We start from the raw sequence: 72,089 nt of genomic DNA on the forward strand, positions 1-72,089 counted from the left end.
TTGTTTCTGGAAGTCATCAGCAGCAGTGCAGTGAAGAACATTCAGCAGCAACCCTGGCCTTAACCACTAGATGCCAGTAGCACCACCCCACTCCCTCCAGTTGCAACAACCAAACTACCTCCAAGTATTGCCACATTTCCTATAGACAAGATCACCCTTAATTGAGCACCACTGCTGTCGGGCAAAAGGTAAGTCATTGAAGATTTGTAAGCAATAAGACACGATCAACATTGCAAGATTATTTTTATTGCTTTTAGAAGTATTGCAAAGTTAATATTTGGGGGAGGGCCTAAAAACTTTATAGAACTGGTGAAAAAGGAGGAAACTTTGGGGCCAATTGCCTGTTGAATATCAAAACACACTCTCAAGCTTTGTGATTTAAAATGCGGTACTTGGTGGGAATTGATAAAGATATCTAAGAAATGGGTCAGACAGTCCAGAAATAGATTAATGTTAGAAGAGTGAAAAAAGCACCCTCATACAATATGATAGTATCTTAATGGTATCAATTGATACAATCCTTGGAAAGCTGTTTGTATGTATCAAGTTAATAAAATTTGTGTACCTTTTAGTATTGTATATACTGTCAGAATACTGTGAAGTTATCTTTATCAAGAGTGTGTTATATTAGAGTTCCTGTTGTGGCTCATCAGGTTAACACCCTGACATAATGTCCATGAGGATGTGGTTTCAATCCCTGGCCTCACTCAGTGGGTCAAGGTTCCAGCACTGCCGCAAGCTGCGGTGTAGGTTGCAGATGCGGCTTGGATCCAAAGTTGCTGTGGCTGCTGTGGTGCAGTCTCCACTTGCAGTTCTGATTCAACTCCTAGCCTGGGAACTTCTGTATGCCACAGGTTTGGCCATAAAAAGAAAAAAAGTCTCTTGTAACATGCAAGCATGCTTATGTTACACTAGGTAAATAAAAATATGGAAGACAATATACATATATACACACATATTAAATACAGAATTCAATGTACATTTTGAATGTATATTCAATATAGGTCCGATTCAATTAAATAAATAAAAATTTAGGAGGGTGTCGAATGACAGAGTGCTTTTCTTTAAGTAGTAAACATTCCACAGGCTACTTTTCTGTTTTTGGCTTCTCTTTCTTGTTTTTTTTTTTTTTAGGGCCACACCCATGGCATACGGAGCTTCCCAGGCCAAGGGTCGAATTGGAGCAGTAGCCACTGGCCTATGCCACAGCCACAGCAACTCCAAATCCTAGCCATGTCTGCCACCTACGCCACAGTTCATGGCAATGCCAGATCCTTAACCCACTGATTGAGGCCAGGGATCGAACCTGCGTCCTCATGGATGGTAGTCAGATTCGTTTCCACTGACCCACAATGGAACTCCCTTTTTACTTAAAATGTTTTCTGTATTAAGCACATAATTTCCCCTTATTAATTAAATTATAATTTAAAATTGAAAAAAAATTTAAATAGCTCAGTGTATTTTTTTTTTCATTGAATGTATCTTTTGACAATTTACCATCACTACCATAGCCTTCTTGGAAAGACATTTTTTTTTTTTTGGTTGGAAGAAAACTCTGCTTACTGATAATTGAAAATTAAAGAATAGGAGTTCCCATCGTGGCGCAATGGTTAACAAATCCAACTAGGAACCATGAGGTTGCGGGTTCGATCCCTCGCCTTGCTCAGTGGGATAGGGATCCGGCATTGCCACAAGCTGTGGTGTAGGTCAGAGACACGGCTCGGATCCTGAGTTGCTGTGGCTGTGGCAGTGGCACAGGCCGGTGGTTACAGCTCCCATTGGACCCCTAGCCTGGGAACCTCCATGTGCTGCAGGAGTGGCCCTAGAAAAGGCAAAAAGACAAAAAAAGAAAAAGAAAATTAAAGAATGTATAACAAAGGGTTCTCTTCGGCCTGACTATGAATCAGTGTTTGAGGATGCTAGTGATAAGCATTAATTTTAAACTTAATTTGTCTTTTACCTACATGGATAGCATTCATTCCTAGAAGAATGGTCCTGATGGTTTAATTCATCTTCCATTGTCACTCATAACAGCATCCATCATGAAGTGGAGACACATTGCTGCAGTTCAGGGTAAGAAAAAGTCTAAATTGAAATTTGTTGGTTTGAAGTTTAGTAATAGTTATGAGTTTAAATCTTTCTTTATCTGGAACTCTACCCATCCACCTTGCTAGATTTAGTACACAATCGCTCTTTTTTATTTGACATTCACATTTTTCTGCAACCCATGTAATTTATTTTTATAATTGGCATCTTGGCTAGATTAATTTTTTTCATTTACTCTCAGATATGTTAACACTTACACATAACTTTATTATTTCCTGCCACAGTACAATTTATACTTAACTAATGAAATATGCTACCTAGGCTAAATGATATTCATAGAGATTTGTAATAAAAGTATCATAGAAATGAAATACATTTGAGTTATTTTTAGAAAGTGAATCAAGATAAATTTTAGTCCTGAAAAGCCTTATTTTATATATCCACCCCATCCTTAATAATGCTGTCTGATTCCTATTACTATTAAACATGTCACTATAGTATCTCTTAATTAATACAATAAATTATTTCTACTGGATTTCATAATCTCAAGTAGTTATTAGAAAGACAAAATTTGATTTCATAGTCCAAGAATCATAAATATCTACTGAGAAGTGCTTAATAATTAAAATAAATCCTGGAAGAAAATCTTTCGCCCTTAGCTTTTCTATTTAAGTAGAAATACTCCTATTCTGGGGAAATTTTTAAAATATATGATAGATCCTATTTATACTGCTGGCCTTGGAAGAAAGGCTCACACTTTATAAGTCTATGTGTCATGTTTAGCGAGAGATGTTGTACGAAAGGAAATTTATTTAATCCTCAAACTAATTCTATAAAATATGAGCCACATTCTTGCTTTCTGATTTGATAAACTAAAAGGGCCACCTGGAGTTCCTGTTGTGGCACAGCAGAAACGAATCCAACTAGGAACCATAAGGTTACAGGTTCAATCCTTGGCCTCACTCAGTGGGTTAAGGATCCAGCATTGCCATGAGTTGTGGTATATGCCACAGTCGTGACTCAGATCTGGTGTTGCTGTGGCTGTGGTGTAGGCTGGCAGCTGTAGCTCTGATTAGTCCCCTAGCCTGGGATCCTCCACATGCTGTGGGTGCAGGCCCAAAAAGCAAAAATAAATAAATAAATATGAGAGTGCCACCTATTAATTTGCAATAAGAAATAGAACTATCAAGTTAATCAGAATGTTCTTAGTTAATATGTCATCTTCCAAGAAGAAAAATGTCTAACTAGGAAACCAAACTGTTAGAACTTTTCTGTCCCACCTAGCACCCCTTTGTGTGATTTTAGGGTCTGGTAAATAACAATAATTCTTTCTATTTTTGAGTGTGGCACCCACTAGGAAATGGGATTACTGACAAAAGCTTTGTTGGAGAATGAGGCTTGGAAGCACAGCCATGGTGATCTTCCTTATTGGGCACTTTTTAATGCTCTCTTGCACCCTATAAACAAGTTCCTCTTAGGATCCTCATTTTACACATGAGGAAACTGAAGCAGAGAGAAGTCAGGTAATCTGCTCATGTTCAAAGATGTACTAGGTGGTGGATAGAAACGTGAAGCCAGGCATTCTGACTCTAGAACCTACGCTGAAAAGCACTCGCTTCACAATCTTGTCTTGGTGTCTAGAGGATTCTAATAGCTAGAAAAAAAAGAGGTGCAAGCATTAAACTGCTCCATTGCACTTCTGAGTTTCAGACATTTTGACAGTTGACATTTCCTCTGAGACAGTCACTTGTTCAGTGGTAACACCTCAAGCCAGAAACTGTGAGAGCCACCAAGTCTAAATTGACCCCCTTACTACCATAGCCATCTGTGACTCTGGCTGCAGGTTTGCATAGGTTCCTTTCCCTTTGCCTGGATGGAACCCTCTTCCTTCACGTACCCCACGTAACTCTCAACCCTTCAAGTCTCAGTTTAAGAGCCAGTTGCCTATTGAAAAAAACATGCTCTGATCCTCCTGGGAGATGAAATGAGTGGCACTGTTCACTTGCCTCCATAGCACCCCCAGGAATTTCACTTATTCAGCACACACTGCATGTATTTTAGACAATTATGTATTTGCCTACATACAAGCTCCATGGAGACAGACTGGCATTTTATTCATTTTGCCGTTCCTAGGAATTAGCCAGTTATGCAGGCTGCATAATAAATGTTGTAGAATCATAAAATCTAGTCCAATCATATCCTGACTGATACAATTCTACAATTCTAGTATATCTATTGCAGGTCGTGTGAGTGTGGGCATAGGGTGCAGAGGTTACGTATTTACCTTTGGATAGGAGAAAGTTTAGGAATTGAAAAAACTAAACTTCAGGAGTGAGATATTTTTACAAGTTTTTATATAAAAAGTAACATAGACTAGCTGTAGAAAAATATAAAAATCATAAAACACAACTCTAATCACATCACCTTGCTTTTAACATCAGTATATTCCTTCTAATCTTTTTAGTAGCTGTTGTTAAGCCATTATAAAAATAGAAAAGGGGGAGTGATAAAGTAAATTATTGTGGTTAAAATGATATGTTAAAAAGAGAAAAGTGGAGTTCCCATTGTGGCTCAGCAGGGTGGGAACCTGACAGTGTCCATGACACGGGTTTGATCCCTGGCTTCGCTAAGTGGGTTAAGGATTTGGCATTGACACAAGCTGCGACACGGCAGATATAGCTCCGATCCAGTGTTGCTGCCACTATGGCGTAGGCCCACAGCTGCAGCTCCAATTTGGTGCCTAGCCTGGGAATTACCATTTGCAAGACCTGCAGAACACAGTTTTCTCCTTATCCAATAGGTTTACCCAACAAAAAATTTTCAAATGCCCACTGAGCAGAAACAAATTAAATTGAGCATGATCCCTGCCCTACATAGTTATTTTTTGTCAACCTTGAGGTCTACCTTCCTGAAAAGTCTTACTTAGTCAAACTGTATGTTGGCACAAATTAAGTTTTCATAAAAAATAGGGGGTTAGGAGTTCCTGTTGTGGCTCATCAGCTTAAGGACCGGACATTGTCTCCATGAGGATTCGGGGTCTATCCCTGGCCTCACTCAGTTGATTAAGGATCCAGCCCTGGGGTAAGCTGTGGCATAGGTCACAGTTTTGGCTCAGATCTGGTGTTGGTTGCCATAGGCCCTAGGTGTGGATTCACTTAGATCCCTGGTCTGGGAACTTCTGTATGCTGTGGCTACGACCATAAAAAGAAAAAGTAAAATAATAAATAGGGAGTTAAAAATGATTTAAATGGCATTAAATGTATTTTTAAAGAATAAATAAATACTCCAAAAAGGATCTTTCAAAACACTCAGATTCATAGATTATTAAAACCCAGTCATATTGGATAACCCTTCTTATTAATTGCCTTCTTCTGTTGCTGTGGTGTCATTTTCCTAAGGCAAAATTGATTTCCCCACAATTTCAATATCTTGCAGGTCCTCAGGTCCTCATATTTTAAAACTAGTCCTTACTGGCTTGAAAGGTAATGTTGTTAATGCTCGCATTCTTCCTGTTTTGTTTCAACCTGTTCTGGAACACCTGCTTTGTCATAAATGATCACAGTGCTTGAGGGCCCGGTTTTCATGATCTTGATTCCACAGATAGAGGGGGTGGAACATCCACACGCCCACAAATTCTCTATAATATCTTCATAAGTACACACCTGTGATCGCTAAGAGCAGGGAGCTAAATTTGGGTTCATTAACAAGACTGAACCAAACCACATTTAAAAAAAAAAAAAGTAAAGGTTGTTTATATATACAAGACCCCATATGTCTGTAAAAAAAATTGTCCAAAGTCTGTTACAGGATACAGAACCCTATTTTGTTATATTCTTGCAACCCTTCCTCTGGGAAGAAATTAGCTCTCCAGAGAAAATGCATAAGCAATTTTAGGGCTTAAAGGGTTTAAGACTTGTCCTGAGAAACCAGCCATCTGCCTTCCAGCTAACTCTCACTCAATGATTGTTACAACACATTATTTTCTATACTTCAACAAAGATTAGAAACCACTTTCTTTTCCTGTAAGTGTTCTTATCAAGTGCATCTTTGAACTGGCCTTCTAGAGGCCTTTCTGCTCACAGTTAAATCCTCCAAAAACCTTTTTCTCTTCTTAAGATCTCAAAACCTCCATTAGCAAGTCAGAGTTTATAAAAGATTCTACTAGTAAAGAAGACAGCAAAGTAAGCTTATAATTACAGTGCAGTGTAATAAATGCCGCTTTACAGTTATACCCAGTATGCCAGGAGGATGGAGGAAACGTGTCGGAAGCAGACTGGGACCAGCTTAACACAAGAGAAATTGAAGGTAGGAGAATTTTTGTGAATATTTTCTGGACCACTTTACATTCAATATGTTTGTTTTGTTTAATTATTAGTTTTAAGACAGCTACCATTTCCTATTTTTGCCAAAAGTACATTGTTTTATCCACGTTGTTTAGGCTTGCAAATTTTTAGTGAAATAAATTTTTCCACAGAAAATATTTAACAAGGTATTTGTTATATAATGTTTTTAATAGAGAATTTCACATTTACCATTGGTTTTGCATTCTAAAAGGTGAAATTGTAATATAAAGGGAAGAACTCATGTAGAACATTGTTCAATTTTTACCATCTGAAGAGTGCTCTTAAAAAGTATCTAAGGAATTTCCATGGTGGCTCAGAGGGTTGGGAACCTGACTTGTATCCATGAGGATGTGGGTTCAATCCCTGGCCTCACTCAGTGGGTTAAGGATCCTGAGTTGCTGCAGGCTGCAGTGTAGGTCATAGATACGGCTCTGATCCAGTGTTGCTATGGCTGTGGTGTAGCCTGCAGCTACAGCTCTGATTCCACCCTTAGCCTGGGAACTTCCATGTGCCGCAGGTGCAGCCCTAAAAAGAAAAAAATAAATAAAATAAAAAGTATCTCTTAATCTTGGGTCACCTGAGTCTGGCAGTCTAATGACTGAGTAAACAATCTCTGATATTAACGAATAACTAATTCTTGTCTGCATCATATCTCTGTTAAAAAACATTCACTTCATTCCATAGAGACATCATCTTAAAGTAAAACAGAATGAGAATACCTAATTAAATCAATATGCAAAATGCAATCTTGGGCAAAACCAGTCTCAGCACAGCAGTGAAAGATTTTTCCATCAGGGAAAAGAACTTTCATTCTACCCTGAATTTAGAACAAACTCTACAGTTCATGGAATTCCATGAACTATTAATTTAACAGATAAGAACCAACTCCCAGATGTTTCATGCTATTTAAAGTGAAAGATTCATTTGCCTCTGAGCTACACTAGCAAACTTCAGACAGTAAAAGTCTCCTCAACTTAAATGAACCAAGAAAATTACAAGATAGTCAATTTGCTTTCCTACTTGGAAACTTTTGATTTCTGAGATGAAGAAAATGAGTATAATTTTCTATAAATTCATGGATTCAACTACATGAATGCAAGCACCAATAATATATCTTAATGGAAACATGGGAAGTTATTGCTGGCATCCTCTATTTTCCTATTAGAAAACCAAAAGTCTCCTCCTGCTATCCTATGTTTCATGAAGGACTGCTTGGTCTCTGTGGCCTGTATTTAGAACAAGAATAATAAACATAATCTGAAATGAGCTGTAAAACCACACTAGGTGTGCTGGAATCCTACAGTTTAGGGAAGACATTGAGGTTTTGAACCTATCTTTGGACTTCAAAAAAATCATTTTATTTCCCTATATAGGAAAGACTTGCAGGATGCAGAAGAGACCACTGGCAAAACTAACTTTCCCAGGGAGTTCCCGTCATGCTACAGTGGAAATGAATCTGACTAGGAACCACAAGGTTGTGGGTTGGATCCCTGGCCTTGGTCAGTGGGTTAAGGATCCAGTGTTGCCGTGTAGGTCAAAGATACCGCTCGGATCTCACATTGCTGTGGCTGTGGTGTACGCTGGCAGCTGTAGCTCTGATTGGACCCCTATCCTGGGAAGCTCCATATGCCACGTGTGGCCCTAAAAAAAAAAAAAAAAATTCCCCAAAGTTAAGTATTAGCTGACAGTTGAGCCCATGGATTAATGGGCTCTATAGCTGTACTCAGTTCAGGGAGTGAGTCTCCACTTACTAGCAGACACTAAATCTCCCTAAGTCTTAAATTCACTCTCTATAAAATGGGATAAAAAATTACCTATATAATAATAAATAATATATATATGCATATATTTTATGACATTTTATTTCTTTCTAGAAACTAAATGGCACCATGTCTAGTTTCATTCACCACCTGTCAAAATGCCTTCAATATAGTAAATGCTCAAGAAATGGCAGTGATTATCAATATCATTATCATAGTTATTGGCAAGAATTGCAACATTAGCCAAAGTACCCTATAAAAACTAGACTTTCAAGATTTAAATATATCGTCCACCCTTTGCTAGTTATCTGGGTTACTACTAAGCCTCTCTGTGGTCAGTTTCTTTTTTTATAAAATGGGGATGATAATGGCACTTAAATCATAAGGTTTTCATAAAGATTAAATAAATTCACACCTAAACTAATGTGCTTAGATTTTCAGCAAATGGTGCTGGATATCCACATATTAAAAGAAAAAAAAAAAAAAAGGAAGTTAGACATAGACCTTTCATTCTTCACAAAAATTAATTCAAAATGGACCATAGACTTAAATGCAAAACACAAAATTATGATACTCCTGAAAGATAACATAGAAGAAAATCTAAATGACTTTGGGTTTGGTGGTGACTTTTTAGATAAAGCAATATAGTCACAATCCACAAAAGAAACAGTTGATAAGCTGGATTTCATTAAAATTAGAATTTTCTGCTCAGCAAAAGTTATTACCAAGAAAATAAAAAGACAAACCATTGACTAGGAGAAAATACTTGCAAAATACATGTCTGATAAAGGGCTGTTATCCAAAATATACAAAGAACTTTAAACTCAGTGATAAGAAAATTACTCAATTAAATATGAGCCAAAGACCTTGATACCTCACCAAAGAATATATATATATATATATATATATATATATATAAGCATATGAAAAAGTGCTTTATATCATATGTCATCAGGGAAATGCTAATTAAAACGAGATACCACTATATACCAATTAGAATGGCCCAAATCCACAACATTAACCATACCAAATGCTGGTGAAGATGCAGAACAACAGGAACTTTCTTCGTTTGTAGGAATGCAAAGTGGCAGACTTCCCTCAAATCTTCACATAAATATCATTTTCTCAGGGAGCCTTTCTTCACCCACTCAATACTCTCTTATTCCCAATTCCTAACACTGTTTTTCTCCATGGCACTTATCACCTTCTAGTGTACCATATATATTACTCATTCCTGGTAATAAGTACTCAATAAATGTGTTGGGTTCATTTAGTAAATAAAAGAAAGGAAAGGTGGGGATGTCAGTAACATGGTTTTTCTGGAGTGGATTTTGCAGGGATCATCTATCTCTGGAGCTCTAATGCTGATGGAAGCTTCTAACTCCTATACATAGCTAAGGTAATGGGATTCTGGAATGACCTGTGCCAACAATGCCTTCCTGACGCCCCAGCTTCCTGACAGTTGCAAACGCAGCCCTTTCTTTTGAGGGTCACTCTCATTTGATATTCTAGGGAGTCATTGCTGGAGACACAGAATCAGCTCCTCTTCAAAACATATCACATCATCTCAGATTATCCAAATGTTTTCAGCTGAGAGCTGACTAATATTATTATTATTACTAATATTATTACTCTCATTTTACATGGAGAAAACTGATCATCAGGAACACTAAATTTCAGCAATAAGTCAAACCCAAGTTTATACGATTGCACAAACTAAATGAACAATTCTAAATTCCTCTTCCAATGACTCGGAAAACCTACTCAGTTACAGAAGTTTCTCCTCTTAATTCCTCAGAAACATAGATTTCTGGAACTGATGAGTAAATATATTCTTTCCAGTCCAGCCCTCTGCCTGGAATAGTTTGCACCTGCTACTGATGACTGTTAAGACTGCTTCCAAGAGGCAAGAGAGTCTTGCATCTCAGTATTTGAGCACTTTACATAATGTATTCTGAATGACAATTTTGAGAAATTTTCAAAATATGTTGTACTGGGAAACTCAAGTCACTAAAATGGCTGTTTGGTTATAAATCATCCATGGTGGGTTTAGGCTGCATATTAGGGATTCAGATATTCTTTCAACTCAGAATGTCTTGTTTTCCTTTCCTGATTACTCAGTCGATGACTTGGGTGATTTGGAACAATCACAGGCTGAGAACCTAGCTGTTGCTTCCTGCCCCTTTTGCACATTCTGTTGAAGCAGCTAAACTCTTTTTTGTCTGGTTGTTTTTTGTATATCTGTAATGTTTGCTTTTGCAACTGAAAACATCTTTCAAAGAGAAAACCATCTCAGAAAAACATCGTAGAGGAAAATCCTCTCCATTATTTATATAATATTATACAGGCAAGCCAAGGACAGGCTACTCCTCTGAAATTGGTAGGAGGAAATTCTGTGATACAGGAAGCAAATAAAGTAGAGCGGATCCGAGGATGAATAGAGCCAACAGATTTTCTCAGGGATATGAAAGTTAGTAATACAAGGGTACTTAATAAGCTGTGGGTTAATTATATTGCCCTTTTGAAACATTGTGGGTTTTTTCTACTTACTTAAAGAGTTATTCCTGAGTTTTTAACAATTGGTTCCAAAAAAGCACAGAAGGAACTGTTGTTCCTTCTCAAGTTGTAAGTTAGAGCATGAGAAATTGTCATTATTATTGAAAGTTATTTTTCAAAAGGTAGTTTCTCTTTTGGTTGTCAAAGTCAATAAACTTTCCACTACTCAGATGGAAATCAGACCCAAACAACAAAGAGAATGCCCCCTAAAATGGCAGTCTCATATCCTCTAACATAATAGTTTGGTAGGTTTAAAAGAGAGAAGAGGTGAGAGAGGGAGAGAGAGAGAATAAAATCTGGGCAACCATACATTGAAATTTTACTTTTTTAAAAGGATTTTATATTAGAGAATTATATCACAAAACACCATAACAAAATATTATCCTAAACATATGATGCAGTAAGTGAAAATAAATAGGATAATTCCCAGAATATACCAGGAAGTCTCAGGGCAGAAGAACAGCAGGGGTGTGAGTGTGCAGGGATTGGAGAAAGTCCTGCTTTGCGCAGTTGGGCATGAGCAGGATGGAAAAGGAAACCCTAGGAAGGAGGTCTCAAATTTGAGTCTGTAGGATTTGCTAAAGGACTCCGAATAGACATTTTTTGATTAATCATTAAATCACGCTCTGACACATTGCCACACACGTAATGGTTCAATAACTATTTGCCCATCAGTTTGATACCAATGATGTACATGGCAACTCCTTTCTTCTTGTCTTAAATGGTGAAATGATACCTAGAGCAACAGACATCATGTTCCAACCATGAAGCAACAAGCTAGTATTCTAAGGATGATAGAGCAGAAAGATGTGAAAGATATGGGTCTTTCAGGCTCTCACAGAGCGATATCCTTCAGATCTTTTGTTGTTCATATTTAAATTTTTTTTGCTTTTTTTTTAAATGATTTTTTTCCATTATAGCTGGTTTACAGTGTTCTGTCAATTTTCTACAGTACAGCAAAGTGACCCAATGACACATACATATATATTCTTTTTTTTTTTGCTTTCAAGTGAAAATTTATATTTCTCTCTCTTTTTTATTAAACCGTAGGTGCTGTACAATATTACATAAGTTATAGGTATACAAAATGGTGATTCACAATGTTAACGGCTATACTTCATTTATATTATTATAAAATATTGGCTATATTCCCTGTGCTGTACAATATATCCTTATAGTTTATTTTATACCTGATAGTTTGCATCTCTTAATCCCATACCCTCATATTGCCTTTTCCCCTTTTCTCTCCCCACTGGTAACCACTAGTTTGTTCTCTATATCTGTGAGTCTTCTTTGTTATATTCACTAGTTTATTGTATTTTTTAGATTATACATATAAATGATACCATACGGTATTTGTCTTTCACTATATTATTTATTTCACTTATAAAATAAAAACTATCCATGTTACTACAAATGGCAAAATTGCATTCCTTGTTATGTCTGAGTAGTATTCCATTTCATTCCCTTTTAAAGAACTAGAGCAAATAATTATAAAATTTGTATGGAAACACAAAAGATCCCAAATAGCCAAAACAATCTTGAAAAAAAAGAACAGAGCTGAAGAAATCACACTCCCTGGCTTCAGATTATACTACAAAGCTACAGTAATCAAAACAGCATGATACTGGCACAAAAACAGACACATAAATCAATGGAACAGGATGGAGAGCCCAGAAATAAACCCACAGACTTATGGGCAAATAATCTATGATGAAGAAGGGAAAAAAATATACAATGGAGAAAAGACAGTTTCTTCAATAATGGTGGTGGGAAAACCAGACAGCTGCAAGTAAAAGAATGAAATTAGAACATTCCCTAACACCATCCACAAACTCAAAATGGATTAAAGACATAAATATAAACCAAATATTATAAAAATCCTAGAGGAAAACATAGGCAGAACAATCTTTTTTTTTTTCTTTTTTTTGCTTTTTAGGACCGCGTGTGCAGCATGTGGAGGTTCCCAGGCTAGGGGTCAAATTGAAGCTACTGCTGCCAGCCTACACCACAGCCCCAGCAATGCAGGATCTGAGCCGCATCTGCAACTTACACCATAGCTCATGGCAACACCAGATCCTTAACCCACTGAGCGAGGCCAGGGATCCAACCTGCAACTTCATGGTTCCTAGTCGGATTTGTTTCTGCTGTGCCACGACGGAACTCCATAACACTCTTTAACATAAATTGCTGCAATATTTTTTGGATCCTACTCCTAAAGCAAAGGAAATAAAAACAAAAATAAATAAATCCGACCTAATTAAACTTAGAAGCTTTCAGACAGCAAGGAAATCATCAACAAAATGAAAAAACCTGCTGAATGGGGAGAAAATATTTGCAAATGATATGACCCATAAGGGATTAATTATACAACATAAATGTTTTATTCTTTATTCCTGAAACCACTGTTATTTATTACTTGCAAGGGAAAAAAAAAAGGATTCTTCATTGATACACCCTTAAAAGGAAAAATTTAAACTTTTTCCAGATCCTGAAAATAGGCCTAGTCTTATTTCAAGGACCCTTCACCACAGAACTCTCAAACAATTAAATAAAATCACCTATTTGCTGATATTTGCAATTCTTCTTGCAACAGAACACTTTATCTAGAACATATGACATTGACTGATACTTGTATAGCACCTGCTTTTGGCATTATCTTTGGGTCTGCTCCAAGAGAGAATTTCCTGTTTGGGGAACTTCTTCACTTGCGAATTCAGATAATGCTCAACATATCTATTTTTTAATTATTACAGGTTTCCTGGTTCAGCCATTGCTAAGCTATTGTTCTCAAACTAATCACACTGCTACTTTGTATTACATAAATAACCATCTCTAAAACTGTTTCTAATAAACCATACTTTTCCTGGATTCCATCTCTAAAATAATCGTAAATCGCCATCTGTGCCAGTGATCAGTTTCTTGTCACTGAGCTCCAAATTCACCTTTGTTTTGCTTTGTGACACAGGAGCTGGACTTTGCAAACATTTGCCCTTGTCAGCTAGTGCAAAGTAAGGTTTTGTCAGCAGGGGGCGAGAAAGGGACATTGCTGGAGGAAGGGACTGCCCTTTTGGGTTCTTATGCGCATTTTTGCACATGCAGCACATGATAGCAAGCAGAACATGGAACACCCAGTGGCAGTCATGCACCAACAACTTTTGCCACTACCATGCAAAGGCTCACTAGCATTTCAGAAAGTGACTTTCCAGTAAGTTTCACCAGCATGCCAGAGGGCTAATTCCCAGCTAGTTTCGCTAGGGCTGCAACAGGTGGTTTCCAGCTAACCTTGGCTGGAGGCACTTCAGCAAATTCTCTTTCATTAAGTAGGCCACAGCCACGCCATCTCCAACAGGGTCTGGATGTCAGTGTTGGCTTCCTTCCAAGTCTTTTTCTTCCATGGGTACTGGTCTCAGCTATAGATGTAGTAGTTACTCCCTATGTCCGCTATTCTTGTATTCTGTAGAGTTCTCTTTATTGCTAAGTTATAAAACTCTGTTATTAGGTAACTATTAACTATTTATCCCTTAATAATTAATCCTTGTTATTATTTTATTATTAGATTATAATTTTTATATTGAAATATTCCACTCAATTTGCTGAGTGATTTCTGTCTCCTGGCTAGACTCTGACTGACACTTCTTTTCTAGGTGAGTCATAGGAATTCTACATGGGGTGTCTTTACTTTGCAAAAATATCAGGAGTCTACAGACTTCCAAAATAAATCAACCCACCAGTTGTAATGTCAGGTATACAAGGCCAAACTTCCAAGCACGGTAATTCAGTACATTAAATTTAAATAATATGGGGTTCCCGTTGTGGCGCAATGGCTAACAAATCTGACTAGGAACCGTGAGGTTGTGGGTTCCATCCCTGGCTTCGCTGAGTGGGTTAAAGATCCAGCATTGCCGTGAGTTGTGGTGTAGGTTGCAGACGCAGTTTGGTTCCTGTGTTGCTGTGGCTGTGGCATAGGCAGGCGGCTGTAGCTCCGATTAGACCCCTAGTCTGGGAACCTCCATATGCCTCGGGTGCAGCCATAGAAAAAAACCAAAAAAAAAAAAAGATTTTGCAAAGGTGCAGGAAAGCTTCAAAAGACATTGAATTACTATTGTGGCAGCCTTCCTTAAACTCATTAACATTTATTTTAATTGTGGCTCCAAGATAAAATTTCATAGTCTGAGAACAAAATTGCCCATGTAAACACTTCAATGTTTAGGGAAGGTTTTGAGTATTAGCAATGGACTCTAGTATTGCCTACAACTCAAGGATTTGAATTTCTTATCTCTACTAATAATGAGCATTTAGGCAAACTAAATTTTTTTTCAGGGCCACACCCATGGCATATGGAGGTTCCCATGCTAGGGGTCACATTGGATCTGTAGCCACTGGCCTCCACCACAGCCACAGCAATGCCAGATCCGAGCCACGTCTGTGACCTACACCACAGCTTATGGCAACACCAGATCCTTAACCCACTGAGCAAGGCCCGGGATCAAACCCACATCCTCATGGACACTAGTCAGATTCGTTTCCACTGCGCCACAATGGGAACTCCTAGGCAAATTAAATTTCTAAAAAGCTATACTTTCAATCCACGCAACTGAACATCAGAACATTTAGATGTTTTAAGTTCTGTGCTATCCTTTGTCAAGAATGACTCATAGGAGTTCCCGTCGTGGCGCAGTGGTTAACGAATCCGACTAGGAACCATGAGGTTGCAGCTTCGGTCCCTGCCCTTGCTCAGTGGGTTAACGATCCAGTGTTGCCGTGAGCTGTGGTGTAGGTTGCAGACACGGCTCAGATCCCGCATTGCTGTGGCTCTGGCGTAGGCCAGTGGCTGCAGCTCCGATTGGACCCCTAGCCTGGGAACCTCCATATGCCGCGGGAGCGGCCCAAAGAAATAGCAAAAAGACAAAAAAAAAAAAAAGAATGACTCATAGTAGAGAAAATATTTTAAAATAACATACCTGATAAGGATCTAGTATCCATAATATATTAAGAATTTACACAATTCAACAACAAAAGACATCCAAATTTAAAATGGACAAAGGATTTGAATAGATATTCTTGAAAGAGGCATAAATGTACAAAGAGCACATGAAAAAATGTTCAATGTCATTTTTAAAATGCAAATTAAAGCCACAGTGAAATAGTGATAGTTGCACAATATTGTAAATGTAATAAATGCCACTGGATGTTACACTTTAAAATGGTAATTCTGTATTATACATATATATTTATATACAGAATATATATTTTACTACAGTGAAAAGATTATGGAACGGAATGAATTGGAGGTATAAAACATGAACAACTGTTTAAAGACATTTCGTTGTAAAGGGGAGTTGAGAAATGTTTCAACAGCTGGAAGGGGATATAGAGTGAAAATTTTTCAAACATCGAAGACTATGTTATCATATAATAATTATCAAATGGTTACTTGCTGAATGGTGATTAGATATACAGCTACCAGAGAGACATAGAGGGTGGCAGGGTTCACCTGTGGATGAATAGATAAGACTGCCGTTGAACCCTTTGATCTTAAATGGAAGATATCATGATGCACCCTTGCCTCTGATACTCATGGTCTCACTGAGCTAAAGAAATGATGACATTACGGAAGCAAGATAAAATATGGAAAGCCATTGGGACTAACTAATGTGTTGCTGAAAATATTAATTGGATTTTACCCCAGTTCATCTTCCCAAAGTGAAATAGTGGATAAAGCTCACTGATTTTGTGCCAAGAACAAGATGTGGGGATAAGAAATCCCATTTCCAATTGATTAACTGTTGGCAAATAGAAGAACATATGAATAACTTGGAGCATTGGATGGTTACCTATAAGTATACTTCATAAATTCCAAATATTCTAAAGTAAAGACTGGTCAAAAGACATTCTGTGAATCTTTGGAATTTGGCTTATCTATGGTTAAAATTATTCTTCATGTCTTGATGACATTTTAAAAATTTTTTAAACATTTTATTTTGGAGAACAGTCAAACATACACAGGGGTAGAGAGAGAATTAAAATTATTTCCTCAGTACACTGCATCAAACTTCAACAATTATAGGCTCATAACCAATCCTGTTTTTATACCCCCACCCACTCCTCTTCCCACTTCTTGAGGATTATTTCGTAATAATCCCAAATATCTTATGATTTAACTTGTGGATATTTTAGTATGAATCTCTGATAATGATGCTCTTTTAAACTATAACCACAATACCATTTCACACCTAAAATAAATACTTCTTTAGTACCGTCTTTTTGAACCCCATCTTCTATTAGCTAGTGGGCAAAGAGTTTGCCCAGTTCCTAAAGTTTTATTCCACAACCTACATTCTTGTCAGTGGTTGAAGTAACCCTTTAATATAAATTAAATCCAGTTAATTCCAGACAAGAGTACACAATACTTAAGAAAAGTTTTATATTAGATGCACCTTTGCCAATGAAGGGTGATGGATTCTGGACCATACAGAGAAGCAGCTATGGTTTTAACTATACTCCATATATGCTAAGGAGGAAAAGGTGCTGGCTAGAAAACTTTATGCAGGAATAGTTCATGACCTTTGCGCCTTGATAATTCTGCCAAGGTGGGCAGAGACATTTTGATATAGACTTGATATGGCCAAAGAGAAAGGCCATTTGGTTTTAGAGGCAGCATCTTGAAGAGAGATATAATAGAAAGCTTTCCAGGACTCAATTCACGAACCGCTACCAATTTCAGAAAGCATGGAAATGTTGCCTTCAAAGGAAAAAGTATTGTCAGTGAGCCTAAAATTTAGAATAGGATTAAACATGTAAATTCAATTCTTCACCATGAAGGCAGTGACTGTAGAAGCACAAGATACTAGAGAAGCTGATTATAACTACTGATTTACAGATCTTGGTTCCCCCAGCCACACACACACTCCTACTCATAGTTTAAAATACTGTGTTAAAAAAGGGGAGGGGGGTATATGACAAAGATTTGGAAGAACATATCTGGTAGGAGACTTACCAGCATGATCAAGAAAGTGAGAGGGCAAGGAGTTCCCACTGTGCTGCAGCAGGTTATGGACCTGGCATTGCCACAGTTAAGGCATAGGTCATAGCTGCAGCTCAGAGTCAGTCTCTGGCCCAGGAACTTCCATAGGCTGCAGGTGTGGCCAAAAAAGAAAATGAGAAGTCAGGGGTACTTGAAAGTGAAACTTATAGAGGATAAAATTCTTCCAGTGAAATTATAAAACAGTACTCTGTGAAGAACAGCTAACTGGTAGACCGTAGAAGACTGATCTGAGACCAGACTTGTTTTTATGCTCCCTGTATTGAAAAGCACTTGAACCAGGTAAGTGTTCACATCAGTGGACTACAGCTGCAAATAACAGAAAAAGTGAAAACATCAAGGTCTGACTTTTCTTTTTTACATAAAAAAATGTCTGGATGTAGGCAGCTGAGGGGTTACATGACATCTCCACAAAGTTATCATGAACCCAAGCTTCTTCACCTCACTGCTCCACTATCCCTAGCATAACTATTATGGTAATAGTCCAAAATGGCTGCAGGAGCACTAGCTATCACATCCATGTGCCAAATAATAAGATGGGGGAAGAGAGGAAGGGTGAGCTGCTCCTTTTTAAGAAACCTAGGAATGACCCCACAACACTGAGCAGAATCGGTTAACCTGGTCATACCTAGATGGAAAGGCTGGCAAATGGAATCTTTTTAGCTCGGCGCCGTATGCCAAACTAAAGAAAAAGGAAAAGGTATTGGAAAATAATGCTCAGTTTTTGTTATGGAACTCAACATAGAATAAAGATAGAATAAAGAAGAAAATCAAATCTCAGGAAAAACAAATAGTAAATGTGTTTGGGAAATAAGTATGTAATTAGATGCCCAAGTGCCAATAATAGTAACTACAATAATATTAAAAGAATACTATTCACCAAGCTCCAACAATGTGCCAGGAACTATGGTAAATAATTTAGACATGTAATGAAGACCAATGCCATGAAGGTGTACCTATAAGGAGCCTGATTTTACAGATAAAAAAAAAAAAACTGAGCCTCAGAGAAGTTAAGCAACTTGCTCAACATCACACAGCTACTAAATGGAAAGAGCCATGATGGAAGCTCAGGTCCACCTGGTTCCAAATATATATATTTAGGGCCGCACCCATAGAATATGGAAGTTCCCTGGCTAGGGGTCAAATTGGATCTGGCCTATGGCACAGCCATAACAACACCAGATCCAAGCTGTATCTGTGACCTACACCACTGCTCATGTAATGCTGGCTCCTTAACCCATTGAGGGAGGCCAGGGATCCAACTCGCATCCTCATGGATACTCGTCGGGTTTGTTACCAATTAGCCACTATGGGAACTCCCCCAAAGTCTATTCTTTAAAAAATCCTTTCCTCTTGATGTGGTTCACATACAAGGAACCTCTGAATTGTCTGGAAGCTTGCTTAAAAAAAAAAGAAAAAAGAAAAGAAAAATCTTGGGCCCATCCCAAACAGCTATATACAAATCTGCCTTTTAACAGGATCCCGAGATGAGCTATAAACCCATTAAAATTGGAAAATCAGGAGTTCCTTTTGCGGTTTAGCAGGTTAAGAACCTGACTAGTATCCATGAGGATGTGGCTTTGATCCCTAATCTTGATCGGTGGGTTAAGGATCTTGCCATGAACAAGATCAGCTGTAGGTCGAAGATGCAGCTTGGATCCTACCCCTAGCCTGGGGTCACAGGTGCAGCCCTAAAAAAAAAAAATAATAATAATAATAATAAATAAAAATAAAATTGGAGGAGTTCCTGTCGTGGCCCAGTGGTTAACGAATCTGACCAGGAACCATGAGGTTTCGGGTTCGATCCCTGGTCTTGCTCAGTGGGTTAAGGATCCGGCGTTGCCGTGAGCAGTGATGTAGGTTGCAGACACGGCTCGGATCCCACGTTGCTGTGGCTCTGGCGTAGGCTGGTGGCTGCAGCTCCGATTAGACCCCTAGCCTGGGAACCTCCATTTGCCCCAGGAGCGGCCCTAGAAAAAGGCAAAAAGACAAAAATAAATAAATAAATAAAATAAAATAAAATTGGAAAATCACTCTCTGCCACCCTACTATGGATATATACCAGGCCTCGCTGATAATAAAACCTCAATTTCACTCTAAGGGAAAGAATTTCGGTCTATTTTGGTACAATGTCAGTTTCCATAATAATATTAGTTCAGGTGTGATTTTTTTTTCCTTCCCCTAACACATTAATTCTTTTGACCCCTCAAGTTGCAGCAAAGCACATTAAAACAGGCCTGTACATTGTGTCCATTCCCTTCCAGTCTCTAGGCTCCATAGAGCCCCTTGCTGTATCTTTGAAATGCTTACTGCAGGAGTTTCTTTTATAACACAGCAGCTTCTACCTTTCTTTACACCTCTTCCATCCGGCCATCTTCACCTTCTTTTTAAGCACTGTATTTGCTCTACTATTTCCTGGATTGGTGGTCATTTAACATCTTTTTAATTTTGCAAAGATTTTTTTTATTACGATGTTACCATTTTTGTTAGTTGCATTGGTTTTAAGAGATCTATCCCAACCCTATTTTCCTCCAGCTTGCCCTACTATTTTTAGTAAGCAATTTGCAGAACAAAAGGACAATGTGTATCACATTATCACAAAGTATCTGCATTCTGGAATGGCTAGAGGGGTTCAGAGGAAATACTATCTGTCTGCTTTTGGATAAGCACCCAGTATTTTCAAAATGCTACATTATTACAGAAGAGTTGGTGGGCTTTCAAGTAGAGGATATGCCTCAAAATAGTCAAAGACAAAAACATCCAGGTGAAGAGTTAAAAGTGCTCCTGGCATTGAAATGTTGTTAGCATAATGAAATTTTCTGAGAAAAATTACAGTGACTAACATAGACCCTGACCCAACTTCTACCTTTGAAGCTTCCCCTGGTCTCTGCCTCAGTCATTGTCAAACTCACACTCCCATTTGGCCCAGAGACCAACAGCATCCTTGAGCCCACTCCTGGACTCCCGGGACTTTTCTCTGCTGACACCTAACTACTTAAACAGACCCTTAATGCAGCCTTGACAGGCTGCTTGTAGCCACTCTCCAGAGTAGAATCCTGATTCAAACACGCATGCCTGAAGCTGAGCACATGACTATGAATGAAATCTACCATTTCTATGGCTTTCAAAACCCTCTCCCATACATGTTATTACCACTCACTTAATATCTATGGTATTAAGATTGATATTTCAACATCGATGTTTTGTCCTTAATCACTCTGCTTCTTAAATATAATGTGTCTGATTATAACATTTTTGACTATGACGGTGTCTTTAAAATGTGTTTCCTCCTTGATCAATTGTTACCATCCTTTTTAAGGGATTAAAAAAAATTGTTGACATTATAAGTCAGAATTTACTACATTTTTGGTCATTTTCTGTCAGTTTTTCTCTATTTAGTCTAAAATCTTAAAAGAGACTATTCACTCATTCTGGGCTGCCCTTTAATGAACTTAAGAAAGCTCAAGCAACAAATATTTTATACTTTTGATCTTTCTTTAAGTAATGTTCAGTTCTGGTGCAACATACTTAATACTCATCCACGATTATTATCGAAATACTCCTGAAAAATCTATCCATTTGCCTAATTCCTTTTTTTTTTTTTTTGTCTTTTTAGGGCTGCACCCACAGTGTGTGGCAGGTTAGGGGTCAAATCAGAGCTGTAGCTGCCAACCTACACCACAGCTCCTGAGAAGGTTGGATCCTTAACCCACTGAAGGAGGCTGAGGATCGAAAAGAACCTGCATCCTCATGGATCCTACTCGGGTTGCTTACCATCGAGCCGTGAAGGGAACTCAAGCCCTATTCCTCTCTTAATCAAACCCCTTCTACTTATGATATATTTTTCATGTCATAGAGAATTATGTTTTCAAAGTTTGGCAATTCAGAGGAACAAGTCTATAAATGTGTATAAATCTTAACTCTGTTACTATGTGTTGATCATCTATTTCTGTAACAGTTTTTTTTTTTTTTTACAAAATGTCTCAGTTATGTGTGTGTGTGTTCCTGAAATAATGACATAGAAAGCATACACATGCTCAAGACAGTGGCGGCATGCAGCTCTTCAGACAGTGATTATCCCAAATCATATGTCATCAACTGAGTAAGCAGAAAAGAAAAATACATTATTTCAATTGAGGGAAGATTAGATCTGTAATTTAGATCTATCCTGCCATGGTTTTAGTCAAATTCACAATTATTAAAATTGCATGTTTTTCATGGCAAAATTGCACATTCATCAAATAAGTATTTCCAGGTAAAGGAGATATCGACTGTAGGTAACTTCTGTAGCAAGAAAAGCTAACTCAATATTTTATTATAAGAAAATAAGTGAATATGTTGACAGGATTGGACTTCAAGCCAGAACATACACCTTGTTCAAAAGAATCAAATCCAGGAGTTCCCCTGTGTGCAACAGGTTAAGGATCGGTGGCAGTGTTTCTGCAGTGGCTGAGGTCACTGCTCTGGCACAGGTTTAGTCCCTGGGCTGGGAACTTCCACATGCCTGCAGTCACTACCAAAAAAAAAAAAAAAAAAAAAAAAATCAAATCCAGCAGATTTAGGGAATTAGGGTTGTCTGTAAAGAAACTCTATAAAGAGCCATGGAGAGCTATTGGGTAAGAAATGTTTCAAAAAATAGTAGTAGTACCTTAGGAGTTCTGTACTGGAGAGAGAGAAAGAAATATTTGCCATACTTTGCTGGCTATTCCATTACTCAGAAGGTAGAAAGAGCAAAATTAATAGTAATTGAATAATTACTCAATTTCAACCACTACACTAAGTACTCTGTATATATGATCTTATTTAAATCTCTCAACAATCATGAAGAGTATTGTTTCCATTTTTATAAATTAAGAAATCAAAACCAAGAGAAGTTAAGAAGATTGCATATGGGAAAACTGCTGAGAGGTAGAAAAGATGGGTTTGAACCCAAAACCCATATTATAACTTTCCTTCAAAGATAGAGGGGAAAAAGCCTTAGATAAAACAGTAAACCTATTCATTTCAATGTTAGACTTGTTACTAGGAATTAGGAAAACAGATTTTTTTTTTGTCTTTTTTGCTATTTCTTGGGCCGCTCCCAAGGCATATGGAGGTTCCCAGGCTAGGGGTCGAATCGGAGCTGTAGCCACCGGCCTACGCCAGAGCCACAGCAACGCGGGATCCGAGCCGCGTCTGCGACCTACACCACAGCTCACGGCAACGCCGGATCGTTAACCCACTAAGTAAGGGCAGGGATCGAACCCGCAACCTCATGGTTCCTAGTCGGATTCGTTAACCACTGCGCCACAACGGGAACTCCCCAGATTTTTTTTTTTTTTTTTTTTTAATTCAAATTAAGAGGAAACATGTGATCCCACTGACAAAAACTCTAAAAGCTAATGTAATCTATGAGAGACACCAAGCAGCAGTGCGTAATCATCTGACCACATTTTGAAATGGAGAGAGATTTAAACTGAAAATTAACATCAGCAATGGAGAAGGATTCACCATGCAATGTAGTCTCATGCATGCCATCCTTAACCTGCCTGGAAACTTTCCCCAGATGATTGGTTTCATGTCATTTTGTAGCTGATACACTTAAATTATTTTGGAGTGTTAAAAGGTTCACCAAGAGAAACTGAACTGTTCTATCGTAAACAGTTTGTTAATGAGAGAATGTACTTTTTGTTTGTTTGTTTAGCTGGTTTTTTGGAGATGACAAAACAATTGCCAGAATTGAGTTTATGAAAGGCACACCAGGAGGAAGGATTTACATGTTTTAAACACTCAGTCTGTATTGGCTGAAGGAAATCACATTGAAAATAATAAAAGGGCTTGTACCCCTTCCCTACTCAGCTTGGGATTTCAACAACTATCCTTAAGGCCAGCCTCTTAACCTCCCCACTAAACACAAAAGAACGAACTTCAAAAATTGTCCAATTAAGATAGGATAGTTACTCCAGGAAACTTTGAGTTCCAGCTGCCATGGCCACTTGGCTAATGGATTCCAGCTTGTGAGCTGAACCCTGTCCCACGCCACTGTCAGATGACCCAGAAAGAGTGGAGCACAAGACTGCCCACTGTCTCATCCATCTGAGTTGTGTTGTATATTGTTAAAACCCTGGAACGGTGCAGGACTTAAAGGACAGTTGCTGAATGTATATGCTTAACTGTTTTCCCTGCATATTTCTTTATTCTAAAATATGTCTATACTCAGAAACTATGATGGAGAAGTAAATTATTTCTTTATCTTGTAAGCCTTCCCAAACAAGCCATTAAAGATCTAGCACACAACTGGGCTGGATTAAAAGCGGTAGGTGTCCACATCAAAAGATCATTATCTTATTATCCTCTGCTCTGGCTAGGAGCATTTTGTCTTGCTTTAGGTGCCATTCTTTAGAAAAAAAAATTAATAGAGGAGAATAATGGTGATATCAACTATAAAGACAGTAATAAAAATAATTACTTGCAAGATGCCCTGCATCATTCCAACTGCGTGAACACGTTATTAATTCATGAATCCTCCGAACAATTCTTGGGTGAGAAACCGGAAGCACAGAGATGCTGTTATTTCTGGTCCTACAGGTAGAAACTGACAGGGCCATTTTGTAAAGCCCTAAAGTTCCGTGTGAGATGGGACTTTTTTTAAAAATTACAGTAATGGTGTTATCTTAAATAAGAGGATTAGGGAACTGGCTTTTAAACTAAGATGCGGAAAAAGAATTAATTAGGCAAAAGTGGAGGAGATGGAAATGTAAAATTGTTCTAAGAACAGGGAGCAGTGAGTGCAAAAATCTTGAGGTAGGTGTATGCTTGATGCGTTTGATTATTTAAAAGGCAGAGTAACTGGAGCAGAGTGAGGAAGAAAGGAACGACAGAAAAGAGGAGTCTGGAGCTGAAGGCAGAGGCTAGATCTTGTATCATCTTCAGCATTTTGGTTAACAGTAAATGGGTAGATACTTCTCCTTGCAGCGGCATTACATCCCAAACCTTAGCTATCATAGTATGTGGTTCAGAGAAGACCAGCTATTAAGACAGGTTGACTGAATGAATGAACCCCTGCATTTTAAAGAACTTATTTCAGAGTTTTGTGTGATATTCTTTACTACAGAACCTTGAAAATGAATTTTTGTGTCAAGGACACACAAAACTGCGTAGAGTTTTTCTTTTAAAACCAGCGCAAGTATAACGCTAACCCCAATTACTCGCTTGGGGGAAAGCACTGCGCGTGCGCCGCTCGCCAGTTTCGCAACGCTCTAAGACCCTCTAGCAAAGGAATCACCTTCGCGCTTGCTCGGTTCTGAGCTGCTTGCCCAGAGGGCGGGTTCCATTGAAAAGGAAATGGTCACCGCGCCTGCGTCGCTGCTTCGGGGGCTTAGGCTGGCTGCGCAGGCGCACAGGTACCATTTTGACCGTAAACATCCTGCCGATTTGAACCGAGGATTTGGGCGGCAGGAAGAGCCGCGGCGTAACGGCAGCCATCTTGTTTGTTTGAGTGAATCGGAAAGGAGGCGGCGGCTGTGGCGGCGGCGGGAGCTGCTCCGAAGCTACACCGCACAAGGGCTCCCCCCCTTTCCCCGCCCCCTCCCCCGACCCTTTTCCCCTCCCCAGGCCACCCAGCCCGCCCAACTCCCGGCGGAGAACAAGGTAAAGAGAGTCGGCCGACCCCTTCTTATCCTCCGGCTCCCTCCCCCCACCCCTTCTCCGCCGTGTAGCCGTCGGGGAGCGGGGCTCCGGGGGATGGCGGGGAGCAGGAGGGCGAGGGAGACGGCTGCACAGTCCTCGTCCCGGGACAGGGCCGCGCTGCCACCCTCCGAGCTCCCAAACGGCAGCGCCGCGCGCGGAGGCCCCTTGCCCTGGGCCCGCCCTCGGCCGGGACCCGCGCAGCTTGGGCCCGCATCATCGCTTGTTGGCTCACAAATGGTGCTGGTCTATTCCGAGGCCAAAAAAGCCGTTACCCGGCCGGCCCCTCGGGGAGCCGCATTTCCCCGAGGAAACAGGAAATCTTGGGAGGTGGAGGGCGAGGACGAGGTTTGAACGAGCCCGCTCTGGGGACCGGGCCGCCTACTGCTCGGGTGAAAATGGCTGTCTAGGAAGACGCGGGATTCCGGGCGGGAGGCGGCGGCGGCGGGCCGGGCGCCGGCGATGCCAGCCCGGAGAGCCCCTAAAGTCTGGCGGGCGAGGGTGCAGGGGGTCGGGGACACGCGGGCCCTGTCTTCTCCGTGGGGCCGGAGGGCGGCGGCGGGGCCCTCGCCAGGGACTGCCGCTGCTCCCCCTTCCATTTTTTTTTTTTTAAAGGAAAACTTTTACGTTGAGGATATTAAATATTAGATAGGCCAATAGAAAACGCGACCTGGGGAAGTGGTCTCTGATTGTTAGGGAATTAGCATAATTAGTTTTTCTCCCCGAATTTCTTAATGTTTAAGGAAATTAGGTGTGGTGGAGACGTTTCGGGGAGGTGTGCGTTTCTGACAAACGCTTGGTACCTTTTTCCTCGCTGAGAAGGTTTTCAGAATGATGTGCTGTGACAGTGTGGGGTGACACTGTCGAATTGTGCTGCCAGAGCTAGCGGCCTAGGAGAGAAGGAAACGCTGAAGGGTTTATCTGGCCAGCTTATGATAGGTTAGAGTTTCAAGGTTCAAAAATATGCCTGTGTTTTCAAGGGTTTCTGATTAAAGCTTTTGTGGTTTTATCGACTTTTATTTGCAAGCCAAAGTTAGTATCTGCTCTCCTTATATTGTTTGGAATGATCGCTGAATTCCAGGCGGGAAAAAATTCTGTTTTCCGAAAATGAATGTAAATGCCAGTGAGCTCTGTGATTGTGCAGAATTTTGGAGACAGTTGTGGAGTCGTTGAATTTCTTTAATGTTGGAGGCGACTAATCAGTTACTTTCAGAAAGCTACTGATGAGGACATATGCCATATCCAGTAATTAAATTACTTAGTTTGTAGAGGAGGTGACAGCAGTGGATGACCAATGGACATTTTTTATTTATAAGTCAGAATTACATTGGTAGAGCTTAACTTTTACCTTTCTTGTGTTTGTAGACTAAACACTTCAGTACACTCTAGTATTAGTTTTTCTTGAGGAAGAGAATTTCTTTCCTAATGAATTCCTATTTACTGGGACAAAGATTCTGATACATTTTATTCCTTAGAGTTTGGTACTGTAGGGAAATTTATTTATTGGAAATGAGGATTTTGTGGGCTTTGTTTAAATGTTGTGATGTCAGAATTGTTGGGTATGATCATGCTAAGTGGTATGTGCTCTGCTGTGAGGTTTTTTTCCCCAAAAAAGTAACTTTTTGCATGTATTGGTTATGATCTTCTATTTAATTCTCATAATCCAGTCTGGCAAACATTCCCATTTTTTTAGATGAAAAGGCTAAGATTCAGATGTATGAATCACTACAAATGAATGAGGGAGCTGAATTTGAACCCAGGACTGTCTGATTGTAAAACTCTTGTTCAAAGAAATTTAGTACCAAAAAGGAGGGGAGTTCTAGTGTGTAGGGTTGGAGATACCTTCTGTCCCTGAACCACTCCCCCACCAACCCCAAAGATAGTTCCATTCTTATCTGAGTTAGACGTTGATGGTTTCCAAGGTTAGTAATCACTTAATTTCCACCTTCCAGGCTTTTATAGTTAGGGAAAATGAACTAACAGATTAAGCAGCTTAACTTGCTAGTTAATGGCAGAGCACTCCCAATATAATTTTTACCTTGAGTAGGTGATATATGTGTGTGCCTCAGGTTTAAACAAAGGGGGGGGAAAAAGCCCAGCAATACAAAAGGGTAGGCCTCACTTTCTGACTGGACCCACTTTCCACAGGTGACCAGTATCATCAGTTTTATTTGCACTTTAAAGATAACGTTATTTTCATGCAAGTGCATGTTATATACATGTATGGGAAGAGACCTCAACACTTTTAAATCTTATGTTTAACACTTAAACATATCATTGTTTAAGAGTACATGGAGTTCTATTGTAAAGTCACTTTAGGGCCTAGGTAGGTTATTTCTAATACTTTGCTATTAAAAGCCATGCTGGCAAGCAAGGCAACATAGTGTTGTAGTAGGACATGTGGGCTCTGAAGTTCAGGTTCCACTTGTATTAAATACTGATGATCTTTTTGCCACATTCCTTATCCTCTCCTGTTGTTTCCTGGTCTGTGAAATGGGCCAGTATGTATCTTATAAGACTGTCATGAAGAGGATGGACACACAAAATACTTAGCGCTTAGTAAGGTTTTTTTAAAAGTTTATTATTATAATACATCCTCAAGTATACCTTTGGTTTACTACTGAAAGTGCAGTTTATGGTTAGAAACATCTTAAATTGCCATTTTTGCATTCCTAAATACGTTCTAAAATATCAGTATGCCATTTCACATCAGACTTAAATACTTTTAGGATCAATTTTTAAAAGTTGGTTGCTTCAGAAAAAATTGGGAAATCATGAAATTGCTAAGCCATGCTTTGGGACCAGATGCAGGCTTTCTGCTAAGATCTTTTGTAAAGGATTAGCAACTTTTAGAACCTTAAAAACTTAGAGATTAATCATTTTTTTTTAAACATTTGTTAAAGGTTTGGCATTGCTAAGGGAAAAAAAACATTTTCAAAGGCAACAATGATTATACTTTATTCTTATTTAGATGTAAGTCAATAGTTGATCCACCACTGTGTACGAAGCTTCCTTTGTTATTAGAGTGATTTCCTCTTGGTAATTATTTCCCAGATTAATTTTAGCACCACTGTGCTTTAGTTACTCCCCATCTCATGCCAAGAAAGCATTTATTTAGGAATCTCTGCCTCGGCATAGCTGGTATATTTTAGGCTTGGTACTCTGACTAGCAACTGAAGTGCTTGCTGACCATGAGCTACTGACACCTGTTGAGAAGTGCCAGTAGTTTCAATTTTTAAAATATCCAGAATTTTTTACATATATCTATTATGAGATCACTTGGTGTATTTCATTTTCTTATTCATTAAGCACATATTTAGCAGTTGACATGCGGAGGGAGTATTCAGGGGACTAAATATTAAGAGTTTCTTATTTGGAACACAGCTTGGGGCTTGTTGTGTATGACAGTGACTATATTTCTAAGAACACACTGCAGTATTGGAGTTCTACAAAATCTTACAGATTGTATTTATAATACTGTAGAAGCAACTTAGTTTTTACACTATCAAACCTTTTAAGAATTGAAGTAGAAGAACTGCAACCTAGGACGATCTCTTTGATTATGGGAAGCATATTTTTATCTACTGAGTGGGATGTAATGTACACTTTAGGTGTTATTTAATGGTTCTACTTTTACCTTAGAGTGTTTGATCTGAAGTTTTCCTACTTTATATTCCTTAGTTCTTTTCTTAATCCCACATTTAAGAAAAAGAGTTCACAACATCAGGCAGTTGATGAACCCTGTTTTATTTTTTCTTCTGAGAAAATTTTCCTTGTGTGAATTAATGATCCCCCTGGAAGCATCTAGTTCAGAGAATGAAAATTCCATTTAGAGATGGGAAATGGAGATGAGGCAAACTTAATTATTCTTGCACCACCACACTCCCAGACATTTTTGACAGGCATGAAATCTCTTGCCTGGGGAATGTTTAATATATATGTATTTTCTGTACCTCCTTGGAAAGAATGGGCACAGTTTTTAATTGAAAGTACAATAAGCAGAGTTCGTTTTAATTTTTCTTTTTCAGGGCCACACCTGCAGCACATGGAAGTTCCCAGGCTAGGAGTCAGATCAGAGCTGCATCTGTAACCTACACAGCAGCTTGAGGCAACACCAGATCCTAACCTCCTGAGCAAGGCTGGGGATTCAGTCCGCATCCTCAGGGATACTAGCCAAGGGCTCATTTCTGCTGTGCCACAAACGGGAACTCCCTTGTTTAAAATTTCCAGTCCCTTTATAAAAACGTAAAAATTCAAATTAAGTAACTTATTCTGGATCTTTTTTCTTAGGCTAATTCAAGGAAATTTTGTATTCCCAATAGCATGTGTAAGAGATGCAGTTTCTCTGTATCATCACCAGCATTTGGTGTTGCCATTTTTTATTTTTGCTCTTGTAAGAGGTGTGCAGTGATATCTTACTGGGTCTTAATTTGCATTTTCCTAATGACTAGTGGTGCTGAGCATCTTTTTTGTTTTTAATTTGCCATCGGTATATTCTCTTTGAAATTCCTTATTTCTTTTGCCCATTTCTTGTGTGTGTGCATGTGTGTTAACTCTTTGGTTTTGAGAGTTCTTTACTCTAAATCTAGAGCTTTTTTAGGTATGTGGTTTGCAAGGTTTTTTTTTTTTTTTTCCATTTTCTATCTTGTCTTTGCATCCTTGGTGGGTTCTTTCATAGAACAAAAGTTCTTAATTTGATGAAGGCCAATTTATTAGGTTCTTTACCTTATATGGGATGTGGTTTTGGTGTAATATCTAAAAATTCTTACCAAGCTTTAGGTACCATGGTTTTGTGGGGTCTTTTTAAAAATAGTTTTACATTTATGTCTGCGATTTATTTTGAATTAATTTTTATATATAATATGTGCGGTTTAGGGTTTTTTTGGGGTTTTTTTGTTTGTTTTTTTGCCTGAGGGTGATGTCCAATTGCTCAAGAACCATTTGTCAAAAAGAGTAAATTCAGACCTCCTTTGATTTACTTTTGTAACTTTGTGAAGAAAGTCCATTGGATTTAATTGTGTGGATCTGTCTATTTCTGGGTTCTCTTTCCATTGATCTGTGCGTCTTTCTCTTCACACAGCGTTAATTATTAAACTATATAAATCTTGAAATTGGCTAGATTGATTTTTCCCACTTTTTTTTTTGTCTTTTTTAGGGCCGCACTTGTGGCATATGGAGGTTCCCAGGCTAGGGGTCGAATCGGGGCTATAGCTGCCGGCCTACACTCTAGCCATAGCAATGCCAGATCCAAGCCACGTCTGCAACCTACACCACAGTTCAAAGCAACGCCTGATCCTTAACCCACAGAGCGAGGCCAGGGATCAAACCTGCAATCCTCATGGATTCTAGTCCGATTTTGTTTTGTTGAGCCACGATGGGAGCTCCCCACTTTATTTTTCTTTTTCAAAATAGTTTTAGCTATTTTAGTTCCTTTGCCTTTCCTTGTAAATTTAGAAAAACCTTGTCAGTAGCTATTAAAAAACCTTAGTAGAGTTTTGATAGGAGCAGTGTTAAGGTTTCTTTGAAAACTAAACATACACTTATGATGCTGTCCAGTCAACACCTCAGGACATTTGTCCCAGAAAAATGAAAGCTTACATTGACCAAAAGTCTGTTTATACAAATATTCATAGCAGAATATTTGAAATAGCCAAAAACTGGAAAAAAACCAAACATCCTTAAGTAGGTGGCTGATGGTTAAGCATATTGCAGTATAGTCATCCCATGGAATGCTACTCAGCAATAAAAAGGAACATGTTTTACATGGAACACCTGGGTGGGTTTTTTAGCATGATGTTGAATCCAAGAAGCTATTCCAAAAAGTCACATACTGTATGATTCCATTTACATAACATTCTCAAAATGATAACATTTGAGTAAAGAACAGAGTGGTGGTTGGCTAGATCTTAAGAATGGTAGGGAGCAAGGGATAGGAGTAACAAATTTTGAAAAGTTTTGAAATCTTAAGTACTTTTTGTATGTTATGGATATGCTTGAGTTTATTTTTGTAAAAGCATGACATCTTTTTCTAGTCATGGACATTATAGAAAAAGATAAATTCATTTGGCAACATAGAATTTTTGAAGAGGGAAAATACATGATATTTGGGAAATAATCTGTTTATACAATTCATGTTCTCTCCAAGCTGGAGTTTCTCAGGCTTTTTTTTTTCCGCCTCTTAGGAATTAATACATTAGCTTACTGAAAGAAAAATAAAGAATGATTTATTTGTTTTTCTACTAGGACTATTTCAGTCGTGAAGTAAATTGCTATGTTATTATCCTGAATTTATTTAAATTACAAGTAGTCAAGTGCATGGTGCTTCACCTTTTTAAGCCTCAGCTTTTCTAAACTATTTACCTGTAATATGGGGCCAACACTCTTACCTTTGCTTGATGAGGTATGAAATGCTTGTCGTGAGGTAGCAATTACTGTATAATGCATGTAGCTGAGAACCTCAGTATTTGATGGGGTTTTAAAAGTGGGTATTTCTTCATTGATTAATATCCGTGCCTGAGTGTTTTTCTTCTTCGACATTCTTTTGGCCAAAAGCAGACTTGTTTTAACAGTTAATAATCAGGATAGAAATGGAATTAACACTTAATGGAACTTCAAAACGAGTTTTCTGATGGCAATTTTTAATTAAAGGAAAAATAACTGCACTTTTAAGATGACAATAGGACATGACAGTGGTTTGACTTTTGTCCCCTTACCTTTCAATTTAGTATTTTGGGTCTTTTTCTTACTCTCTCAAAATTAAAACAATGGGTTGGTTTTTAAATGCATACTAAAACCTTTCATCCATAGTTCTTGTATTTAAAAGAATAGGTTACTTTTATTTTCAGGTTTCTTATGTGTCTTAATAAATAATTCAGTTCTCATATGGTGTTTATATTGGCTTTTTTTCCCTTTCAGGTTTCCTCCTGTTTCATAGTCAACAAGAACAATGTTCTACGCACATTTTGTCCTCAGTAAAAGAGGGCCTCTGGCCAAAATTTGGCTAGCGGCCCATTGGGATAAGAAGCTAACCAAAGCCCATGTATTTGAGTGTAATTTAGAGAGCAGTGTGGAGAGTATCATCTCACCAAAGGTATGTTTGATTTTTTTTTTTCTCTTTTTTGAGTGTTCATTGATGTGTGAGGTAGAATTCTATAAAAACAGCTTCTTGCATATTGGAGGCAAAGAAAATCCATAGATTAGTCAAGGTTTCAATTTGAAATTTTAAAAATTCTGTTAAGTGCACAGATATTTTCATTTACCTGTTTTAATGGCAGATAAGTATGGGCAGTACCCAAATATTTTATATTTGGCTTTTCTAGATGTTTTTTATATTGAATATATGTGTTAGGTGTTCCCAATTTAGGAATTTACAAAATATTCAAAATAAGGACCCATTAATTATAAAATTCTGCAAGGGCCAGATGTAACCATCTTATCCACCTTAGAGTAATATCCAGAATACATGCTTCACCTCAGCTTCAGTTTCTTGAACATACCAACCTTTTTCCCATTGTAGAACTTTTGTGCTTGGCTCTGCGCTTTCTCTAAATATTTAATTACTGTGTCCCCCTAAATGGAAGCCTAGCCACTTTGTTTACTGCTCTGTTCCTAGAGGAGACTTTAATTGATATCCAGTGAAACTTCTGTAGCAATGGTTTCTACCCTTTGATTTCACAAATTATGAGTTAAATTAATACATATTTTTTGTATTGCCAAGGAAGGGCCATTAAAACACAGAATGAATTAGGGTTACGAACATCATTACCATTTCATTGAGGAATAGACAGGTTGACTTCAAAAATGTGCAAAGGCTAATCTTTCTTTTTGTCTTTTTAGGGCTGCACCTGCAACATATGGGGGTTCCCAGGCTAGGGGTTGAATCGGAGCTGTAGCCACTGGCCTACACCACAGCCACGCCAGATCCGAGCCACGTCTGCCACCTGCACCATAGTTCACGGCAATGCCGGATCCTTAACCCACTATGCAAGGCCAGGGATCAGATCGGCATCCTCATAGATACTAGTCAAATTCGTTTCCACTGAACCACAATGGGAGCTCCACAAAAGCTAATCTTAAAATAAAGGTATTGTCTTTGAATATAATTTGTCAGTACATATTACATTCGTATTTTAAAGGTCCTTTCCTGGACTTCATATTTATATATATGCACACACACATGTATGTTCCAGTTTCCTGTTGTGAAAAGTTCCAGATTGCAGCTCTCAGGATAAGCATTGTGAGCTATCCTTAGAACTGGGTGTGTGGCAGAGACTAGTTCAGAAGAGTTATGTGGGAAAATGTTTTAGGTGGGAGAAGTTAAAGTTCGTATTTAGAATTAGAGTAAATTATCAAGTTTCTCTCTATATATGGAACTTTGGCTGGTTTTAGAGTTATAGTGGAGAATTTTTTGATGTCAAAGACATATTATTTCTGAGACAATACTAATTTGAAAAATTTACAAAGGGGAAAATGAAATGTCTACCACCTGGACAATACCTTTAGTATTTTGATAAGTCTTCTAGACCTTTATGTGCCTGTGTCATACACATAATTTTTCTACTTTTTTATGCATGTATACAAAAGCTATTATGTATTGTAACAAAACAACATTCAGGAAAAGCTCTGTTCATGACTGCTGTCATTTTTTAATGGTTGCATTGTACAGTCTCATAGTCTCTTACCACAGAACTTATATACAAAAAAACCCAAAAAACCACTAGAAACAACACTTGACTGAAACCGAAGTGAGGTCACTTGTGTATTCATAAATTCACTATAGAAATACTAATGTGTTTGATTATTGGTGGGGATGCTTTTGCAGACACTCATGGGAATGTTTTAATATACTCTTGTGTGTACTGCATTACCTTTATACTATTAAAACGGCTCTGAATTCCAAAATACATTTGGTCCTTAGGACTTCAGATAAAGGATGATGGCCCTGTAATTTATTGTTTTTATTGTTCATGCTGCTTTTGACTAGGGGTGGGAGGTGGATAATCTGTGTTTTTTTTTCCCCCAATTTTTGGAATTTTAATCCCTCAGGTCCTATACAGTGCAACCATTAACATTTATGATAATGCTATGAATAGATCTTTTCCTATGCAGGCTCATTATAAAACAATATGATGCAGTTTTTATGTGTACACACAAAGAAAAATTTGGTATGTGTACATACAAAAGCCTAGAAGTCATGTTAAAACATTAAAGATTCCCCTAGAGGGTAGGATTTTAGGTTTTCATTTTACTCTTTTTAAAAAAGAACTATTTAGTAAATGTTGCTTGTAAAATTTTTTGTTCACATCTGTATGTCTTTCTGTTATATTGATGTTCAGGAATATAATTGTTAGAAATAAGTATTAAGAATTTGCTTTGTGGGGAAATTGTACCATTTGTACTGCTGGTCAAATTGTTTGAGAAGGTGATGTTTTCTTTTTATAGGTATGCTTACCTGAGTTAAGTGAGTGGAGAAAGAAGAAATCGAATTTTCTTAAAATTGATGTGTGTGGCTAATCTTTAGCATCCATAAGCAAATACTGAGGGTGATTTGGCTTTAAAAGATAACACATTTTTTCATAGTATGAGCACGGGAGTTTGGGGATGCTACAGCTTATTTTAAAAACCATTTCTAAGTGTCTTTTTCCAATTGATTGATTTTATTGTAATGGAATATAAAGGTATCTCCGCAGGGTGAACTGACCTAGAAATTTCTGAAGTTTGTTCTTGTGCTGTTCTTGTCCTGGAGCAGTTCTGGTGTAGTAGTTTAGAACAGGTGTCAGACTACGATTCACTTGCATCTTCATGCTTTATCTCGCCTCCCCCTTTCCCTTCCCACCTCTGGTTGGAACAGCCTCTTGAAACCCCTGCAGAGCTTTCTGTGGATGTATAGCTTGTGTTCTTAAGTTTTATATTTCTACCTCTGTATACTCTGCATGCTCACCACCAGAAATTTAGTGTCCTTCCGTTATCATACAGTTGATCTCTTTTACCCATTCCCCTCCTCCTCTGGTAACCACTACTCTGTTTTTGTTTAAACACCACCTTTTAAAAGTTGCTAAATCTGGACAAGTTAATAGCATGCCAAGATTGGGTCTTTTCCATTCCTTTTTTTTTAGGTGAAGGTGCCGTCAACATTACTTTTAAATTTCCTAAGACTATCATAAAAGTAGATTCTCATTTTCCATTAGGAGCAAAATTTTAATTGGGCATTATTTTCATATCAGGGATTTATTATCTGATAAGTTCTAGATTGATCACAAATTTACTGTAATTTTAGATACTTAAGAATTTACCACATTAAACTTCATCATTTATGCTATAAGTTATGTGATATGGCCATAAATACAAAGCCCGAGAGTTGTTGTAGATAGAATCTTACACCGCTATTGAGAGCACACATATTACTTAAAAGACAGTGTTTTGCCAAATAAGTAACAGTGTAGTAATCAAAACTTAAGCTTTAAGCAAATATGTAACAATTTTTTTTTTGCTGCCTTAGAATTTGATGTATTTTATGTGTGATCTGGAAAACAATCTGGTTGAGTTCATATTTCTTTGTTCTTTAAAAAAAAATTATAACCAGAGGAATTTCAAATCATTCCATTTAGATTGGATGTTTGCTTCTCTCATTCTTTTCCCAACTATTGTGTCTCATCCCACACACTGGCTCCCATATAAGTACTGATCAAGATCTACCTTGATTAAAAGCAGATTGAAGAGTATATTTTCTCATGAAAAAGATGGGTACGATTATCTTTATCAGTATGCTTTCTGGTCACATAATAAAGCCTTAGTGAAAAGTGGCTTAATAAGGAAATTAACAGTCTTATTCTAACTAGAATAACCTCTAACTAGAAGTTTAGAAATAGAAAGGTCTGGGATTGGTTCAGCAGTTCAAAAGACGGCATCCAAGGACTCACCTGGACTCACCTTTCTTTGTTGGTTTCTTGTTCTCACACTCATGGCTTTGTAGTTACGGTGCTGTTGCAAGCAGCTGCAAGCGCCCCTACTCACAATGCAGGAAAGGGGGATGGAAGAGAAGATGTTTTGCTTTGAGGGGGTGGTTTTTTGGAAAATCTTGCTCAGAAATTCTCTGACCTATTTTACACTTGTCATTGGCTGAACTGAGGCACATGCCCCCTCAAAAACAAGCACCAGCAGAGAAGAATGAGGCAGTCAGTCATCCTTCATGGTTGAGGATATTCACTTAAATGATTCAGATAGCCGTCAAGGAGCAATGGCTCTAGATTGGCAACCCAAAGTGTCACATACTTCCTAATGTGCTAATGACAATCATCCATGGATTGTCTTAATACCTGCTTCAGAGCTACCTTCAGATCTTTGTTAATTCAAGAATTTCTGCTAGTCTGTTCTTTGGATGTACTAAGGAAATTCAGGTAATGGCAGTGAGAAATAAAATGCACATGATTATGAGGTAACTTCAAATAAATGGTTAAAAGTATGGAGAGTTATAAATTGCATAATGTACAAGCTTTGAAGTGTTCTCTAAAATCAGAGGATTAACTTTATAAATTAGATTAATGTTAATGTTAATTCACAGGTGAAGATGGCACTCCGAACATCAGGACATCTCTTACTGGGAGTAGTTCGAATCTATCACAGAAAAGCCAAATACCTCCTGGCAGATTGTAATGAAGCATTCATTAAGATAAAGATGGCTTTTCGGCCAGGTATTATTTTTTTAACTTGGGAGTTTCTCATTTTTGGTGTGAAAAACTGCTAATAAATATTTTTCTAGATAAGCATAGTTTGTTTTAATTGTAGTACAAAGAACCCTTCAGAAATGGAAAAGCTTGGAGTGACAGTGGTTCTAGGGGAAAAACTCATTTTATTTTTGTTCTTTGTATGAAGTTATGACAGTTAACTTTTTTTTGTCTTTTGAAGCTGCATTTTCCTTTTAACTCCCTTTACAGCATTTATCAGAGACTGAAGGGTTGAAAATTTATTGTTTACGATTTTTAAAATTATAACTCAAAAAATCTTGTTTGTTTCCTGAATAATTTTAGTGTGTTCTTAAAATCAGATTCACTTTTAGCTTAAGTTGTTGAGATTTTATTAAATATTTTCTTTAGTTTTCTCTTGTTCTGGACCTGAATTCTCATAACCAAAACTTTTATCTGCCTGGTATTAATTACTGTAGTATAATTTTTTTAAAGCATTGGTGGAATTTTATTCTGATTTAAATAGTCTCAGTGTGTGGAAGAGAGGCCTTATACAGTAATATCTACTGATGTTTTCTTCTTATGCTTCAGTGTATTTTTTTTTTGTCTTTTTGTCTTTTGTCTTTTGTGTTGTTGTTGCTATTTCTTGGGCCGCTCCCGCGGCATATGGAGGTTCCCAGGCTAGGGGTTGAATTGGAGCTGTAGCCACCGGCCTACGCCAGAGCCACAGCAACGTGGGATCCGAGCCGCGTCTGCAACCTACACCACAGCTCACGGCAACGCCGGATCATTAACCCACTGAACAAGGGCAGGGACCGAACCCGCAACCTCATGGTTCCTAGTCGGATTCGTTAACCACTGCGCCACGACGGGAACTCCTTCAGTGTATTTTAATATGTAAACAAGTGAAATCTTTGCACTCTAAGATTTGATTAAAAGTAAACTATATAGGAGTTCTCTTGTGCATCGGGTAAAGGAATCCGGTGTTACTGCATCGGCTCAGGTTGCTCCTGTGGCTAGGGTTCAGTCCCTGGCCTGGGGACTTTCACAAGCCCCACAGATGCAGCCAAAAAAAAAAAAAAAGGCAAGATGTTGAGGTGGAGGCTGTGATATTTGAATGATTTCCAGTATGTGGCTGCTAAGTGTATTTTGCTTAAATATTGTTTCTTTTCATCTTTTAAAGCAATGTATTTTTATTACTGACCTCTTGAAAGATAAAGGGGAAAATGTAAAGGAAATTAAAATCATTTAATCCCACTTTCCTAAAATAACCTGTGCCTCTTAATACATGGGGTACTCCTTTGCAGTCATTTCCTTTTCATCATAAATTTCATTGTTACTTAGAAAATTGTTAGTAATATTTGCTATGTCCTTTTAAAGACTTTTCAGTTTAGTGTGCTTTATGATTATAGAAAAACAAAAATAATTGTGCTTCAATAGTACTTTGCATATATTATCACACTTCCTACAGTGTAACCTTAGGAAATCATACTTTTTGCCTTTTTTGATCCCTTGATAATCTTTGGTGTAGCCAGCCCTTCAAGCTTACCATTTCTTTTCCAGGTGTTGTAGACCTGCCTGAGGAAAATCGAGAAGCTGCTTACAATGCTATTACTTTACCTGAAGAATTTCATGATTTTGATCAGCCACTGCCTGACTTAGAGTATGTCTTTTTCTCCTTTTTTTCTTTTAAACTGTTGACTTGGTGTACAAAAAACATTGGCCTACAAATATATAGTTTTCTTGGGATGTTTTGACATTGAGTGTTTAAACATGTAGCTAAAGTGCATGTGCTTTCATGTAGGATAGTGTATATATATATATATATATATATATATATATATATGAATCACATAACCTAGAAATGTTTCTTCTGTAAGAAAATCCTATAGAAGATGTCACCTTTAACACAACTAAGAGAATTCTGATTTGCTTAGGCCATTGTGTAAATTGAAGAGCTGTTCAGCTGTTGGCTTTCCATAATGATATCAGTTGACTGTTGCTTCACGATTTTGCTTCAGAGATATATACTGAAATCTTCTACCAGTTGATCATCTTAGCCAAGCTATAACTTTGTATAAAGAGCAATGAAGGGTCATTGTTACAACACACATTTAAAAAGAGAAAGTTGCATTGAGATGGCCATTATAGCAAAATACTGTGGTGTATTTCCTTTGTCTCAAGTCTTCAAAATCCACCTATCATTATCGTAACAGGAAATGTTTTGTCACTTTCCAAGTGATTGAGTAGCACAGTTAACAACAAAGAAACCCTTTGCACCAGCCTTGTTTTTTGACAGATTTCTCTTTTTAAAAAAATGATCTGTGATGTTTAATTACAAGAGTAAATTTATGATTTTTTATTTTATCGTGTGTTAATTAGTGCTATCCACTATTTGGCTGCTTTACTGTTTTTCCTTTCTTCATACTTTTATCCAAAAACACCTTTTATAGTGGAATTTTTTTAACATGGCTGAAAAATAGATTAGTATTATGAGCTTCATGTAGTGATCATCCAGCTTCTTCATAGTGCCAGTTTTATTTTATGTGTACAGTTGACCCTTAACACAAGTTTGACCTGCAAGGGTCTAGTTATATGCAGGATTTTTTTTCACTAAGTAGATGCTGCATTACCTACACCATCCAAGGTTGGTTGAATTGGTGGATGCAATTGCAGATACAAAGGGCGGACTGTAAAGTTATGTGTTGATTTTTTACTTCATAGGGAGAAGTTGGTAGGTGCCCCTAATTCACGTGTTCCTCAAGGTTTCACCTATATTTCCCCAGTTCACTTTCTGACCATTCCCCCCGCCCCAATTATTTTAAAGCAAATAACAAAATAGTCTCGCCCCTCCCCCACCCATTTTGTTAGGGTCTATACAAAGTTTTAGGCTGCATTTGGTTGATATGTTTCATAAATCGCTCTTGAGAACATGTAACAGTGCTGTAGTCTTCTTATATGTTTTTCGTTGTCATTTATTTGCTGAACAAACCTGATGATTTGAAGTATTTACATTCTTATTTTGGTTGATGATGTTCCACATTTGTATTAAATGCTACATTTTTTTTTTTAGTATTTTTAAACAATATGAGAGGTTATTTTGTTAGAGGAAGAAACAGCATCTCAGGAAAGCCAGTTAACTTCAGAGTTCACATAGCCTGTAAGTTGTAAGGTCCTCATGAAAGCCCATGCATCTCAAGTTTTTCCTCTGTTTACCATGTTGCCTTATGTAGTGATTTCAGCATATTATATTTTGCTTACAGGTCATTAACAGTTTTAAAATTTAATTTCCACATGATTCAAATTTTTGAATTGTATTTATTTAATGTTAAATGTTTAGGCTTTGTTCATTATATGTATTTTATTTTTTCTTATAGAGAGGTTTGAGGGCTTTTTTCCTTATAAATACACTGTGGTAATAACCCAAGACTAAAATGTGTTTGAAATTCTTTTAAAGTGACATCGATGTGGCCCAGCAGTTCAGCCTGAACCAGAGTAGAGTGGAAGAGATAACCATGAGAGAAGAAGTTGGAAACATCAGTATCCTACAAGAAAATGATTTTGGTAATAGAGAAACAAATCATTAGCCACTAGCTATAATGTTAAAATTATATTGTGGTACTACTAGCAATTTGAAAAAGCCAGCCAGACATGTAAAATTCACATCTCACGCATCTTCATTGAAAAAGAATTGGCCTTCTTACCGGAGTATTGAACATAATTTCCATTTAAGCCTTAAACCTGGAGTTCATTTTTTGCCAGTGCCTTCCCATAAGCAGTTGTAGAACCTGTATATTGATTTGTATGTAAAGTCCCAACACTGAGGTAATGCTCGCTTTTAAACTAATTATCTTAGAATCACTTGTGTTATATACCTTCTATTTTTAAAAATAGCATTCAAAACTGGTAGTAAACCAAATTCTTTTCTTGAGGAAAACACATAACAGGAAAGTTGAAGTCTGACTGAATATTAATGTGACCTAACATAACATACATATTTACCTTTCCTTAGCATACTTAGGATAACCTGAATTTGGATTTTATATTTGAATTTGTTAGTCATGCGCCCACATCAGTTTTATGAAATATAGGTGCTAAAGATTTAGTGTTTAAACTAGATGTTTTACTATTCAAAAATAAATGACACTTTGGTAAGCAGATGTGATGTTGTAATTAAATCATTAGCCAGTTTCTTTGTATCCATGATCTTTCTTTTTTCAACTAATGGCTAAAATTCGTTTAGGTGACTTTGGAATGGATGATCGTGAAATAATGAGAGAAGGCAGTGCCTTCGAGGATGACGACATGTTGGTGAGCACTAGTGCTTCTAACCTCTTGTTGGAGCCTGAACAGAGCACCAGCAATCTGAATGAAAAGATTAACCATTTAGAATATGAGGACCAATATAAGGATGACAATTTTGGAGAAGGAAATGATGGTGGTATACTAGGTAAGTCACAAGGTTGACTCTAACATAATTTATTAGTTTCACTGTTTAGAGCTACTGCTTATTCTCAACCTTGGGCCTTTCTAGGTATATATGTGTGAATTGTGACCAGTTGGTTCAGTAAACTTGTAGCCTAAAAATGTTAAAACAATACTTAATTTTGTTTAAAATTGCTTGTCTTAGAGTTTTAAGTTTTACTAATTCTTAACACTGCTCTATTTGTGTTTAATACATATTTTAAAATTAATAAATTTTTTCATATGCTGGGTTTTATACTTTTGTATACTACCTTGAAGAGAACAGATGCATATTGAATACAGATTTAAATTTTTTAATGTAATCCATTTTTAACATAACTTTATTTTTCCAATGACTGGTTATTCTTTTAGCATTTTTTTAAAAAATTATAACTAAATTGCATTCCCTATTTCAGATGACAAACTTATTAGTAATAACGATGGAGGTATCTTTGACGATCCCCCGGCCCTGTCTGAGGCGGGGGTGATGTTGCCAGAACAGCCTGCACATGATGATATGGATGAGGATGATAACGTATCAAGTAAGCATTTCATGTTCAGTGATTTGGGCATGACCTTATGCATCCAAAAAGACACATAATGTAGAAGACCAAAAATCAAGTGTCAGCTTTTAATGATGCCCTTAAAAACAGTGCTTATGATTAACGCTGGCCCCCTCCTCCCTTTTTGGCCAGTAGAGTCAACTCTGGAGGGACTTCTTCATAACTAACAGAGTGCTTTTTCTTTGGTGACCAGCGGGTTTCTTTCAATTACTCGGGGTTTCCCACACACACACACCCTTTGTTGGATATATGTTATACCCAAGCCCTTTGTGACCAAATTTCTGTTTTTATAGTGGGTGGGCCTGATAGTCCCGATTCAGTGGATCCTGTCGAACCAATGCCAACTATGACTGATCAGACAACACTTGTCCCAAATGAAGAAGAAGCCTTTGCTTTGGAACCTATTGATATCACTGGTGAGTGAACAAACTTTTTGACTTAAAAGACTTAGAAGTTCTGGCTCATGTCCACTGAATTTTTCCTTTGTCAGTTGTTTATCATAGAATCTTTCAGTTTTAAATAGAATATCTTTACAAATTGCTGTGAGGTAAAAGTATGGAACAAGCTTCCTGCTAATATGAATTTAGCCTTCTGGGGTTCCAAAAATGCTAGGAGGTCACATGTGTAACAATTAGAAAACATTACAAGGAATTTTTCAGTAAAGTATAAGATTTACTAAACAATTATGTTTCAAAGTTCTAGATTCTGTGTATAGTTTGGGCTACAATCTAGAAAAATCTAATTTTTTAAATTGAAATGGCAAAAATCAGTTTTTCTTAGAGTGCTTATTAATATAGTGAAACATTTAATTGGGGAGTGAAAAAGTGCTTCCATCTGAATAGAAGCAACATGTAATTTGGATGTGAAACTTTAAAATTTCTAGATGGTTTATAGACACAATGGTGTATGTAGAATGCTTGGTCAGTTACAGTATAAATTCAACACATTGTTATTAAGTAAAACAAGATTAACTTTTTGGGTTTCCTACTTAGAATCAGATCACTAAAAAATGTGACTTGGGCTTCTGGTTTAAAGGGAATACTTTCTCTGTAACTATTTAGGAACTAAAAATATAAAAATGAACAAGTCTTTATCCTCATAGAACTTAAATAATAGGTGACATGAATAAATTATGTACTATATTAGTGACAGATGATTATAGAAAGATCTGTATACCTTGTAAACAAGGTGAGAGAGATACACTGCAGTGTTTAAAATAGGATAGTTGGCCTTAGCCAGCTGTTATAAGAACTTGAACTTTTAATTTTAGAAAAGGGAGCTCATTAGTTGGAGGACAGAGGCTGTCACTGTATAACATCTTTTTGACTCACATGAATATTTTATCTATAAAAACGTAGGGGAAGTTCCCTTACACCGTGGGTTAAGGGTCCGGCGTTGTCACTGTACTGGCATGGGTTCTAGCCCTGGCCAGGGAATTTCCACATCCTGAGGAGCGGCCAACCAGCCAAAAATCTATGCAGTATATGTCTGGCAGGATGAAATCTTGAGGAATTTATACAATACCATGAGCTTTTCTGTATCTTAAGAGATTGAGAATAATGCTACCTACTTACAAGAGTTTAGTAAGGATTAGAAGTTATTACACAAGTCTCTAGGCTGGAGTTCCAGGTTCATCTGCCAGGGTTTGGGCTTCACTTCATGCTGCTTGTGCAGCTGGCGTATATGAATTAGAATTTTTCCAATAAACATCATAGTAATTGCAGCTATTTATGGAGTCCTCAATCTATGCCAGACACTGTACTAAGTATTTTATAAATCCCTGTAAGTGGTTGACCATGTTTCAGGTGAGAAAATGAAGAGGTTAGCAAAATGAAGTTAACTTTTCTTAGTGGTTATTCACCTAGGACTTGAGCCCAGCTCAGAAGCAGGTGTGGTATGTTTATAGTATAAAGCTACATGGGTGAAAATGTATTGGCTCTTGACATTTTTCTCCTGATATTGTGCTAAAAGTCTATATTTTTTCTTCCATTCAGCAGTTTTATGGAATACCTTTTGTATGCCAGCCTCTGTGTGCTACTTGGGAAACACCAGTTAAAGTTTCTGCTACTTCTAGGCATTTAGAAAAGCAGGAATATAATGAGACCAAATCTGGTAGTTGTATGTTTCATGCTGGCCTCTCAGAAAAATAACTTTATTTTCTTTTTTCATTCCAGTTAAAGAAACAAAAGCCAAGAGAAAGAGGAAGCTAATTGTTGACAGTGTCAAAGAGTTGGATAGCAAGACGATTAGAGCCCAACTCAGTGATTACTCTGATATTGTTACTACTTTGGATCTGGCACCACCCACCAAGAAATTGATGATGTGGAAAGAGACGGGGGGAGTGGAAAAACTCTTCTCTTTGCCTGCTCAGCCTTTGTGGAATAACAGACTACTGAAGGTAACGTAGTTTCAGGATTTTTAATTTCATAGAGATGTTAACCATTTTTTAAAGTAATTTTTTTAATCATTTTTGATCAGGTATTTTTCAGCTATATGTCATCTTTTTTTCTCCTTTAAACCCCACAGTATATGCTGAATATAATCTGATTGGAAAGATAAGTAACACCTGAATATCTAAAAGATGTAGAATGCATTTTTCAGTATACTAAGAAGCCACTGATGTTTTTAATAATACTTTCTCAACCTCTTAAAATTCTGTTGCCTTAGTGTGTACTGTGGTTTAAATCTTCAATCTTTAGGTGTTGCTTTCTTGCTAAAAAGTGGGGTGGTTTTACTTTTCCGGCAATAAGAATTCAAGCTTTATGAGAACTGTCTTTCACTTAAGGCCCTTTTCTGCTTGCTTTAGGTTCCAGACTATTCCAAACAAGGATCTGAGGCGTCAGGAAAGGTGTCAGGCTTTTAGTTGAAATATTCATAAACCCAGTTGATTTTACTATGTATTTTCCTATAACTTAGTGTTTATAAGCAGTAAGGCCTTCGTAAAACTGCCATTTATTGGAAACAGGTCCTTATATTTTTCTTAACTCTTGTCTCATTAAGTATATGAATATGAAAACAAACTGCAGGTAAATTTAAAATTTTGAGACAATGGATAAAGAATTTCATTCTCAACTTTTCTAAATGTGCTGTGGTGAAAGTTTTTAAATACAGCATTAAGTGTGAAAGTATGAATTATGCAAAGTTATATATACACTGATTATTTTCCATTAATATGTTTTAATGTCAGTGGTAGGTTTTCAGTTTTATAATTGATATTTTCTTATTTTAATAGCTCTTTACACGCTGTCTTACACCACTAGTACCAGAAGATCTTAGAAAAAGGAGGAAAGGAGGAGAAGCTGATAATTTGGATGAATTCCTCAAAGAATTTGAAAATCCAGAGGTTCCCAGAGAGGACCAGCAGCAACAGCATCAGCAGCGTGATGTTATCGGTATGTTCTGTGCATCATTACCTGATAAAATTTGCCTATATAATGCCAAAGAACGAACTCAGAAACAAAGGATATTCAAATTTTTGTACAGAAAGTAAAAGCTTTTTATTCTTTGATTGCTTTGTTAGATATTAAGTTTTCTGTTTTCAGAAAGATTTAAGGTTTAGGACTGGCTGCATGATAATCTCTGCTAAAGGATTGTCCTGCATTGCACTGAAGGTGGGACTAGTCTTTTTAAGGCCACATCTCACCTTTAAGTGTGCTGCTATAAATTGAGTAACCTTTGTGGAAGTAAACTTTTATTCAGTCTTCTTCATTAGAGAAAGTACTTATGTCTTAGTGTATTAGTATTAAAAGTAAGTGGTTCTAGAATATTGTTGAGTTACTGTATGACCTGACCTCTTCATACGACCAATTACAGATGAGCCCATTTTGGAAGAGCCAAGCCGCCTCCAGGACTCTGCGATGGAGGCCAGCAGAACAAACTTGGATGAGTCAGCCATGCCCCCACCACCACCTCAGGGAGTTAAGCGGAAGGCAGGACAAATTGATCCAGAGCCTGTGATCCCTGTAAGCACATCTCTCCATCAAGATGTTTTGGGGTTTTCAGATAATATTTTAGATCCCTAGTAGTAGCAGGTCTATTTGAGGAGACCTTGGAGTATTTGGTTTTAAGAGAAAATAGTCAGGAATGGAGCCAAAGAGAAAGAATGGCAGCCGAAAGAATGTAAACACCATGTGCCCAAAGTGGGAAGTGCTTTTGAGGAGTTTTTGATTTTTCTGACTCTTGGATAGAATAGAGTCTTGCTTCAGAGTGGCCTAAAGTGAGCATGCTTGGCTAATGTGGAGTCCTTGACTTTGAACTTGGTTCTGGTTTTATTTTTCAAACATAAGCCCATGGTGAATCTGACAGTTAAATTCTAAAACTACCAAAATATGTTGAGTAAAATGAAACTTTCTGCTAATGAGTAGAATTTTTGTACTTAAAAAGAAGCTAGTGGATTCTAGTACATTCCAGACCAAAGTGGGCATAGATTTATCACTTGGGTAATTGTCATCCAGTTTTAGGTGTATGACAATTTGACTCATGTACATATCATGAAATGATTACCACATAAGTTTAGGTAATGTCCATCACCTCACATAGAGACCTACTCTTAGCAACTTTCAGGAATCTAGTAGAATTAAACCTCCTTATCCATGGATGCACTGAGGGCTCTCTGCAGTACATCGTCTTGTTTAAGGGATTTGAGCATCCACAAATTTTGGTATTTAGAGGATATCCTGAAAGCAGTCCCCTTTTGACGGACAACTGTTGTTAATTGTAATCATCATTACTGTGTATTATATCCCCAAAACTTATAACTGGGAGTTTTATACTCTTTGACCAACCAACATCTACTCATTTCTCCTTGCCCCACCTCTAGTAACCATTCTACTCTCTGCTTCTATGAGTGACAGCTTTTTTAGATTCTGCACATAAATTATAGGTTTACCATATAGTGTTCATTTTTCTCCAAGGGCATTATCTGAGTGCAGTTAGTCAATATTCCAGAGCAGAATTCCTTTCTTTTCTTAGGGTAAATAATATGTCATTGTGTGTGTATATCATACTTACCCATTTATGGACACTTAGGCTATTCCACAGCTTAGCTATTGTGAATAATGCTACAGTGAACATGGAGGTGCAGACCTCTTTTCCAGATAGTGGTTTTATTTCCTTTAGATAAATAATTCAAAAGTGAAATTGCTGGATCATACGGTAGTTATAGTTTTAAGTTTTAATTTTTTGAGGTGGCTGTACGAGTTTACATCCTCACCAGTAGCACATGAGGGTTCCCTTTCCTCATCCTTGCCACCACTTGTCTTTATTTACATTTCCCAAATTAGAAATGTTTGAGCCACCTTTTCAGGAACTCGTTGACCATATTTTCTTTGGAAAAATGTCTATTCAGATCCTCTGCCCATTTTTAGTTTTGTTCTCTTGGGTCAGTTCTTTATATATTTTGGATATTAACACTTAGCAGATGATTGGCAGGTACTTTCTCCAGTTTTTCATTTATGGTATCTTTGTAGACTATTTTAGTTTGATATAGTCCCACTTGTATTTTGCTTTTATTGTCTTTGCTTTTGTCAGATCCAAAAATCATCAAGATCAATGTCAAAGAGTATATCACCAAGTTTTCTTCTAAGACTTCTGTGGTTTCAGGTCTTGAATCAAGTCTTTAATCTGTTTTATTATTATTTTTTGCCTCTTAGGGCCACACCCATGGCATATGGAGATTCCCAGGCTAGAGATCCAATCGGAGCATCAGCTGCTGGCCTGCACCATAGCCACGGCAACGCTGGATCCTTAACCCACTGAGCAAGGCCAGGGACCTAACCTGCAACCTTCTGGTTCCTAGTCAGATTTGTTTCTGCTGCGCCATGATAGAAACTCCTTTCATCTGTTTTCCTTCTTTTGTGTGTGGCTGTCCAATTTTCCTAACATTATTTATTGAAGCACTTGTCCTTCATTGTATATTTTTGGTTCCTTTATGCTAGATTAATTGATCACTTATGTGTAGGTTTATTCCTAGACTCCCATGTTCTGGTTGATTCTTTAGCAAACATTTCCTGTGTATCTCCAATACTGGGCAGTTTTAGGCTATCTTATTACATTATCAGGATCCCCAGATTCGGACTTTATTGCAAGCCAGTCATCAAAATAATGTGGTACTGCCACAAAAACAGTGGAATAGGACAGGATAGGCTCAGAGATAAACCCACACACATATGGTCAATTAATCTGTGACAGTGGAGGCAAGAATATACAATGGAGAAAAGACTTCAGTAAATGATGCTGGGAAAACTGGACAGCTACATGTGAAAGAGTGACATTAGAACCTAACACCATACACAAAAAAAATGAACTCAGAATGGATTAAAGACCTAAATGTAAGGTCAGATAGTATTTTTTTAAAAAAAAAAACAAAACTTAGAGGAAAATATAGGCAGAATACTCACATACATCACAGCAGTTTTTTCTGGATCCACCTGCTAGAGAAAGAATAAAAACAAAAAGGAATAAATGCAACCAAATTACACTTACAAGCTTTTGCACAGCAAAGGAAACCATTGAAAAGAAGAATAAAAAAAAGACAACCCACAGAATGGGAGATTTGCAAAGAGACCAACAAGGGGTTACTCTCCAAAATAGACAAAAATCTCATACAGTTTTATATAAAAAACCAATGCAATTAAAAAATGGTCAGAAGATCTAAATAGACAGTTCTCCAAAGAAGACAGATGACCAGTAGGCACATTGAAAAGATGCCCAGCATCACTGATTATTAAAGAAATGCATATCAGAGCTACAGTGAGGTGTTACCTCACATCAGTCAAAATGCCCATCATTAAAAAGTCTACAAACAATAAATGCTAGAGGGAGTGGAGAAAAGAGAACCCTCCTACACTGTTGGTGGTAATGTAAATTGGTGCATCCACTATGGAGAACAGCATGGAGGCTCCTTAAAAAACTAATACGAGAACTACCATATGACCCATCAGTCCCACTCTGGGCATCTATCCAGAGAATACCATAATTCAAAAAAATAGATGCACCCCAATGTTCATTGCAGCACTATTTACAATAGCCAATACATGGAAGCAACCTAAATATCCATTGACAAAGGAATGGATAAAGACGTGGGGAGGCGGGGGGGTGTGTGAGTGATGGAATATTACTTGGCCATAAAAAAGAACAAAATCATTCCATTTGCAGCAATGTGGATGGACCTAGAAATTATCATACTAAGTGAAGTTAGAGAAAGACAAATATCATATGAGATCACTAACATGTGGAATCTAATAAAAAATGATACGAAAAAATTTTTTACAAAACAGACTCAAAGACTTCGAAATCAAACTTAAGGTTGCCAAAGGGGAGACGTTAGGGGAAGGGATAAATTGGGAGGTTGGGAGTGGCATAGACATGGTACTGTATGCACAGAATCAATAAGGATCCACTGTATAACACAAGGAACTCTACTTGTGATTGCCTCTATGGGGAAAGAATCTGAAAACAGGAGAATATATTTATTTGTCCAATTGCTGAATAAAAGTAAAGCAACATCTTGCTACTACTGCTGTTAGAAGTAAGATGGTCTCATTTAAGACTTCCCAACCTTAAATCTATAGAATAAGCTGGACAAAGGGAGGCTTTTTGGTACTTTAGGCTCTTGATACAGCCTCCATCAAGACTTGGCAAAAGAATACTTGTCAGTTTTAAAAAATCTCTGTGCCCTCTGGTGGTAAGGAGTTGTCAAAAAGCATTTTTTAGTGTGAGCTTGGGAATGGTGGCAGGTTGTCTAGCACAGCTCTGCAGGTGATTGTTTCCTTGTCAGTTTTCAATTTTCTCATCTCTTGTATTAAGCCAGAGAAGAAGGAAATTCAAGAAAATGGACTCAGAAGAATAGTCTCTTCATTCCTATTATTTGCTGCCAAAGAGCACTAAGGCTGTCTCTTAGAGTTCAAGCTGAGTAGCAATAGCTTCAAGGCAGTCGTATGCCCCAACAGTTGACAGTACCCACCTAATTAATGGTAGGGTCATTTTGCATTGTTCTAGAGTCAGTGGGTTCTGTTTATTCCTAAAGTGCTGGGTATTGGGGGCGCTCTTGTTTTCTACTTAAAAGTTTTCCTTGTTATTTGCAAATTCCTCACATACACTTTAAGTATTTGGAAGTATAAGAGCGAAACACTTTTGTTCTAGAATATCAAGATAATGGATTAATTTCTTTTGTAAATTAATGTTTTATAAGTTTACAGTAAAAAAGAAAAACAGCAAGATATGTATGGTAAAATGTATGGTAGTCAGTTTTTTATTACAACAGTGTGTGACCCCATTGTTTCTTTTCATTTTGAAAACTTCAGCTACATATTTGCATATTTAAAAGAAGCTACCCTTAAAATATACATCTTAAATTGCCTTATTTTTATTTCTTTAAGCCGCAGCAGGTAGAGCATATGGAAATACCTCCTGTAGAGCTGCCCCCAGAAGAACCGCCAAATATCTGTCAGTTAATCCCAGAGTTAGAACTCCTACCAGAGAAGGAGAAAGAGAAAGAGAAGGAGAAAGAAGACGACGAAGAGGAGGAGGTAAGGAAATATTGCAGTAAAGATCTGATGAATCTGATGAATGAATTCTTGTTCCAGATATATCAATAATCTTCAACCAGCTCTTTTATTACTTTTAGTATTGGAGCTAAGTTAATTGTGGTTGAGCATCAGGGTGATGAAAATTGTTTGAACATAATCAAAACTTAGCCAAATTTTTCATGATCTAGATCATTATTAAGAACATGAAATTTTATGCTGTGCGGTAACTCATTGGATCCCTTCTGGGTTTTTGAAGGACATAGGGCTGCCCTTTCACTGATTTTCTTGGCTTAAATTGTTTGTATTCTGCTTTGTTATCTTGTGGTCAGTGGTTTATTCTTGCTATTAGCATCTGCCTCTGGTATAACCTCTCTATCTCTGGCCTGTTTGTGTGAGCTTTTGTTTTTTCATCAGACTGGAGTGGGATGTGACTTGGCTAAAAGAGATTGAGTGATTTTTTTTGTTTCTTAAAAAATAGGGGTATTTAGAGGAATGGATTTCCTTTTCCTGAGGTATGCTTTGGCTGTTCAAGGTCTCTTTTTTACCCCCTCTGGATCTTTAAGGTTGTTGTATAAGACCTAGAATATATTCTTTAAAGATTTAAATAAAGGGTTTTTTTCCAAGATTAATTTTCATTACCATCTGTTTGTATTTTTGTAATTTATGCTGGCATAGATTAACTATTTAGTGCTTAATATGAGCCCTATACTGTTTTAGAGTCAGAATTTAGCCCCAGAGCTCTTCCAGCCTGTGTACTAGAGTATCTCAGAGTGAGAAAGTTACAATTTTAAATACTAATGGAACACTATATAGGTCAAGCTATTAACTCCTGGCTCTTGGGATATGGTGCATGGTTCTAGCATAGCCTTTGCTTCTTTCTTTTCTTTTTGTCCTTTTAGGGCCGCACCTGCATCATGTGGAGGTTTCCAGGCTAGGGGTCCAATTGGAGCTGTAGCTGCCAGCCTATGCCAGACCACAGCAATGCCAGATCCAAGCTGCATCTGTAACCTACACCACATCCCACTGGCAACGCCGAATCCTCAACCCACTGAGCGAGGCCATGGATTGAACCTGCAACCTCATGGTTCCTAGTCGGATTCGTTTCCGCTGCGCCATGACAGGAATTCCAGCCTTTGCATCTTAGCTCTTGCTCCATGCCAACTTGAGACGATCTTGTAGGTGGCAGGTGTAGGAATTAGGCCACTCCAGTTAAATATATATATTTTAAATTATAGCCCATTTCTTTTAAAATCCTATAGAACATATTACTTATTTTTGCTAGTCTGCAAGTTCTTTGGTACTGGTCCACACTGAGATTAGGAGTTTGCCAGACTATAGAATCATCTAGAAAAACATGTACCAAAAATACATACATATAAATTCAGTTGAAATAAACAGTGTTCTTAGTGACATTGTGTAGGGTTGGTTTGTATCCCTGATTAAGTTTCTTATCTTAGCAGAGGCCGGTAACCCAGAGCTCACCAACCATCAATAGTCCATGGACCATACTGTGTAGACCACATCCTTATAGACCATTACACAATTATATATTCAGCTAAATGTTTGCATTAGTCAAAATACACAATTTAGAGCTTTCAGGAGATAGAGAAATGCTTCATTTTATAGCTGTTTTGTCAGTTTGTTTTGTTTTTTTCTGGGCATTATTTTCATTTAGGATGAAGATGCTTCAGGGGGTGATCAGGATCAAGAAGAAAGAAGGTGGAACAAAAGGACTCAGCAGATGCTTCATGGTCTTCAGGTATGCCAGTGAAATTTTTGAGAAAAAGATTTTATCAAAGGCTTCTGGCATTGTTCCCTCAAAAAAAGTTACATGCTATACTACCTTGTGTGAAACCTTTTCCAAAACTGCATCTTAAACTATTTTAAAGAGATACTAGGCCAAGAAAAAGCATAGAAAGCATCCAGGTGAACACTTGATTATGGTTGCCCTGCAAAGCAGAACTCCTTTGTGTGTCTATATTTTCTTAGTTTCGGTTGAGCGTATTTAATGTGTTGAATCAAAGTTTGTCAAAACATTGTACATTGTGAGATGTCACTTATCCTTGGGCCTTAATGTACCAGATACAGAGAAGATACCTTGAGTGTCTATGAAAATACCAGGCAAGGTACTTAAGGTTTCCTAAACTGTATTCAAAGGGTAGTTAAGAGTTTTCAGAACTGTAAGTGATAGATTTTACTGTTTTGTCAAATAGATGTCCAGAGAAATGAATCATGTAAACATTTGATAGAATGACCTAATATACTTTGTCCTTTTGCTTTTTTTTTTTTTTCTCCTCGCTTTTTAGGGCCACTCTCACAGCATATGGAGATTCCCAGGCTAGGGGTCCAATCAGAGCAGTAGCTGCCAGCCTACACCACAGACACAGCAACACCAGATCCTTAACCCACTGAGCGAGGCCAAGGATCAAACCTGTAAACCTCATGGTTCCTAGTCAGATGCGTTTCCACTGCGCCACAACAGGAACTCCTCCCTCTGCCTTTTTGATAAATATGAGAAATAAATCTACTTCTGGTCCCCAAGAGAATATACAGTATCCAAATTTAGTATCCTTTTAAAATTACTACTGCATTTACTGTACAGATTACATTCATTTAATTCTTCCTTTCTGTTTTATTCCAGCGAGCTCTCGCTAAAACTGGAGCTGAATCTATCAGTTTGCTTGAGTTGTGTCGAAACACGAACAGAAAGCAAGCTGCAGCAAAGTTCTACAGCTTCTTGGTTCTTAAGAAGCAGCAAGCAATTGAGCTGACCCAGGAAGAACCATACAGTGACATCGTTGCAACACCTGGACCAAGGTTCCACATTATATGAGCAGCTAGAAGCATTATAGCTAGTGTTCATTTCACTAGTATGTACAAATTGCCCCCATGTGTAGGGCACACAAAACCCTTCAAGAAAATCTAGATTTTTGTCTGTACAAAGTCTCTGCCTTTTTCATTTTTTTCCCAGTATTTTAAATGTACCAATTTCATCTTTAAGGGAAACTGCCTGTGTACGGTGTTTGTGTTCAAGCACCCCCAAGGACCCCAAGGTTGTTTCAACAGTCTGGAACAGATGTGTACTTGTAATAATGTTGAGTAGCAGTGGAAAGTCAGGGGTAATTATTCTTAGTTCTCAGTTTCTACATTGGAAAGGGGAACTTTTTGGGGAAAATGCCTGACAGTTAAGAACTATGGTATGAATCTTTGAAATTGTCTTTTCCCATCAGTAACACCTAGCATTAGTACCATTGTGCTTTAGGGTTGGTGCCCAAGATAGACATTGTCTTCTTGAAATATGTTTTAAAAGTGTAATTCCACAGTGACCAAGGGGGTGTGTGAAATTGTACAGTAACTAATCCCCTTCAACTACAAACAAGATAGGACTTGGTTTAAAGTGCCCTCTTTTATAAATCATTCCATTTGAAACTTTTTAATGAACCTTATTATCCTGAAATCTGTTGTTTTTAGTGAGGCTCTAAAATGAGCAAAAATAGACTTTTTAGATTAGAATGGATATAAGAGGCATTTATAACTTTCCAGGAGCTATAAATCAAAGTTTTAAAAAGATGTTTGGCTATATTTGAATATTCAAGATCATGAAAACAGAAATTGCTATGCCAGCTGAAAGGACAGGCTGATGGGAAATCGTACAACTGGTTGACTTAACCTTTAAGCAGACAGTGCTGTAAAAACTAATGGCTTCTCTGATATTTATTATAAATTTTAAGTACTGATATTTTTTCCAATGCTTGCACACTCCTGTGTTTGGAACTTTAATAGCTTTGCAACAGAAATCCAGTATCCGGTTTCCTATAATTTAAGTAAAAAACATATCCAAATAAAGGCTTTATTATTAACAGACCAGATAGCACCAGAAATTATGTGACTGTTATGATTATCAAAACATGTCTTAACTTTTTAGGGCAAAATTACACACTGAAAGTTCTAGCTTAAGTGTTGGCACTTTTGTGGGGAAAAAAAAAATCACTCAGACTTCAGTGTATACCCAGTAATTTAAAATTATGTGAGATGTTTTAAATTTGTGAAGTCGTAATTACTGTTTTGATGATTCAGTTTCTTGAGAATGGTAATTGTATAAAATTGCTATTGCCGCTTTATTTTCAATATGATGTGCCTGTAAACCATGGATTTTTCTCCCTTTGTAAAAAGACATTGTAGATAATTGAATGTTTGATTATAGAAAGGTCATTAGTTACTTGTTACACATTTTGTTAGTCTGGTTTTTGTTGCTTATCGGGTTTAATATTGTTCTTGAAAATAGTTGATGCTATGTTATGTATAACTTTTCTAATAAAAGTTGTGTTATAAGCTATACACTTTGGAGTACTGGTAAGTCAATTTGCCCAGGAAAACAATGATGGAAGAAGTCAATTATGCTTCATCTTTTGTTTGCCTTATCTAGAATAATTGTCCATACAAATAGAAGGGAAATTTTCAAAAGGTCTTATAGTAAAAAATAAAAGACCAGAAGTTTGTCTTCATTAACAAAAGAGCCATGTGATCTGAAACTTTAAAATGAAACCAGTAAGTGGCTGGTGCTGAGGAATCTTTGGGCAAAGATAATGCCCTGTAACTGCTGAGTATATATAAATTATGACATGCCTGTGGATGTGTGTCCTTAGGGCCCCTGACAAACTCAGCCAATGAGCAATGTCCTGGAGACTTAACTACACCCATCTGAGAAGCTGAATTTAGCCAGGGCATTCTGTAACTTAGAATGTACCCACTTTTGCATTTAAGTATGACTTGCCCTGCTGCCAGTTGAGAGCTTTAAGACTTTATGTTGTCCTGCTGTATCTTAAGTGTAAATATTATGCTGTTTGTAATAGGAAAAACAGTGTTTACTTAGTGCCACCAGTCCTCAAACCCAAAGATGCTTTTATTTGGGGCTCTCCACCTATAGTAAAAACAGACGAGTAAAGAATTACAATCTAATGTGAAAGTAACAGGAGCCTAGAATCAACATGCCAGAGAACCTGGGGTTAATCCACAAATGATTATCCAACAAATGTTTTTGCTAGGATTGGAAGATAACTCAGCAGGGTGAACTAAAGTGAAATGGTTTTGTTTTAGGTATAGCAGAACCCTGAGTATTCCACTTGATACTTAAAAGCCTAGGTGGAGATGTGAGAAAAGAATCCTGTTCCCTGATTATCTTTCTCAGACATAGAGCTAACAGGAGTTTCCTGGGGGCTTAATGGGTTAAAGATCTGAATTTGTCACTGGTGTGATGCAGGTTCAATCCCCGACCTCAGAACTTATGCATGCTGTGGGGCATGCCCTTCCCCCCCACCAAAAAAAAAAAAAAAAAACCCGAAAAGCAAAAAAATCGTAGAGCTAACAAAAGGGTGCATTAAAGCAATAGGCTGGGTGTGTAGGAACTTAGCTTTTAATATTAATTTGATTGTGGAGCCTAAAGTTCAGAAGCTTTATTCTCTATCTGGGCCAGGTCGTGTACAGCAGAGGTCTCAACTTTGCTGCCTTTTGCAGTCACCCAGGGAGCTTTTAAAAAATATTGGCTGTTTAGATCACTTTGTGCAGAATGTTCCTCTGGATTCTTATTGCCCACTGAATACAAAATATTGTGTGATGCATGGATGGAAGGAATTCATAAAGTAATGAACCTCCCACAACAATCTGAGTAACAGTGCTCCCGGAAGGCCTATCTGGTTTGGAGCAATACCTGACTTGCTGCCACCACCAGCCCGAGTCTGAGAAAAAGGTCAGGTGAAAAGTAAACTGGTATTTACAGTTAAATACACCAGGGTTGCCTCGAGACCCCACTGACTCAACTCTAAATGTGGGTGATTGGTCTTAAGAAAATTACGTAGAGTTAAAAGAGTACCCACAACTGGGCACTCAGTAGGTGGCAGCTACTGTAAAAATACCTGAGGTATTTATTTATATTTAAAAATAGGGTTTTCAGGATATGAATTTGACAAAGTGGGATGCAGAGTAAGAGTATGAAGATACTAAAAGTCTTTGTAAACACTAGGGAATCTGAGTAGGCCAGAAGGAACCTAGAAGATGGTCTCCCTCTGAACATTCCCTATCTTTCAGCATGTTACCTTCCTTCTGCCTTCAGTGCCCTAGGAGGTGAGCAATCTTTGCTGCAAAATTGTTGACATGAAACTCTTTAACTCCTCTCCTCCCACGGACATACCAAATACACAGCTACATACACATGGAACAATTTCCTTTGGAAGAAATTGACTCCCACACATCAGGCAAAACAAAATACCCACCTCAAAATGGGTAGGAAAGGCTGAAACACACTTCCCATAGACCTCACCCAGCACAATAATATATCCACAGGCAACTCCCCCTTTTCCCTGAAGTGCAGGGCTTGCACCCTACACCCACCAACTACAGCACCATCTGAGTCTTCAAAGACTAATTTTAAAAGCCTGTGAGGCTTGCATCCAGGAGCCCCACAAGACTAGAGCAAAAAAGAATTCTTAATGAGTGTGAGCACTCACCACAGTTCTCCTCCCAAGGTTCAGTGCAAAGGGAGCAGACAAAATCATCCATCTCCTAGTCTTTCCCCAAAAGGGTTCTGTTTGCCTACTTTGAAAGCTGATGCCTAAGGATCAGGCTTCTAATATAGCACACCTATAGGGTATAGACTGCAAGCTTCAGAAACCAGGGAAAACAACAGAAACCTCCTCTGCTCTCTCCTACCTTGCTTCAAGTTAATAATACACACCTGAAAGGAACTTTAAGCTATGTAGTCACCCTGGCTTGTATGGCTGCTGCCTGAGAGAAAGATCACCACCATCACCACCCACCCCTGGCTCACCTGACAGCCAACAGAGTTTGCATTCACAAGTCCCACAGGACTGCAGCAAACAACAAAGGAATTCTTAACAAGCTCAGGTGTGTGTGCACATCAACACTCCCTGCCCCACCCTACAAGAGATTTAGGCCCAAATCAGAGGGAGTAGGCAAAAATGCCCACTTAGAAGGAGGCTAAATACAAACTTTACCAGCTGCTGCTCCAAGTTCCAGCTTCCAACCAGTCTGTATCTATTTCTATGTGCTGACTGCAGTCCTACCCTTTGGGACACTGACAGATCTGGCCACACCCTCAACTACTGACAGCCAATAAGAACAAAGAAAGCAATTTGGAAAATCACAAAGGCTTGAGAGAGCATGAGCCAGGCTCATTGATGATGTTCATAGCTAATGCATTGAAACCAATACAGAGAATCAAAGTGAAGAAACAGAGAAATATGTTATAAGCAAAAGAACAAGAAAAATAAACATTTTAATGAAACAGATATAAGTGACTAACCAATAGCTATTCAAAATAATATATATATATTCACCAAGGTCAGGGAAAGCAATGCATGAAAAAAGTGAAAATTTCCATAAAGAAAAAAATATTCTGAAGTGCCAGATACAAGTTTCAGAATAGAAGAATACAGTAACTGTACTGAAAAATTCAGTAGAGGGGTTCAACAGCAGGCTAGGTCAAATGGAAGAAAGGATCAGAAAACTCAAAGCCAGGGCAGTGGATGGAATTCATCCAACCAAAGAGGGAAAAAAATAAAGTGTAAAGATAATGTGGTTTATGGGACATTATTAAAATGACCGATATACATATTATAGGGAGTCTCCCCCAGAAAGAAACGTGAGATAAGAGGAAGAAAGATTATCAAAAAAAAAAAAAAAAAAGCTGAAATCTTCCCTAATCTGATCCCACATGACTGTATATATTTGAATACTTTAAAAGTTGCTGCCTGAGATTCTGGCTTCCAGTCAGCCTAAATTGAGATATTCACAGAGATTCTCCCCATTGGGACACTTACAGATCTTGGCACACTCTTTACTACTGGGAGGCTCTAGAAAATATTTCTCTTAGATAATCACAAAAATTTGAAAAACAACCAAGAGCTAGACAGTTTAATGATAACGTTCATATCCTACACCTTTAAGACCAAGAGAGGTGGCACTTTTACCTAATGCATAGAAGATAACACAAAGTCAAGGAAAAAATGAAGAAAAAGAAGACTATGTTCCAAGTAAAAGGACGAGATAAAATCTCATAAAAATATTCTTAACTAAATGAAAATAAGTTATTTAACCTGATTAAGAGTTTAAAGTAATGGTCATAAAGGTGCTCATTGACCTCTTGAGAAGAATGGATGAACAGTGAAAACTTCAACAAAAATATAAGGAAGTACCAGACAGAGTCATGTGGCTGAAGAATTCAATAACTGAACTGGGAAAAAATGCACTAAACGGGTTCAAGAGCAAAAGAATTCAGTCAATCAGAGCAGCATGAAAAAAAAATGAAGATAGCTTAAGGGACTGATGGGACAAATCAAGCAGACCAATATTTATTTGTATTATAGTGGTCTTAGAAGGAGAAGAGAAAGAAAAAGTGCCAGAAAATGTATTTGAAGAAATAATGGCTGAAAACTTTCCAAACCTAGTAACCAAGTTTAAAAGACAAACTTAATAAAAACAACTATAAATACAATAATTAGTTAAGGGACACAAAAAATAAAATATTTAAAATGTCACATCAAAAATATAAAAAGTGGAGGTGGAGCAGAGAATAAAAATGCAGAGCTTTAGAATGCATGCAAAATTAGGTTGTTAGCAAATTAGACTGTGGTAGATGTAAGTTGTTATATGTAAGGATCATGATAACCACAGAGCGAAAATCTATGATACATACACAAACGATAAAGAAATTGAAGCATACTACTAAAGAATAAAGAAAGCCATCAAACCACAAAGGAAATGAGCAAGAAGAACAGAAAAATTATAAACTAGAAAACATTAACAAATGGCAATACATACATATCAATAATTTCTTTAAATACAAGTGGACTAAATTATCTAGTAAGAAGAGTGCCTTAGTGGAAAAAAAAAATCTATCCCTATACTACGTGTGACTCATTTCAGATATAAGGACACCCACAGACTAAAAATGAAAGAATGGGGAGTTCCCGTCATGGCGCAGTGGTTAACGAATCCGACTAGGAACCATGAGGTTGCGGGTTCGGTCCCTGCCCTTGCTCAGTGGGTTAACAATCCGGCGTTGCCGTGAGCTGTGGTGTAGGTCGCAGACGCGGCTCGGATCCCGCGTTGCTGTGGCTCTGGTGTAGGCCGGTGGGAGCTCCAATTCGGCCCCTAGCCTGGGAACCTCCATATGCCACAGGAGCGGCCCAAGAAATAGCAACAACAACAACAACAAAAGAGAGACAAGAGACAAAAAAATATATATATATCAACAGGAAAATGAAAGAATGGAAAAAGATATTCTATGCAAATGGAACCTAAAAGAAAACTGAAGCATTAAGAGACAAAGGAGGACATTACATACGATAGAGCTCAATCCAACAAGATGACAAAACTTTGTAAATATGTACCCAAGACAGGAGTACCTAAATATATAAGGCAAGTGTTAACAGACAGGAGGAGAAATAAACAGCAAAGGGAACCTTAATACCCTACTTGCATACCTAAGTGGAAAAATATTTCATGCTCATGGATTGCAAGAAATACTGTTAAAAGTCTATACTACCCAAAGCAATCCCCAGATTCAGTGCAATTCCTATCAAAACTCCATTTTTTAACATAAATAGAGCAAACCATTCTAAACTTTTCATGCAAGTACAAAAACTCCTAATAGCCAAAACAATCTTGATTAAAAAAAAATAAGCTGGAGGCGTCACAGTCTGTGATTTCAAACTATGTTACAAAGCTATAGTAAAGCAGTATGGTATCGTCATAAAAACAGATACTTAAATCAATGGAACAAGACAGAGTCCCCAAATAAACCCATGCATATATGGCCAATTAACTTATGACAAAGAGCCAAGAAAATACAATTCGGAAGAGGTAGTATCTTCAAAAATGGCATTGGGAAAACTAGGCAGCCACATAGAAAAGAATGAAGCTGGAATACGATCATACACTATACCCAAAAATTAATTCAAAATGGATTAAAGACTTGAATGCAAGACCTGAAAACATAAAACTCCTAGAAGAAAACATAGGTGATAAGCTCCTTGACATCAGTCTTGGCAATGATTTATTGGATCTGACTAAATGCAAAGGCAACAAGCAATACTAACAAGCAAAACTACATCAAACTAAAAAGCTTCTGCACAGCAAATGAAACCATCAACAAAATGAAAACAAAAAGAATGGTAAAAAAATGTATTTGCAAATCATATATCTGATAATTATCTAGAAAGTATATGAAGAACTCATACAACTCAATAGCAAAACCAAAAATCTAATTTAAAAATGGACAGAGGGTCTGAATAGTCATTTTTCCAAGAGAGAAATACATACAGATGGCCAATAGATACATGAAAAGATGCTCATCATCACTGATAATAAGGGAAATGCAAATCAAACCCACAATGAGAGAAATGACCTCACACATGTCAGAATGGCTGTTATCAAAAAGACAAGAAATAACAAGTGATGGAAAAGATGTGGAGAAAAAGAAATACTTTGTACACTGTTAGTGAGAATGTCAATTCATGTATCCACCATGGAAACAGGATGGAGGTGCCTTAGAAAATTAAAAATTGAATTTCCATATGATCCCCAAAATCTGCTTCTGGGTATTCATATGAAGAAATCAAAAACACTAACTCAAGAAGAGACACACACCCTCAAATTTATTGCAGTATTATTTACAAGAGCCAGCATATAGAAACAACCTGTGTCTATTGATGGATGAATGGATAAAGAAAATGTGGTGTGTTTATGTATATTTTATACACACACACAGGGATATAATTCAGCCTTTAAAAAAGAAATGACATGAAATCTTACCATTTGCAAAAATATGAATGGAACTTGACATTATGCTAAATGAAATACATCAGAGAAAATCAAATAGCATGTGATCTCATTTATATGTGGAATCTGAACAACAAAAACTCCCAAATTCACAGATACAGGAAACAGATTAGTGGCTGCCAGAGGTGGGGGTTGGTGAAATGGGTGAAGGAGGTCAAAATCTACAAAATTCCAGTGATAAAATGTCATAGGCATGTAATATACAGCATGAGACTATAGTTAATAAGACTCTATTGCGGAGTTCCCGTCGTGGCACAGTGGTTAACGAATCCAACTAGGAACCATGAGGTTGCAGGTTCGGTCCCTGCCCTTGCTCAGTGGGTTAACGATCTGGCGTTGCCGTGAGCTGTGGTGTAGGTTGCAGACGCGGCTCGGATCCTGCGTTGCTGTAGCTCTGGTGTAGGCTGGTGGCTACAGCTCCAATTGGACCCCTAGCCTGGGAACCTCCATATGCCATGGGAGCGGCCCAAGAAATAGAAAAAAAAAAAAAAAAAAAAAAAAGAAGAGAAAAGAAAAAAGAAAAAAAAAACAAAAAACAAAAAACAAGACTCTATTGCATAGTTGAAAGTTGCTAAGAGTATATCTTAAAAGTTCTCATGATAAGAAAAAATTATAATTACATATGGTGAAGGATACTGACTAGATTTATTGTGGTGATCATTTTGCAATATATACAAATATCATTATGTTGTACCCCTGAAACTAACATAATGATATATGTCAATTATACTTCAATGTAAAACAAAGAAATAACAGCTGAGAACTTCCCAAACCTGGAGAGAGAAGTATATATGCAAGATGACAAACTAATATAACTCTGTTATCCCAGTACAAATAAAACTTCATCCAAGACACTTCATAATAATGGACCTATCAAAAATCAAAAATGAATAGATAATCCTAAAAGTAGCCAAGAAAAAAGAGATGGTAACCTACAAAGGAATCCCTATTAGCCTACCAGCAGATTACTCAGTTGAAACTCTAGGTCAGGAGAAATGCAATGATACATTCAAAGTGTTGAAAGAAAAAAGTTGCCAGCCCAAAATATTCCATCCTATACAAAGGAGAGATAAAGATTTTCCCAGACAAAACAAAAGAAAACAAAACAAAAAATGCTGAGGGAGGTCATCACCACTAGACCAGCTTTGCAAGAAATGGTAAAAGGAGTTCTTCAAGCTGAAATGAAATAAATGCTAATCAGTAACATAAAAAACATACAAAAATATACAGCATATGGGCAAAAGTAAATATTCAGTCAAACTTAGAAAACTAATTCTGTAATAGGATGGTGTGTGAACTAGTTAACCATGTTATAAATGTCAAAAGAAAAGAATATTAAAAATAATTTTAGCTACTATAATTTGTTAATACATAATATAAAACGAGGTTAAAAATGCCATCAAAAATTTTAAAAGGGGGGAAAGTAAAAGGGTGAAGCTCTAGCAGCCAATTGGAGTTAAGTTGCTATCAGCTCAAAATAAATTACTTTATCTATTGATGTCTTATATAAGCATCATGGTAACCACAAGGCAAAAACCCAGATTAAAAGCACAAAAGATAAAGGGGAAACAGGAAATGCTACTACAGAAAATCACTAGTTTACGGAAGTAGCCAGAAAGAGAGTAAAAATATACAATGAATTATAAAACAGAAAATTATTAAGATTGCATTAATTAATTCCTTACGTATCAATAATAACTATGTATGGGTTGAATTCACCAATAAAAAGACACAGAATGGGAGTTCCCATTGTGGATCAGTGGTAATGAACCCAAGTAGTTTGGATAAGGACATGGGTTCAGTCCCTCACCCCGCTCAGTGGGTTAAGGATACGGTGTTGCTATGAGCTGTGTTATAGGTCACTGATGTGGCTCAGATACTGCACTGCTGCTGCTGTGGTGTAGATCAGCAGCTGCAGCTCCAATTAGCCTAGGAACGTCCATATGCTATAGGTATGGCCCTAAAAAGACAAAAAACAAAAAAACCAGACACAGAATAGCTGGATTAAAATCAAGCCCAACCTAATGCTGCCTCCAGGAGACTCACTTCAGGTTTAAGGACACATGTAGGCTCAGAGTGAAGGGATGGAAAAAGATATTCCTTGCAACTGGAAACACAAAGTATGTAGAGATAATTATACTTGTATCAAACACAATAGACTTTATGCCAAAAACAGTAATAAGAGAAGAAGGTCAATATACAGGGATAAAGGGGCTGGCTGAACTCATTAAAAAGATAGTAGTCATATGTGTGTGTGTGTGTGTGTACACCAAACATCGGAGCACCCACATATAAACATTGCTTTATAGTCAACATGAACATCTCTGAAGGGAGAAAGAGACAATACAATAATAGTAGTGAGCTTTATTACCTCACATTCCATATTGGATAGATCGTCTAGACCCAAATTGAAAAAAGGAAACATTGGACTTAAACTATACATTAGACCAGATGGCTTTTGACATTTACAGAAAATTCCATTCAGAAGTGGCAGAATACACATTTTTCTCAAGCACACATGGAACATTCTTCAAAGATAGATGTTAGGCCATTAAACAAGTCAGTAAATTTAAGAAGTAAATTTAAGAAGGTTGAAATCATATCAAGCATTTTTTTTCTGACCACAATGGTATGAAACTAGAAATCCATCGCAAGAAGAAAACTAGAATATTCACAAATACATAGAGATAGAACAACATGCTCCTGAGAAACCAATGGGTCAAAGAAATTGAAAGAGAAATCAAAAATAGTTTGAGGCAAATGAAAATGGAAACATGACATACCAAAACTTATGGGATGAAGCAGTTAGAGCAGGGAAGTTTACAGCTGTAAACACCCACATTAAGGAGAAAGAATGATCTCAAACAACATAAAGGAATTATTTTAAAAATGAAAAAAAAAAAAGACCAAGTCCAAGGTTAGTAGAAGGAAGGAAATAACATATTCAAGTGGAAATCAATGAGATGGAGATTAAAAAGACATTAGAAAAAAGAATCAGTGAAATGAAGCTTTTTTCTTTTAAGATAAATAAAAAAGACAAACTTTTAGGTAGACTAAGAAGGAAAGAGGACGCAAATAACATCAGAAAAGAAAGGAACTCCTATCCTGGCTCAGTGGGGTTAAGGACCCAAAGTTGTCCCTGTGAGGATGCAGGGACAGTGGGTTAAGGATCCAGCATTGGTGCAAGCTATGGCATAGTCCACAGCTACATCTCTGATTCAGCCCTTGGCCTGGGAACTTCCATATGCCCAGGAGTGGCTGTGAAAAGAAAGATAACAAAAGAAAGATACAAAGTATCATAAGAAACTACTATGAATAATTACATGCCAACTTAGAATAAATGGCTGAATTCCTACAACCTACCAAGGCTGAATTGTGAATAAACAAAAAATCTGAACATAACACCAGTAGTAATGAGAGTAAATCAGTAATCAAAAACCATCCAACAGCAACAAGAGTCCAGGACCAGGTGGATTCACTGGTGAATTCTACCAAATGTTTTGTTTTGTATTTTTAGGGCCACAGTTGAGGTATATGGAGGTTTCCAGGCTAGGGTTGAATTGGAGCTACAGCTGCTGGCCTACGCCATTGTCACAGCAACACAGGATCCAAGCTGCATTTTCAACCTACACCACAGCTCATGGCAACACCAGATCCTCAACCCACTGAGCAAGGCCAGAAATCAAACCTGTGTCCTCATGGATACTAGTCAGACTTGTTTACACTGAGCCATGATGGGAACTCCTGTACCAAACATTTGAAGAAGAATACATACTAACCTTTTTTAACCTTCCTTCCAAAAAATACAAGGGGAGGGAACACTTACAAACTAATTTTACCAGGCCAGTATGACCCTAATACCAAAAAAACAGACAAGGACACTAGAAGACAACTATAGGCCAATGACCCTGAAGAGCATAAATGCGAAAATCCTCAACAAAATATCAGCAAACCAATTATAACAGCATAACACACACCATGAACAAGTGAGATTTATTCCAGGAATGTAAGGATGGATCAACATCTGCAAATAAATTTATGTGATATACTTCATTAACAAAAGGATAAAAATCATATGATCCTCTCAATAGATGGAGAGAAAGCATCTGACAAAATTCAACATCTTCCATTGTAAAAAGTCTCAATAAAATGGGTATAGAGGGAATGTACCTCAATATAATAAAGGCCATATAGGACAGGACCACAGCTAACATCATACTCAATGGTGAAAGGCTGAAAGGTTTTTCTCCAAGATCAGGAACAAGACAAAGATACCTACTCTTTCCATTTTTACTAAAAACAGTACTGGAAGTCCTAGCCAGGACAGTTAGGCAGGAAAAAGAAAAGGCATCCAAATCAGAAAATAAGATATGTAATGTTTATCTACTTAGAGATCATATTACATATGGAAAACTCTAAGACTCTCCCTCCACAAAAAATTATTAGAATAAACAAATTTAGTAAAGTTGAAGGATATAAAATCAGTGTGCAAAATTCAGTTGTGTTTCAACAAACTGATGATGAACTACTGTAATGAGAAATTAACAACCTGATTTATAGTTGCATCAAAACAGAATAAAATACCTAGGACTAAATCTACAGATTCAGTTGTCATCCTTATCAAAATTACAACAGAAATAAAACAATCATAAATCTTATATGGAATGACAAAAGACCCTGAATAGCCAAAGAAATCTTACAGCAAAGCTGAAGACATCACATTTCCTAATTTCAAACTGTATTACAGATTTACAGTAATTAAAACAGTACAGTATTGGCATTGATACAGAGTAGGGACCTCAGAGATAAATCCACTCATATATAGTCATTTAATTTACAACAAAGGAGCCAAAAATATACAACGGGGAAAGGATAGTCTTTTCAATAAAATGGTAGCCACCTGCCAAAGAACAAAAATGGACCCCTATCTTAAACAATACACAAAAATTAACTCCAAAGATAACTCATGAAGCTCAATGTAAAAAAAAAAAAAAATGAACCTAATCAAAAAAATGTGCAAAAGACGTAAATAGACATTTCTCCAAAGACATGCAGATGACCAAAAAACACATGAAATGATGCTCAACATCACTAATTATTAGAGAAATGCAGATCAAAAGTACAATGAGGTACCATCTCATACCAGCCAGAATGCCCATCACCAAAATGTCTACAACAATAAATGCTGGGGAGGGTGAAGAGAAAAGGAAACCCTCTTACACTATAGGTACAACCTAATGTAAATTGGTACAACCACTGTGGAGAACAGCATGGAGGTTCCTCAAAAAACTAAAAATAGGAGTTCCCACTGACACAACAAGATTGGCAGTGTCTCTGGCATGCAAGACACAGATTCAACCCCCAGCCTGGCACAGTGGGTTAAGGATCCACCGTTGCAGCAGCCATGGCATAGGCTGTAACTGCAGCTCGAATCTGATCTCTGGCCTGGGAACTCCATACGCCATAGGGTGGCAAAAAAGAAAAAAAAGAAGAAACTAAAGATAGAACTAACCTATGATCCAGAATTCCCACTCCTGTGCATCTATCCAGAGGAAAGCATAATTCAAAAAGATACATGCACCTCAATGTTCATTGCAGCACTATTTACAATAGCCAAGACATGGAAGCAACTTAAATGTCCATCAACAGATGAAGAAGATGTGGTACATATGCAAAGGAATACCACTCAGCTATAAAAAAATTGAAATAAGGCCATTTGCAGCAACATGAATGGACTCTCATACTAAGAAAGAGAAAGACAAATACCATTTAACATTACTTATATGTGGAATCTAAAATACGGCACAAATGAACCTATCTACAAAACAGAAACAGACTCACAGATGTGGTGAACAGACTTGTGGTTGCTCAAGTAGCAGGAGTGGGATGGGAGCTTGGGGTTAGTAGATGCAAACTATTACACTTAGAATGGCTAAACAATGAGGTCATGCTATATAGCACAGGGAATTAATCCCCTCACTTGTGATGGAACTTGGTGGAAGATAATATGAGAAAAAGAATGTGTATAAATATATGTATATATATATATAACTGGGTTACTTCGCTGTACAGAAATTGATACAACACTGTAAATCAAGTATAATTTTAAAATTAAAGAAAAAGAAGTGGTACATACATATAATGGAATATTATTCAGCCATAAAAAATGAAATAATGCTATTTGCAGCAACATGGATGGACCTTGAGATTATCATACTAAGTCAGACATAGAAAGACAAACATATGATATCACTGACATGTAGAATTTTTAAAAAATCATACAAATGAATTTATTTGCAGAACAGAAGCAGATTCACAGACTTTGAAAACAAATTTAGGGTTACATAGGGGACAGGTGTGGTGGGGTGGGGGAGGAATGGACTGGGTGTTTGGGAATGGCATATGCACTGTGGTATGTGGAATATTTGGCTGTACAGCACAGGGAACTCTATCCAATATTCTGTGATGGGTGATGGTCGTGTGGGAAAAGAATCTGAAAAAGAATGGATGTGTGTATATGTATAACTGATTCACTTTGCTGTACAGCAGAAATTATCACAATACTGTAAATCAACTATACTTCAATAAAACTTTAAAAGTGAAAAAAAAATCCAAAAATAAATGGATTAAAGACTTGAATGAGGAGTTTCTGCTGTGGTGCAGTGGGTTAAGGATCTGACTGCAGTGGCTTGAATTAGTGCAGAGGTGCGGGTTCAATGCTTGGCCCAGCACAGTGGGCTGGATTCACTGTTGCCGCAGATGTGGCATAAAATCAATCCCTGGTCCAGAACTTCCATATGCCATGGGTGCAGCCGTTAAAAAAAACAAAAGCAGGAGTTCCCATTGTGGCTCAGTGGTAACAAACCTGACTAGTATTCGTGAGGATGAGGTTTCTATCCCTGGCCTCACCCAATGGGTTAAGGATCCAGCATTGCCATGAGCTGTGGTGTAGGTCACAGACGCGGCTTGGATCTGGCATTGCTGTTGCTGTGGCACAGGCTGGCAGCTATAGCTCCAATTGGACCTCTAGCCTGGGAACTTCCATATGCCACACATGCGGCACCCAGAAGAAAACAAACAAAACAAAACAAAAAAAACAAAAACAAAAGACACTTGAATGGGAGACCTCAAACTCTAAAGCTCCTAGAAGACACCATAGGGACTAAATTCCTTGACGCTGGTCTTGGCAATGATTTTTGGATTTGACACTAAAAACAAAGGCATCAAAAACAAAAATAATTGAGACTACAGGATGGTAAAAAGCTTCCACACAGGAAAGGAAACCATCAAAGAAAAGGCAACCTACAGAATGGGAGAAAACGTTTGTTAATTATCTATTTGAACAGAGGTTAATTTCCAAATTATACAAAGAACTCATATAACTCGAGAGAAAAAAATCTAAAAAATGGACAGAAGAACTGAATAGATACTTTTTTCAAAAAAGACAAATGGCCAAAGTTGCATTAAAAAGGTGTTCAGCATCTTTAATCATGAGGGAAATGCAAATCAAAACCACAATAACATATCACTTCACACTTGCTAGGATGGCTCTCATCAAAGAATAAGAGATAAGTGTTGGTTAGACTATGGGGGAAAAGGGAGCTCTTGTGTGGGTACTCTAGGTGGGAAAATAAACTGATAAAAGCACTATAAAAAATAGTCTGGGGGTTCCTCACATTAAAAAGAGAATTACCATTTGATCCAGCCATCCCACTTCTGGGTATATATCTAAAGGAAATAAAAACAGGATCTGAAGGAGATATCTGTGCTCCCATGTAAATTGCAGCATTACTCACAGTAATCAAGACACGGAAACTTTAGTGTTCACCAACCAACAAGCTGATGACTAAAATGTGATACATACACAACCTGCATACACTCAGTGGAATATTAGTCATGAGAAGGAAATCCTGCTGTTTGCCACCACATGGATGGACTTTGAGGGCATCAGACTAAGTGAAATAAGTTAGACAAAGACAAATACCATATATATCAGTTACATGTGGAATCTAAAAAAGCTAAACTCCTAGTGAGAAGAGAGTAGATGGCAGTTACCAGGGCCTTGGAAGTGCAGGGAAAGGAGAGATGTTGGTCAGAGTATAAACTTTCAGTTACGGGATGAATCTGGGGATCTAATGTCTACTGTGGTGATTATAGGTAATAATATTTTACTATTATACTTGAAAGTGGCTGAGAGTAGATATTAAATGTTCTCATCACAAAAAACAAAATGGCAATTATGTGACAGGATGGAGGTGTTTGCTAATACTGTGACGGTAATCATTTTGTAATAGGTAAGATATGTCAATATCATCTCAGTAAAGTTGGCGGGAAATTAAAAGAAAAACGAATGAAGTGGATGAACAGTTGTTACTTAATTGGCAACGCTTTCCCTCTATCTTCAACAGAAATGAAAGGCTTTAGTACATCTTTTTTTTTTTTTTTTGTCTTTTTGCTATCTCTTTGGGCCGCTCCCACGGCATATGGAGGTTCCCAGGCTAGGGGTTGAATCTGAGCTGTAGCCACTGGCCTACGCCCGAGCCACAGCAACGCGGGATCCGAGCCGCGTCTGCAACCTACACCACAGCTCACGGCAACGCCGGATCGTTAACCCACTGAGCAAGGGCAGGGATCGAACCCGCAACCTCATGGTTCCTAGTCAGATTCGTCAACCACTGCGCCACGACGGGAACTCCTAATACATCTTCTTTTAAGGACCTTTTCCCAAATAATTTTAACTATATAGTGCTAAATAATTGAAAAATAGGGAGTTCTCTTTGTGGTTCAGTGGAAACGAATTTGACTAGTATCCACGAGGATGCCGATCGGATCCCTGGCCTTGCTCAGTGGGTTAAGGATCCGGCATTGCTGTGAACTATGGTGCAGGTGGCAGACATGGCTCGGATCTGGAGTGGCTACAGCTCTGATTCAACCCCTAGCCTGGGAACTTCCATATGCCATGGGTGCAGCCCTCAGAAGGAGGGAAGGTAGGAAGGAAATCACAAATTCTTAGGGATCACCTGTAATAGTTCTGGCCCAAAGGCAGATAAATATCCACACCTTCTAGAAACACTTTTAGGGTTAAATTTCTAAGGTGGTGTGACCTACTGGTTAATGTGATACAATTCATTAAGTACCAGTATATAGGTCTCTTGTCATAACATATATTTTGAAACCATGTGAAAAAATGAGAAGGTATCAAATTTGATACAAAGCCTGCTGACTTTGCAATCAGGCAGAGTTAGATTTAAAGCCCAACTCTGTCACTCACACTAACGTGCCTTGGGCCAACCTCTTCCCTTCTCTGAACCTCCGCTTCCTCATCCATAAGGCTGGGCAGCCTAAGATCTACCTCATAGAGTCTGTGAGGCTCAAATGACATACTCTACAAATGCAACAGGCATCAAGCCAGGACAACAGCTGGTACCTAGACAATATCAGCAAGTATGCAGCCAGCTATACCCTCTAAGCATTTCTTTATTTCACCATATACACATTATCACAAAAAGCAATTAATTTCTGTAAGTCTGTCTCACCTATGAAAGTAACTTATTTTTAACAATATACGGCTTATGAAATCTGGAGGCCAAGGGGTATACGTGGACAAACAGTCCTGCTCATACACATGGGAGGAAATCTCTGGACATGACTTCCCAAGTGGTGTTCTGGGGTACTAGTAAGTGACGGGGCCACTTATTTTGACTACCTTCTTTTCCTGCCTTACTGGCTTGCTTTCATATCATTCCCCCTAAACATTCTCTTCTTTAAAATTTTTTTTTAGGGCCACACCTGTGGCATATGGAAGTTCCCAGCTAGGGGTTGAACAGGAGCTGCAGTTGCCGGCCTACGCCACAGCCACAACACCACCAGATCTGAGCTGCATCTGTGACCTAAGCTGCAGCTTATGGCAATGTCAGGTCCTTAACCCACTGAGTGAGGCTAGGGATCAAACCTACGTCCTCATGGCTATTAGTCAGGTTCTTAACCCTCTAAGCTACAACAGGAACTCCTAAAAAAATTTTTTTTATTAAAGTGTAGTTGATTTGCATTGTTGTGTCAATCTCCCTCTAAACATTCTCATGTTATTGTCAACTAGCAAGTCAACAGAGGAATTTTAAATGGTGGGAAGAGACAGGAAGGCTCTTATTTGGAGACTATGCCTCCAAGAGTATTTGCTTCCTGTTCTGGATTCCTCCTGCCTCTCTCCCAGCTGTGCTTCGGTCATGAGGGCAAATGCTTAGGCAGGCGAGCAGGTAATGGAAATGAAGTTTCCAGGTGTGTAGCAACAGAGGGTGGAGGAAGGACACAGGTGGAATGAATAAACAGAGGGGGGACTGTGTCTGCTGAAACACCTCACCAACAGCTGGTTTGGGAAAGAGGACCCAGCGCTGCTACATTTGGGGGTTTATCCAGACAGGACAAGAATTCCCACTGTGGGAACAAGATGGGCAGTGTCTCTGCAGTGCTGGGAAGTAGGTCGGAGTCCTAGCCTGGTACAATGAGCTTAACTCATTGCTGTGGAGGTTGCAACAGCAGCTCTGACGTTGAGTCCCTGGCCTGGGAACTCCATATGCCATGGGA

The 72,089-nt window shown here is 37.8% G+C and overlaps 1 protein-coding gene across 1 annotated transcript; it reads left to right on the forward strand.

Annotated features, from left to right (window-relative positions):
* Positions 1-25,243: 25,243 nt before the first annotated feature.
* Positions 25,244-54,989, forward strand: RAD21 (RAD21 cohesin complex component). Its single transcript, XM_047783379.1, has 14 exons — positions 25,244-25,379; positions 32,331-32,505; positions 36,976-37,105; positions 38,660-38,759; positions 40,554-40,660; positions 41,340-41,546; positions 41,977-42,102; positions 42,417-42,539; positions 44,298-44,521; positions 45,356-45,515; positions 45,937-46,085; positions 50,502-50,651; positions 52,327-52,410; positions 53,293-54,989. The coding sequence occupies exons 2-14, from the start codon at positions 32,362-32,364 to the stop codon at positions 53,482-53,484; spliced, it is 1,896 nt and encodes a 631-aa protein (XP_047639335.1). The 5' UTR covers positions 25,244-25,379; positions 32,331-32,361; the 3' UTR covers positions 53,485-54,989.
* The last annotated feature ends 17,100 nt before the right edge of the window (positions 54,990-72,089 follow it).

This window comes from Phacochoerus africanus, chromosome 6 (genome assembly GCF_016906955.1).
Source record: "Phacochoerus africanus isolate WHEZ1 chromosome 6, ROS_Pafr_v1, whole genome shotgun sequence".
Classification (NCBI taxonomy): Eukaryota; Metazoa; Chordata; class Mammalia; order Artiodactyla; family Suidae; genus Phacochoerus; species Phacochoerus africanus.

What these genes read in the sequence shown, in the direction of transcription:
- RAD21 (XM_047783379.1), top strand. Translation starts at nt 32,362, where the DNA reads ATGTTCTACGCACATTTTGTCCTCAGTAAAAGAGGGCCTCTGGCCAAA. An exon ending in CCTACAAGAAAATGATTTTG is followed by an intron (nt 40,661 to 41,339) that starts GTAATAGAGAAA and finishes AAATTCGTTTAG; the next exon opens with GTGACTTTGGAATGGATGAT. An exon ending in TCAGCAGCGTGATGTTATCG is followed by an intron (nt 45,516 to 45,936) that starts GTATGTTCTGTG and finishes GACCAATTACAG; the next exon opens with ATGAGCCCATTTTGGAAGAG.